This window comes from Triturus cristatus, chromosome 9, assembly GCF_964204655.1.
Source record: "Triturus cristatus chromosome 9, aTriCri1.1, whole genome shotgun sequence".
Classification (NCBI taxonomy): Eukaryota; Metazoa; Chordata; class Amphibia; order Caudata; family Salamandridae; genus Triturus; species Triturus cristatus.
The window spans coordinates 1,087,172,843-1,087,244,931 of record NC_140592.1 but is presented as its reverse complement, the minus strand read 5'-3'; positions in this window follow the sequence as shown (position 1 = coordinate 1,087,244,931).

The window sequence follows — 72,089 nt, the reverse complement described above, 5'->3', positions numbered from 1 at the left end:
CCTTTTTGCTGTCTGTGTGCCTGTTTTATGGTCTGTTTTGCCAGTTTTCCTGTTGGTTTCGATGATATTAAAACACACTTTGCCTGTAGCAAGATCAGTCATGCAAGCTCTCATGCCTTGCAGAACGCCCACGTTCAAAATTGCCCTAATTTGCAAACCTGTCACTTTTTAATCGAATTCACAAATAAGGGCAGTTTTACTTTTTTTCCTGGCCCTATTTTCTATCCCATTCAGAGCCTGGTCGTAAACAGACAGTCAATCATCTCATTGCTGGTCGGAAACAGTGACCGAGGACTGATCTTCACTCACTGTCCACTCCCGAAGTCAGTCCTGCTCCAGACTACTGTGTGCGTAGGTTTTCTAATCGTTCTTTCCTATGAACATCTGCCCTGTTACTCGCCCTCGGCTGGTATGGTACGCCAAATATAAAAGCCTCCCTTTGCTGCTTGCAGGACAAAAAAACAGCTAATTTGGACTAAAACTACCTCACTGGTCAACGCAAGCCGCTGGCAGGGCCATTTAATCATCACACCCCTGTAAATCCTTAAACAACATAAATAATATCATGGTAAGTGGATGGAAAGTTTTAAAGGGTAGATTTTTACTAGTGGTTTTTCTTTTGAGGTGGAAGGGGCATGCATGGGCAGGCACATGCTCTTGTGCTGCAGTACAGCAACATATACCCTACTTTATTTTGATACCAATCTCTTTTTTTATGCAATGGCATATATTTCAATGCTAATGTTTAAATGAAACTGTGTAGGAACATGTACTTAATATAAAATCCTTAAATCAGCATTGCTCTAATGGTACAGCTGTAAACAAACATTCCTATAATATTAATTTCCAAACATTTACCAGAATCTACATTACCTAATAAGTGAGCAAGGCTACGTTGCAGTAATGTGCGATAATGTGTTGCATGGCTAAATACATATAAGGTCCCTAAGGCGAGACCGATTGCATTGCAAATGCTTGTTCTATTTTATCCCTATGGGAAGATATGCTTGTAAAATGTTATAAAGCATTCCCCATGTTGTCCTATGGGCAAAATAGCCTTTCAATAGTGAAAAACGAAATAGCCAGTATTTCACAATCAGGACATGTTACACACACCAGTACATGTCCTACCTTTCACACACACTGCACCCTGTCCGGGGGGGGGGGGGTTACCTTGGGCCTACCATTGGGGTGCCCTATGTGTAAGAAAAGGGAAGGGTAAGGCTTGGCAAGTGGGTGCACTCGTCCGGTCGACATGGCAGTTAACAAACTGCGCTCAGGTACTGTGGTGGCAGGCCTGAGACATATTTCCAGGGCTACACATGTGGGTGGCACAATCAGTGCTGCAAGCCCACTAGTAGCATTTGATTTACCTGCACTGCCACAATTAGTGCACTTTACTAGGGACATACTGGTAAAACAAATATGCCAATCAGGGACAACCAATCACAATAACAATTTACACAGAGAGCATATGCACTTTAGCAGTGATCAGCAGTGGTAAAGTGCCCAGAGTCCTGTAGCCAACAACAGCAGCTCAGGAAAAAAAAGGAGGAAAAAAGCAAAAAGTTTGGGGATAACCCTGCAAAAAGGGCCATTTCCAACAACACCAAATACAAAAAGTACAATTTCTGCGTTAAGTTGTACATTCATGCCAACTCTGCTGTAAATCTTTCAGCAGTTTCTGTTCTGCGTCATGGTAAAATTATCAATGTTACCAAAAATTTCAAGTGATACACTTTTACATCCTCTGATCTTTTTTTCAGAAGGCAGGTGCTCCCAAAACTTGACATCCCAAAATTTGTCTGAAGGAGTAATCAGATTGCCAAATTACATCCCAATATATCCACGGTGACAAAAGCAGAACTCAATAAATGTTTTTCAATTGAAACCTCACCTTAATTGCTATTGCCATTAGGTAAGATATTATATGGGTAAGCTTTTTTATGAAATGCTTTCCAGATACGTTCATAATGAAAGTGCTGCCCTGAACCCATTAATCACAAAACTTAACTAGGTCACCCTCAATGACCAATCCTTGATGCATGCATCTACCAATGGCTCTCCCCAGTGCGTGAAAAGAAAATATTGTAAACACAGAACCCTTTCATCAAAAATGTTACACTGTCCCACATTACATTACACTTTAATTTCCTTCTTTGTATATGTATTGCTAAACGTACTCTAAAGTGACAATGTTCTGTAAAAGGAAAACACATTTTATAATGCATAGTCTTAGTTTCATTACAATGAGCTCTGCATTTAAAAGTTGGTTTATAATGAGCACAATATTGCATACAACACATTTTAAATATTGGCACATTATCCCCCCAAAAACAGCATTGAAAGCGTATCTGCCATCTCAGGCAAACATTGAATACTAAACAAAAAGAACTCAAATGCTTCAAATCTTTCTAAAGAGTGAAACAATTTAGTAAATTCAGAATAATATAATATAATATAATATAATATAATATAATATAATATAATATAATATAATATAATATAAGTAACATGTAATATGGACCTAGATTTCCTTCTCATGGTTCAGGTGACATTTTTAAAATCGTTTTCATCCTCTTGGTTAATAAATGTCATGAGCACCCCTTAAGGACATTATTGACACATCTTACACAGAGATCCATTATGTACATTGCCCCCTCTATTTGGGACCATTCAAAGAATCAGCATGCAACCTTCTGAATAAAAAATTACATCCACATTTTGTTCTTTATTGAGTCTGATCCACTAGGTGGGGGCCAAAAAAATGTGACCGGATCGAAAAAGTGCTATTTCCAACATTCATTCAAATAGGTTTCTTTGCTCTTCAAAATACAAAAAAGTGACTGAATAAAATTACACCAGATTTGGCATGAAGTTAGAATTTTACTTGGCAAAGTGTCTTCCTTGGTTTGCTGCAAATCTATTTATAATTTTCGAGAAGTTATTTAAAAATGTACTCAAGTTTGGTACAAAGAAATTGCATTTTAGAAATTTCTGGATCATTTATTCGAATGGGGAATTTATGGCACTGGGTCAGTGTCCCAACACATCTCAAATAATTTAAATAATTGACAGATCACATTGACTGAGATTACTTTTTCACCTGTTGGACATTTCAGGACCACAGATCCGTAACAATCTGATTGGCTGACTACAATATCTAATTTTTTTTAATGCTTTCATTGCAGGACTTGGTCTCTGAATCATGAAAGAAAAATTCAAAGGTGAGGATACTCTAAACTGCAGGCCCATTTGGGAAGCCCCCAAAGGTACTCCCTGTAAATAAGCTGGAAAACAAGTGACATTCAAGTGAGATCTGATCTTCCCAGTGAGGGCCCTAAAGCAGTGCATTCAGAACTAGCAAATGAGGATTGCATAGGATCACAACAACAGCCATGGAACAACTGTTCCAAATTTGGATCTGCAGATGCAAAACCAAATGTGAAAAAACTGAAAGACAGTTCTGGCTATAGATGAGGCCTGCAGCCAATTACTATACCCAGTGGGGATTGGCCACCAACAGAGAGCTGAGTGCAGGGCCTGGACCAAGGTTAGGTCATGTTGCGAACCCTTGCTGCCTCTGCTGCCCCGCTGTCCGCCTGCTGCATTTATCCATGTGTAGTGGAGGTAGGCTACCCACAACAGCATGGATACAGTGACTGGGGTGTGCAGACTGAATATCGAGTAAAAAATATTGAGTTGTCCAAATATTGAGTTATAAATATCGTGGGTCATAAATATGGACAGCAAGAAGATAGTGGTCAAGAATATCGACTCTTATTAAGTAATATCCATTTTAAAAATATCGAAGTGTTTAATATCGTTTAAAAATTTTTAGTTGTTAAAAATATCATTTTTTAAATTAATGTTATGTATTTTAGTATATATTGTATATGTATGTGGTGTATCTTTTTTGTATAAGAATTGTTTTTATTTTTAATGTATGTGTTACATTTTTAGTAGTTATTAATTTTTGTTTTATTTGAATTTAGCGATTTTAGTTCCATTGTGGGTTGTGGGTTTATAGGGGATTAGGGTGGAAAGGAATTTAATTATACTAAATTAATTGATTATTTTTCATTGATTAATATTTGCTTAATTGAGATTTTATAGTTTTAAATGTGTAAAGTAATTTATTATTAATTCATAATTAATTGGATGCTAATTTTAATGAATAATTGGTAATTAATTATCTTAATTGCGATCAATTTCAGATGTGTGTTGTGGTGTGTATAGGGGTAAAGTGTGTTAAGTAGTTTATTTATTTTTTATTATTATTTTTTTGTTAATTGATATTAATTCAATTAATTACAATTGTATGATGGTAATTGTGTAATTAATTTTAGTTGTGTGTTGTGGTGTTCATAGGAGTGAAGGGTGGGAAGTAATTTGTGTTTAATTAATGAATATATAAACCTCTGCTATTAAGCACTTTCCCTACTGTTGCACTCACTGGAGTGAGAGTAGTAGTTTTTACACCTCTGCTATCCAATACTTTCCCTACTGTTGCACTCACTGGAGTGGGATTTTTTTTTTACCCCTCTGCTATCCAACACTTATCCTACTGTTGCATTCAGTGCAGTGGGAATAGTAATTTTTTTCCCTCCGCTATCCAACACTTTCTCTATTGTTGCACTCTTTGGAGTGGGAATAGTACATTTTGCCAATCCGCTATCCAGCACTTTCTCTACTGTTCCACTCCGTGGAGTGGGAATAGTAAATTTTACCCCTCCGCTATCCAACATTTATCCTATTGTTGCATTCAGTAGAGTTGGAATAGCAATTTTTACCCCTCTGCTATCCAACACTTTCCCTACTGTTGCTCTCACTGATGTGGGAATAGCAATTTGTACCCCTCCACTATCAAACACTTTCCTTACAGTTGCACTCACTGGAGTTGGAATAATTTCTCCACTATGCAACACTTACCCTACTGTTGGACTCACTGGAGTGGGAATAGTTATTGTTACCCCTTTGGTATCCAACACTTTCCCCACTGGTGCACTGATTGTATAGTGACATTTAAAGGATAATTTTTTTAAAGTTTAATGTTTTAATTTATTATAGAAATTATCAATCCATATTTTACTTTTTATATTATTTTTAACTTTTAACATAAATTAACAATAATAATGTATTAATTGTTTTAAAGTAAATATATATGTATAAAATATTACATTTGTGTGTTTATTTTTATTATATTTATTTGTTACATTTTATTAAAATGCATATTAAATTTACCTTATTTTGTTAAAATTATATTTAATATTCATTATATTTAATATATATTAATATATTTTATATTTATATAAAAGTCGATCCGCACCCCCGGGGGGCCGATTCGTAAAATCATAGTAGAAGTGGCGTAACAGTGTAATTCAAGAACCTGTACTGAACCAGAGTACTATGAAATTCCCAAAATTATATGAATTATGCTGGCGAAATATAAATTTAATTTAGGCCTAATTTGCATAGACCTCACAAAAATGCATTGGGTATAACTTTCTACGTGTGTGCTACACTTCATTTAGAATCATCAAATGATGCTAAAGTTAAAAGCAATTGAATCTGATGGATTGGTACAAAACTTGACATATCAATCAAAACCAAACCTTTTAAGCTTCTGCCAAATGTTGTACTAATTTATCACATGTTGTGAAGATTCATCACCTTCATTATTGATGTGTACAAATTTGAAAATATCAATAGTAATCTGAACGTATCCAGCGAATTTCAGCCATGTTCATGAAAGTTAGAAGGAAATTAAAAAATTGCTTTTTAACTCACAAAATGTGCGAAAGGGTTAATGTTAGAGGCACATGAACAATTTTTCCCTCTCTTTTTAACTTTGCTTCCTTGGGCACAAACTTGAAAACAAATCCTTCCTTGCTACAGTCAAATTGTGCGACCCACTTTTTAACAACCTATTACAAATTAAAAATGCATATTGATAATTTGAATTTACAAAGGGGCTGATTTATAGCAAAGTCACTCAGTGCAGTTCAGCAAGTAACCTTGTTGCACTGTACTGCATGATAGGGAAAGGGTAAGAATGTACTGTATTTAATGCAATAAGGCACATTCATGCCCATGGTGCAAGGGTACCTGTGTTGCATGCAGGATTGGTTTTGCACAGCAAGGGACACATTCCTCCACATATACAATCCTAGGAGGCATATTCCTCTTTCTATGTGTGCCGCAAAATGCAGCACACATAGGAAGAGGAAGAAATAAGGAGAAATAGTGATATTTCTCTTCGTTTCCCCCCACTTGGGATGGTATGTGATTTTGATGCATTCCCAGGTTTACAAGTTCTTTTACAGTTAGGGATGTGTTGAATTAATGGAACACCCATGCAACACAGATGGAATGCCTTCACAGGGCAGAGGAACACAGCCCAGCAGTTTCTGCTGATTTTTGGAGCCACTCAACGCCATGCTTCAAAAATCTGTCCCAACGTTTATGTTGCTCTTGCGCTACATTGAGTGGTGCAAGAGCAAGGCAAATGGCCTCATAAAGAGTCTGTCTGCCAGATTTCAAGCACATTTGACAAAGGGTGCAAAAATTATAAGCAAATTAACAAATGGCTTTTCAACTAACAAGATGTACACAATTAGTAATGTGTTCAAGCCCACACAGCACCTTTTTCAAATTCGTATATCTAAAAACTACTAATCAAAATTACACCAAATAAAAAAAGTACAATTTCTGAGTTAAGTTGTACATTCATTTCAACTCTGCTGTAAATCATTCGGCAGTTTCGGGTCTATCTTTTGGTAAAATTATCATTGTTACCAAAAATGGGAAGCGATACACTTTTACATTCTCTTAGCTTTTTTTCAGAAGGCAGATGCTCTCGAAACTTGACATGCCAAAATTTGTCAGAAGGAGTAATCAGATTGCCAAATTACTAAGGGTGGGCATCAAATTCCGTTCTGCTCACGAATTTGCAGCGTTGCGAAGATTTTTTTAATGTTCGCGCTTTGAAAATGCATTCTTGCACGCGTGATCTCCTTACCGGGATCCCCGCATTCACCGATGAGTTTTCCAATCCGTTTGCGTGCTCCACGAGATGTTGATAGCCGGTCGTGCTATCCCGCAAGAGTTTTCGATCGCGATCACGTCATTCGTCTCGCCATCAGACACCGCGAGAGTCTGAGATCGTGAACTCATCATTTTCCACCATGAGAGAGAGCGTGAGGTCGCGAACACATCAATCTCCACCTCGTTAGAGAGCATGAGATCGCGAACACGTCATTTTGTACGCGCCATCGACATCCGGTGGAAGTAAGTAAGTTGGTGATGTGTTTGTTTGATTGGGGGCATTGCAGTTGCTGCAACTACAAGTTTGGTACTTATCATTCTTTTTTTAAATTGTTGGGGGTAGCCAGTAGGCCCAGAGCTAGTCATGGGTGGGTGCATGATGAAGCAACTGTTCCTTTGGTGTGTGTTGAATGTTTTTCAAACATCATTTGGGGCATGGATGGCATTGGATTGAGTTGGAAAATGTGTTTTTTGGGGGGTATTTCTGATTTTGGGTGTGTGTTAAAGAAATGCCTTTGTTGTGTGTGCCTGGTGTGTTGGTGTGCACCCTGCAGACCTTGTTTTGCCCTGTGGATTTTCGTTTTTGAATTTTATTGCAATAAAAAGGCAAAGCAGTGTGGTTTAGCATGCATCTTTTGCCTAGCTTCTTTTATAGGCCTTTTGTCAGTTCATTGTTTTCCAGGCCTCCTGCTTGTTGCTTGTGATTTGTGAGTGTCCATGTGGCTGGTGGCCTTTTTTGGTGGGAGTTATTAGTGTGCTGCTTTTGCTATATATGGTCCTGCATGGTATTCCTTTGTGGCCAAGGCTTCTTGTTGTGGGCCTGGCCATGATGCTGGCAGCCATTTTGAAAACAGGCAGTGTGTTTTTTGCAACAGGCCTGCATTGTCTGTCTTCTGTTTTTTGTAGTTGGGTGGGCCTGGCCATGTGGTTGGTGGCCATTTTGAAGCCTAGGCCTGCAAGCTTGTGTGGCCTTGTCTGCCCACAGGCCTATTTTCATCTAGTAGGCTCAGAGCAGGTGGCCACAGGTGCCTTAAACAAGTGTTTCTATGTGTTCTGTTGAATTTAAACATCATTTAGGGCATGGATGGCAATGGTTTGAGTTGGAAAATGTGTTTTTGGGGGTATTTCTATTTTTGGGTGTGTGTTAAAGAAATGCCTTTGTTGTGTGTGCCTGGTGTGTTGGTGTGTACCCTGCAGACCTTGTTTTGTCCTGTGGATTTTCGTTTTTGCATTTTATTGCATTAAAAAGGCAAAGCAGTGTGGTTTAGCATGCATATTTTGACTGGCTTCTTTTATAGTCCTTTTGTCAGTTCACTGTTTCCCAGGCCTGCTGCTTGTTGCTTGTGATTTATGAGTGTCCATGTGGCTGGTGGCCTTTTGTGGTGGGAATTATTATTAGTGTGCCGCTTTTGCCATATAGGCCTGCATGGTTTTCCAATTGGCTTACTGCTTCCATCCATCCCCTTTGCCAGCAGCAGCTCCCTTCCATTACATTTGTATTTTGGTTGTTGTTCTCATTCTTTCCTATCCTTCCTAAGAGTGTAGTGTGTACACTGTACACAGTAAGTAGTATACCATAGCCCTTGTTGCCAAAGTCTCACAAATGGCTACACTATATCTTTTAGTTTGTACTAGTAGTAATTAAACCACAACAACAAATGCAACATTTCACTGATATTCTTCTACTGGCTTATTTGCTTTTAGGTGCACAAAAAGACAGAGGAGGAGGTAACTATCAACATCATCCGTTGTACTGCCAGACAGAAGTCCTGCTGCACACCACATCACGTCCACGTGTGACCACAGACATCTCTGCAACTTGTGCACCTGCGTCCTGTCTGACATCTGAAGAAGATGGCCCCAAAGAAAGGTACCAGGTCCTCCAGTACCAAGAACATTGCCGGTGAGAAGAAGAAGGAGCAGAAAAAGGAAGAGGCACTAACCACGACTGGTGTGCCGGCAAATGTGTTTTTTGGGACCAAAAAAATTACGCCTGCGGCAGCGTTTTCCGGGCACCAAGCTGGGAACAGCACCTCTGCACCAGCGGGCCAACCCCACCAACCTAGGCCCAAGCCCATGAGTGTCGCAGAGGTAGCCAGTCTACTAACGAGCAGCGATGTTGAAATGCCATTATCGCAAAGTAGTACACAATCAACGCAGGCGGTAACTCAGCATTTAAGTGTGCAGCAGCAGGCGCAGCCGCAAGAACAGCAGCAGCCACAAGAACAGCAGCAGCTGCAAGAACAGCAGCAGCCGCAAGAACAGCTGCAAGAACAGCAGCAGTGGCAAGAACAGATTCAAAAACAGCAGCAGCCGCAAAAACAGCAGCCGCCAGAAGAACAGCAGCAGCCACAAGAACAGCCACAAAAACAGCCCACAATAGTAGTTGTTCCTCCTGACGTAGGGGCATTTCAGGAAATCGAGCTTCCTGCAGACAAAGTGGAGCAAGCCACTGTTTCAGAAGTTCCATTGTCTTCCAGACCCCCAGCAAGAAAAAGAAGGATTAGTCCATCATCTTCTTCTTCAAGCCCCGCTTCTGATGATCTTGATGCCACTTGGAAGCCACCAGCTCAGTCTGAGAGTGATGCACGCCACAAGACAAGGCTAGTGAAAAGGAAGGTTCTAGAAAGCCTTAGAGTTATGGAGGTAGATGTACAAGAGGGGGAGGATGATGATGACGAAGCAGTTATCACGGACATCACTCCTGGCCCAAAGGAGATGGAGACCAACATTATTACCCTATCCAAAATGTCTGCAAGGGATGTAGCATGGATACCACCAACACAGGTAACACCACCACGACCTCCAGCTTCCATATTTTCATTTGCAAAGGAAAGGCAGGGACCTACATCCAGCTCAACCACCACCTCAGTAGGTAGTGGTAGAAGTCACAGTGTAGCTGCACAGTCGCATTCCAAGCACACCCTCCAGTTCATCTGGTATAGAAAGTGGCACATCCAGCAGCACCTGAAAGTTCTCCTCCCCAGTTTGGGACTTCTTTTCGGTTAGCAGTAAGGAGGAGAACATTGCTATATGCTCAATTTGTCGACATGCTTATAGGCGGGGTAAGCTTGGTACAAACTATGGTACCGGAGGCCAAACAAGTCATCTCAAAATACGACACACTATCATGTGGGAGGCTCACCTACTTCACTTAGAATAAAGTAAAACTCAACCCATTGTTGTTGGGCATGAAGAATCAGGGGACAATATTATCGCTGTGGAAGGTGAACAAGAGGGAGACATTTCTAGCCCTGTCCCCAGTAGTGTAGTGGTACCGCCCACATCCTCAGCAACATCTCAGTGGCACCGCAGTAAGAGTCAGAGTCAGGCTGAGACACCAAGGCGACCGAGTAGTACTGCAATGAAATAAAGTGTGTCGTTGAGCTTAACTGGGTTAAAGAAAACAACTGCACCACAAAGGAAAATAATCCAGCGTACCATTGACAGCATGCTTAGGTTGGAGGGGCAGTACCAATGCAACCACCCAACAGAACGGTTGTACAATGTGAAGCTGGCTAAAATGTTAGCGCTGGACCTTCTCCCTTTTTCATTTGTGGAAGGGGTGGGTCCTTGAAATTGTGTCAACCATCTTCTCTAAATGGAAGGTTCCCAGACGGTCCTATTTCGGAAGAGTTGCTGTGGCAGCACTACATCTTGATGTGCTGGAATTGGTTGGAGAAGCTTTGCAGTAGAGTGCTGTTCACAATATCCACCTGACAACAGACATGAGGACCAGTTGCCAAGCCACTGATTACATGTGCATCACTGCACACTGGGTCTCTTTGTGGGGGTTAGAGATAAGCTATCTGAAGTAGGTGCTGTTGACACAGCTGAGAATTTTAAAGCTACTCGGAAACATGCAACTGTATCCATGTTCGCCATGGAGAAATCTCATACTGCTGTAAACATATTGGAAGAGTTTCACAGCAAGGTTTTTGAATGGCTGCACCCAAGAGGGCTTAAGATTGGTTTTGTTTCCACATATAATGGCAGTAATGTACTTAAGGCCATGGAGCTTGGCTCCTATTTCCGGGTTCCCTGTTTGGCGCACTGCATTAACATTATTGTTCAAGACTTTCTGAAAAAAGAGGCCATAGTCAGCAACTTACTGACCACCTGCCGAAGAATATGCACTAATTTCAGCCATTCTTTTAAAGCTCGGAAGCAGTTGAGGATCATTCAAAGTGACTATAGAATGCCAGTCAAAGCACTCATCCAGAAGGTGGCAACACGCTGGAACTTAACTTATTACATGCTTGACCGTCTGTTTGAGCAGTATAGACCAATCAATGAATATGTCATGCGAAGAGGGGATGCTGCTGTGAAAGGTATGACCCTTCAGGTGGACCAATGGTCCCTAGTTAAATGCCTGACTGAGATGCTTCTTCCTTTCGACGTCTTCACATGTGAAGTCAGCAAGGAGGACTGTACTATGGGCCAAGCTCTCCCATTGTTGCAAATGCTAGAGCATCAGCTGAAGGAGGTGTCTGAAGCATACAAAGGTGTAGAGGAAAAAAAAGAAGCATAGGAGTTGGTGGAGAGCTTAGCCTGTCACTTAGCTGACAATACAAGGGTGCAAAATAAGATTTTGTCACAAAAACATTAAATTTGTGCCACAATTCTGGATCCACTGACAAAATGGGCACTGAAGACATTAATTCCTTTTTCAGAAATGGATGTTGCCCGGTACAAAACTTGGATAGCTGAGTCAGCGAGAAAGTTGGAAAATGAACGGCTGCTAATTAAAAGCCCGGTAGATAAACCCACAACAAGTACTGCAGCAGGGCATCCGGCATCAAGTTCAACTTCGGAGCCTGAGGGCAGTGCGTTTGGCTCAGAACACTCACCAACACTATCGACAACAGCAAGAACTGGATCAATAGGACAAGTAAAATCGTTACACGATTGGTATTTACAGCAAGGCATTGGTAAGTCCAGTGCTGATGCAACGAGAAAAGAGCCCGAAAAAAGTTTAGCACCCCTGAAGATTGAGCGGATGGTCCAGGCCTCTCTGGATGACTAAACATAGGTATACATTGATCAAAACCCATTGCGGTATTGGTATGGGAAAAGGGGCCAATGGCCACTGCTCAGCAGGCTGGCGATAAACTATCTGGCTTTCCCTGCAGCAAGTGTCTCTTCTGAACGTGTTTTCAGTGCTGCTGGTTCCATTGTAACAGTGAGAAGGACCAGTCTCTCGCCCAAAAACGTGGAGAGGTTAACCATAATCAAAATGCATCAGCACTTTATACAACCGAATTACACAGTACATGAATCAAGAGAGGAAGATGAGGACAGCGGCTCAGGTGACGGAAGTGGTGTGTTAGATGATGATTACTTAATTCTGGTTGAACCCCCAGAGTTTGAGGATGAGCTATACTTCCCTGACAATTAAGCTTGCACTTCTTACTGCCTTCCTCCCTTATTTTCTTTTATTTGTGTGTCTTTCTTTCTGGTTAGAAACTTCGAATCACAACAAATCCATCACCACCGTCTTCTAATCGTTTTATTGCCATATCCAAGTTTCAGCCATCTGCATTTCACAGTATACTCCTCCGAATCCTGCTCCTCCATCCTCCTGAATCTCCCTAAATCCATTGCCCTCAAGAAGACAGATGATGATTGGATGATGCAAAATGGAAGAAAAAAGAAACTCTTTCCTAGTCCCTCCAAAAGAAGTGGAACATGATTGATGATGACTACTATAGCTATCCTACTTTCTGATCCGACAGAGAATGCCCATTAACTGAAGATGAGAAGGAACAGGTAATGAATGATGCCATGCATTGGACAATTGTGGTAAATATTTCATTACCGGTACTATTTTTTATGCGGTAAAGTCTAGTAAGAATAACTCAGTAAATATAAGAGGCAGAATCCGTGGTATTAGAGGTTTTAAAAGGCTTTATTCCTATACAAAGGAATACAATTCGAATTGTAGGCTTCTATTCCATCACCACGAAAGTTCAGGAAGGAAGGGCATACATTATTGACAGATAATCGGTTTTATAGGAAAATGCATTACAGTGAAACAGATGCAAGAGGCGTAACAGCTGATAATACAGATAAAATGTGCATACGTAACTAATAAAGGCGGTCATATGGGCGTAATTTAATAAACGTCATTATACATGATGTCACAAGTGGGTGGATCCATGAAAGAATCCTGCGATGTCAGCAGAAATATTTGGCAGAGATGCGCGCGCAGCCGCATGACGTGTGATTGACGTGCAACTAGAGGGTGAAAGGGACTTGACATTTAGCTCTACATGTGGAGACAGAAGTCTGGGGGTCATGTCAACCTAATCCCAAATCATATCTAATATCCTATGTTTAAAGAACTGTGTTATCCAAAAGGAAAGGTCTCTAGGATAGAATCTATTCTATACTGACTGTTAGTACGTGTACAAGCGTCTAAATGTCTACATGAAATACGAGGGGGTAGGAATATTCCATGGTAACGGGGCTATGAATTACTTGCATGTGGACAGCGAGGCCTGGCCCTTTGCACGGTAGCTGGAGGAATGTTTACCTAAACTACTAGACAGGAATGCATCGGATGAGGAGCGGAGTAGATAATCTTGAAGGTGAAATACAGTTTTTGGCAGGCAACAGGCTGGATCAGGCACCGTTAGCCGCGCAGAGAGTAGGACAAAGTTCATGGATGCAGATGCAGGCTCAGACTGGAGCTTTCAGAGGCAGAAGACAGGAAAAGGCTTGATGACAGAATTCAGGGCCTACTCGCCTGAATCTGTAAAATGTGGAAAGTGAACCACATAAAGTCGGTGGCCTTTCATACTTAGGAATGGAATATCTGACCCATTCATGGCGGATCTGAAAGAGGACATGTTGATGGTGGACGCACATGTATTTGCGTCTTCAAAACTGGAACTGGAGGGAACATACATGTACTCATAGCATGCACATGGAGCCGTTGGGGTCTACGATAGGGGACATAACTGATCACAAAATTCATATTTCCTCAGTTTGTTGTGCATGAAGTAACTTCATTGTGTACTTTATGTAATAATCTACACACTAAAAGTAACTCAAGTCACTTTTTCCCTTCTTGTATTTTTAATAATAAATTTGTGCTTCTACTGCAGGCCGATACATTGCATTTTGAATATAGGAAGGGGACTCAATCTGTACACTGCACACTGAGTAGGACAACATCATGATCATGATGACGAGAGAGATGGCCTCTTCACTTAAGATGAGAAGGAACAGGTAATGAATGGCATGCATTGGACACCGACTCTGAGTGATTGGTGTTTGTGTTTTTGTTGTGCATGATGTGAAGTCAAAGTGTACTAGTATTTACTCTACACACTAACAGTGACTCAAGTCAATATTTCCACTCTTGTTGTTTAATAACAAAATTGTACTTCTACTGCAGGCCAATCCATTGCATTTTTGAATATGGAGTCACTCAGTACACTGCAGACTGAGTTGAACAACACCATCATGATGACCACAGTGACATAGTATCTTCACAGTCACTCAGTACACAGATCGGAGATGATTGATGGAAGACGTCAGGGCGTTTCATGAGTGGCATAAAAGGTAAACAGGTCAACAACAACCACAGCAGACCTAAATGTCTGTGTAGCGGTGGAGTCAAGTGTAGTGGGGGTATGACTGCGGTGCATTGATTTAGTCACTTAAATTGTAAAATGCTATGTTGCTGGATATGTGCTTTGTCCAACTCTTTCAAAAAATGTACGCTAAATGGAGGATGTGCAAAGGGTGCTGTCACCGTGGGCCTGCTCTGTCCTGTTGGTGTTGTAGGTTAATGCTGGAAACAGACTAGAGTAGAGATGATGCATCCATGCCGCCTCGGAAAGTGTTCTTGTTGCACTACACCATAACTTGCGCATTCTTTTCAACTTGGTTTCTCAATATCCCTTTTATTTTTCCATCTACAATTACAGGCCGGGCCTTACCCTGAGTCATACTTGGGAAAACAATGCACACTTACCTTACCAATGAATCTACATGTGCCAGGCAGGCAGTGGTGTCACCCAAGATTGATGGACGGAGCATCCATGGAAGGGAGGGCCAAGAGGAATGCCGAGATTCAACTCCCCATTTGACCAGGATAACACAGTAACAGCTTTCATCATCTTTTAAATAATTCGATACATTTTTTTGTCTACAATCATTACAACAGTGTGTTCTTGTTGTTATTATTATCATTAGGTTTGCTCTATGTTTATAATTAATCCCTACAGATATTTTAAAATGTTCTTTGCTATCTGTAAAAGAAAGCATGGTAACACTGAACTCAAACTGTATGTAATCCGGGTCTCCTTATCATCATGCATGCATTTCCTTTTTCTCCCTTAACATATTGATATGGATATGGTAGTCTACAAAGATTCTGTCGTTTGTTGTTTGTTATTTGTCCATGCGTACTGTTTTTCTTTCTCAAACCTTTCCCCAAACCCCCCTTCCCAACCATTCAACAAACCCTAACCCTCTTCCCCCGGGCTGTGTGACTTATTGAGGTATGACTAAATTAAATGTACACCAATAATTTATCACACGCTTGCTGGGGTGGATGTGGCAAAAGCAACAGTACTTCAATTTCAAGGCAAGACGGGGATCTTCTTCTGCTTGCCCACCCATGAGCAGTATATTTGTGAGGTAATTTTTTTACCAAAAGAACCTAATACATCAGCATTAATTGCCGGCATTGATTGGATTAATGGATTTGTTGTCATCCTCCTACACAGCACTAACAGTTACGCTTGTGTCCAGTGTACTGTAGGCCTAGTCAAGTGACACGACACAACGAGAGTTTATAACTCTGTGTACTACTAGGCTATCCCCACTACCATTATATTTTGTTGTATTTTTGCATATTATTGTTTGGCAGTAAGTTCTGTACTGTACTTCTTTCTACTACTCCTCGAAGAGTCTCTCTCAGGCTCCTGACTGTCTCATTTTCTTTTTTTGCAAATGCTGCTGCCAGTGTCTACTACTACTACTACCACCACAATCATGGCATGTTAGGAAAGAAAACCATCATCACCATGCAGCTATCACTGTGCCTAAGTTAAACATCAAGCAAAGGTAATAGAAGTTTGGGGGAGGCATAATTAATAATGGCCATGTTTTCATTAATTTAATGTCACACACCCCTTTGAGTCCTGTTGCAGAATGCCTAGAGTAGAAGAGACTTACAGTACTAGTAGGACAAGTCACTCAGTGAGGGGTGCCGCATCTATCTGTTTGTGTCTTACAAAGTCAGCCAATTATTAAAATCAAACACTGGCTGTGGGTGGCCCTGCACCAGCAAGGAAACAGTGTGATGTAAAACAGTAACCCCACCCAGAAAACATTAACAACGGCGTATGCAAAGTAGAAATATATTATTTAATAACCTAACATAAATAAACTATGTAAAAAAATCCCACAACACCTGACCCACCCCTCTCCCTAACCCCAACAAATGTCAGTAAACAAAAAGTCCAACATAATGTCCAATTGTCCAATGAAAAGAGAAAACCCAACGCCAAATTCCCACACACCAAAAGAATAAATAAAAAAGGGGCAATGAACAGGGTCTCATGTTCGGCGGGCTTGACTCTGGAGGACACATACTTTCTCCTCTAGGCGGGCAACACAGCGCTTCAATGCGCGGCAGTTGCATCCACAGGGGGGGGCAGCACTGATGGAGGGGCAGCGGCAGGAGGCTGCCAGACGGTGGCACTGTACCACTGGAGGGCGGTGGCTGGGGCCAGGGACATTGGAGGAGGCTGTAGCTGCTGCCGCCTCCTCCTCCTCCTCTTCCAGAACCACCAGCCGACGGTATTCACTCTGTATGGCCTCCAGCTTCCAGCGCCGGGCCTTGGCTGCCAACTCCTTCCTGTCAGGTTTCCCCTTTGAAGGAGTAGCTCTATATCAAGAAGAAAAAACAAGACTATTGAAAAAAATACTATTAGAAAAGCAGTAAGACAAATTAATTCTACACATAGTAGTACTAGCAAGCACAGGGCATAACATTTGTGGTATGTATCTATCCTCCCACTTTCTTGGACTTTAACATTTGTGGGAGTTTCAGGCATTCAACCAACCATGCATATGATTCCTATCAGCCACCTATGCATGCATGCATCCCACGTATCCTTCTCTGCCAGTAATAAATATTAAATCTCGCCCGTCCTTCTTACTTCCACTCTTCTTTCCCTTTTTGTTCAACCCATCCATCAAGGTCATCTGATCTGACTTTTAGTCTTCTCCATAAAACTTTCACAGCTGAGTTGAAATCAGATAGAAGAGGCCATTGGTTACTCAACATTCCTGCCGCTAATGCTTTTACTAATGCTAAGTAAAGGGTGTCTTCAACCGTTCACAACAACTTCTTACTTAGTAAGTCTCAACTGTACAGTTTACAGTACACCCTTGCAGTGAGTGTAATGTCAATAAGTAAGGATTAGGAATCTAACTTACCACCGCCCGCCATTGCTTTTGGCTCACCCCCTGCAGCTCCTCCTGCAACTGCCACATCCTCTCCTCCGTCAGCAGCTGCGTCGCCTTCGCCGCTGGCCCTGCCACTGGTGGTTGGTAGTGCGCCTTGAAAAAACATTACATATTTTGTAGGTGTCATATACACCTCCCCCTATTTTTCACTAGCAAGATTGAAAAATTAGTTAATAGTAATACATACATATACAACATACATAACTAGTACAAATCAGGTAGTAGTAGAGTAGACACTAGTAGTTATATGGTCACTAGGGTCATTCTAGTCTTTGCTTAGTTAGCCCAAACCATGCAACCATTTTACCTTTGTGTCTTTTATATTTGCACATGCGTCATTACCTCGCAACTTGTTGTATAAAGAGTGACGCCTTTGAGCCCACATGAGCTCATACTGCTACTGTCTAAGCGCTGCGTACAAGGTCAAACAAAACAAGCCACTTTGTTATGGAGTTCTAGTGTTAGTCCATATTGCTTATCCAAAATGCTACACTTTTTGGCACGACTGAGAAATGCTTGCAATATACTAATGCCCACCATTTTTCTCATAACAGAAGGAAGATTCCCTTCTATGAACCAGAGCTTTGCAGAGCTTATGATGTAACCAGTGCTAGGTTCTTCTAAGGTGAGGGGTCCACAGAATTCACTCAGAGATCTTCATTTATAATTTTATATAAACTATATTCCTACAAAGGGGATGGTGGTGCTTCCACCACTGTTCAGTTATCATGATTTCACATTTTCTTCGTTCTATGGACTTGTAGTTGTTGCAAGTGTAACACTAAGTGTAACAATGTTTATAGTTTTAATCCTATGCATTTTGCTGCTGGTGCTACATTATAGAACAACGTACTGAGCTTGTCAGTTGCAAATAAAACTTTTGAACTTACATAGACTCAGTGGTATTTGGTGTGGATGGACTTACTCGAGTGAGCGAGCGAAAGTAGGGGTGTGTATGTGCATTGCTTCCACGACTGAGAGGTCAGGAGTGTTATGTTCTGGGTTGTCTACTCATTGGGTATCTTGGGGAGGTTCGGAGAGCTAATAGTAATGAAACACTACTTTAACTAGACGGACAGGGGATTGTGGTGGGTGCTGTTCTGATTGAGGTGTGAGGAAGGTCCAACCTCCCATCACCAACATCCTATTTTCTTGTGCAAAGTTCTGTATGTGCAAAATCCCTACAACAGTAGTTGTATGTCCTATCCTATCAAAATAGTAAAATCTGGTTGGGCATTTTGTTGGTGGGAATTGTCGAAAAACATCAAGATTAATAAAGCCTCAGGATTAAGATGACTAGAAGGAGTACAAGAAGACAACCCAAAGGACTGGAATCAATGGCTAGAGCTACTGGTGAATCTGAGTTTTATTTAAAACCTTTTAAATAAACAGTGGCCAACTGGGCAAGCTTAGCTACAGACAGACTAATAGTAGTAGTACAGAGAGTCATAGCAGAGGCAGTTAGACGCAGGGATAACAAGAATTTAGAAACACATAATCTAGATCGAAGGATAATTGTTGGTAAAAAATAGCATTAGGAAACGGAAACAATAGTTCGGAACAAATACGGTGCAGTAAAAGTTAGTGAATAAGATTTATTAATATTAAAAACAGGAAGATTTACTGGGGCCAGCAGAAGAGCCCTCGTTCTGGTCCTCCTGTCGTTGGTGTTGTTGAACTGCTCCCGACGACTTTGACCCTGTCTCCTTGCCCCTGGGTGCTGATCATGAAAGATATAAGAAAGAAAGAGACAAAAATTGATGATTGATGTGAAACAAATAAAATATTTTTAAAAGACTGTCAAAAAGAGGGGGCGTCACGCAGACCACTAAAAAATTACAATAATAATAATAAGTAACTAAACCTAAGTATCAATCAACCCATATCTCTTAGTGACACGACAAAGGAAGGATTAGAGTCACTCTAGCATTACCTAACTTAAGTTTTCTAAAATAAACTCTTACATAATCACGCAAAATGAGCGCAAACACAAAGTTGCAAATAACAAGATTAGTAGCGCTTAGCACCTGTGTCATAACAATCACAGAAGACTTTTAAATGTAATTTACCTGTAATGTAAGCAGCAGTATTCTAACTGGTCGGAAAAAAAATATATTCGCAATATATAACACAGACCAGAAGAACAGACACAAAGTAGTAATAATTAAATAGCTACTCACCAAGACCAGGGACCTCCACTCCTAGCAGGTCCAGCAGGTCCTGCTTCTGGGCCAGGATATCGGACCACTGGTGGTCAACTGGTTCTGGCCGCGCCGGACACCAGAGTAGCGAAACACTGCCCGGCTCTCCTTTCCCCACCGCTGCCGACGCACCCGGAGCCCATACCCGGACCCAGGCCTGCTTCCAGGGTTAAGGGAAGGTGGAGCTTCCCATAAAAAAAACAGTGCGGCCAACTTCATCTCCCCAAATAAGGCCGTGCCTCCACCCATTGTGGGCGCCACCTTCCACAAGGAAGGCTGTCGAGGCTCTGGCTGCGATGATGAGCCCAAGCAGGGATCCACCCACTAGCCACCAGGGTGGGGGGAGTGGCCCCTTGGGCAAGGGCTTTTGCTCCCCCCATTTTATCTTGGCATAACCAGTCTATACGCACCCCTTGGGGCATATTGGGGCAGTAGCCCCCAATCTGCCCTGGGGGGGCAGAAAGCACCCTAGATGCCAGGGATCATTTTTTATAGACCCAAGTAAAAAAATATAGATCCTCTTTGGGGGATTCAATCACTTCGCTCTCACACATATATCAAGAAAACAATATCACCAAAATATAAATGGGATTAAAAATTGAGCATGACTTTACTCAAAATGGGCAATATTTCAATTACAATTTATTATAAATTCATTAAAAACAGTACCAGTGATATCAAATTTTAAAACAACGTGTTGCATACAATTAAAATAAGCATAAAAAGCATTTCATAAAACAATCCACACATAGATACCCCCAATCAGAAAGACCTATTCTTAAGACACACAAAGTGGGAGAACAAATTAGGCAGTTGTCTCATGTCATTAAACAATCTCCAGTCTGTAACAAATCATTTGTTAAAAAAGTAAGAGTATCTCTTCTGTTCAATTGTCTTCAATTAACAAATTTCCCAAAGATCTAGTGTAAACATAATAATCTTTCTAATGCATCGACGGGTTTCGGTAGGGACTAGTATTTGACAGCCACCTTCTTCAGGAAACACGATATCTCCCAGCCACAATTTGTTATCTATACAGATCATAAAAAAAAGAGAGAGAAAAAACATTTACATTACACATTATTTTCAAACCCCCCTCAGGGTTTATTTATATCATGGTGATATTGTACATAATAACACACACCCTATCATTCATACGTACCAAACCTAATTAAAATACACCAAAACACCTTGGGTAACATTGTGTAAAATACCTTATTTTTCTTCAGCAGAACACTCCTGGTAATCTCAAAGGAGTTCGCAAGTCCAAAAGGAAGGGTATCCATAAACATCCCTTCTCACCACTCCATGGGGCTCTGCAAATAAGGATGCTGTATACCCATTCGCACAGCTTCGGAAAATTGCGTCACACACTTTTAAACTTGTTCACAAATTTTATTCAGAAATGTTCAAATGTAATCCAGCTTGACTTGATTAATACACGAAAAAGCTGTTCCAAATATCCCAATGCTTCACGTAAAATAGTTGTGTCCATCCAGGCCTCTTACTACTTCATGTCAGGACATTTGTTTCATAAAATACAGCAACATCTTACTCCCAATGCATTTCGGGCATCCTTTCTTGCCCTTCGTCAGGGGTAGTTGTTTAAAAACAATAAAACCTGTGTTACTTCTCCACATCTCTACTCCATGATCTCATAACAAACTTCCTCACTATAATCCCAAATGCAACATAAAATTCCCTTTCAAACTACTCACGTAATCACCCACCCTCGGAACCATGCTAGCTGTGTGCAGTGTTTATTACAACGCAGTTACCTCCCCTACTCCATCCTCGCTGTTAAACCTGCCAGTGTTATACCACGTTGTAAACTAAACACTCGAACCAACCCTGTGTGTTAAATAAAAACCTCTAGATTCACTAAACCCTATTCCCAACTCCAAAACGAAAATTCAATATCTAATGTCTGTTCCTGTGCCCTTACATACAAAGGCATCACGAATTCCTGCATTCCAATTTACCTGTAGATGATGTTAGCTCGCATCTGCTATATGTTCTTTCTTTAGCCAAATGCTCAACCAACCCTGCGGTTGCTCTGTGCACTATTTAAGCTCTTTCTTTCGCGCCATTTCAACCCGTGACCGGCATAGCCTCGCCCTCATATTTCTTAATTGGAAGCCATGAACCCGTTAACCCTTGTTCACCCTGCCTGTTCCTCCTTCCCACTCTCTGCTCCTACAACTCCCATAATCCTTCACCTTGAACAAAACATTTTTTTGCTAAAAAAATGCATCCCAACAAAAACCGTTTAGTTTGTGGCATGTCAATCCCCTCCCTTTAAACTTGAAAACAGCATCGAAATCTGGCACATCACAACTTACATTAAACAATGTGGCTTTAGGGGGAACAACCTTTACAACGCAACTTTTACAACGCACTACCATTACAACGCATTTTTTACAACGCATAATCCATTACAATGCATGACATTACAACGCATGACACTACAACGCATTTTTAAAAACTACCTTTACAACGCATTCCATTACAACGCATACTACCATTACAACGCATACCATTACAACGCATAATATTACACTATACTATCCAACACTTACCCTACTGATGCACCCCCTGGAGTTAGAATAGTAATTTTTACCCCTCTACTATCCAACACTTACCCTACTGATGCACCCCCTGGAGTTAGAATAGTAATTTTTACCCCTATACTATCCAACACTTACCCTACTGATGCACCCCCTGGAGTTAGAATAGTAATTTTTACCCCTATACTATCCAACACTTACCCTACTGATGCAACCCCTGGAGTTAGAATAGTAATTTTTACCCCTATACTATCCAACACTTACCCTACTGATGCACCCCCTGGAGTTAGAATAGTAATTTTTACCCCTATACTATCCAACACTTACCCTACTGATGCACCCCCTGGAGTTAGAATAGTAATTTTTACCCCTATACTATCCAACACTTACCCTACTGTTGCACCCCCTGGAGTTAGAATAGTAATTTTTACCCCTATACTATCCAACACTTACCCTACTGTTGCACCCCCTGGAGTTAGAATAGTAATTTTTACCCCTATACTATCCAACACTTACCCTACTGTTGCACCCCCTGGAGTTAGAATAGTAATTTTTACCCCTATACTATCCAACACTTACCCTACTGTTGCACCCCCTGGAGTTAGAATAGTAATTTTTACCCCTACACTATCCAACACTTACCCTACTGTTGCACCCCCTGGAGTTAGAATAGTAATTTTTACCCCTACACTATCCAACACTTACCCTACTGTTGCACCCCCTGGAGTTAGAATAGTAATTTTTACCCCTATACTATCTAATACTTACCTTAAATGTAATTTAATATTATGCGTTGTAATGGTATGAGTTGTAAAGGTAGTATGCGTTGTAATGGTAATGCGTTGTAAAGGTATTTTTTAAAAATGCGTTGTAGTGTCATGCGTTGTAATGTCATGCGTTGTAATGGATTATGCGTTGTAAAAAATGCGTTGTAAGTGCATGCGTTGTAAAAGTGTGCGTTGTAACGTCATACATCCGGCTTTAGACCCGATTTGTAAGTGTCCAAATGAAATGCCCTGAAGTTTTGCCGAAATGAAAACACTTTCATAAAGAGAAAGATTTCACAAGTCCTTGTTATTTTTTCATGAAAAAGTCAGCTTTAGTCGTGAAGATGTTGAATTATTAATCTGTTTCATCTTTGATTTGCAGTTCGTTGTCGGGTGCAACACAGCTAGGGAGGCAAGAATTTCATTTCTGACATTGTTTGAAGAAAGCCGTTGCACACCTGTTTTTTCTCGATGTACTCCTTTTGTTTGACTATTATTTTGCATAAATATTCCTTGATATGCGTGCGTCTGGGATCGTGCCTTGCCTTGTATCACGTACAATAATCAACAACATGCAGCATAACGATGCTGTATACCCATTCGCACAGCTTCGGAAAATTGTGTCACACACTTTTAAACTTGTTCACAAATTTTATTCAGAAATGTTCAAATGTAATCCAGCTTGACTTGATTAATACACGAAAAAGCTGTTCCAAATATCCCAATGCTTCACGTAAAATAGTTGTGCCCATCCAGGCCTCTTAATACTTCATGTCAGGACATTTGTTTCATAAAATACAGCAACATCTTACTCCCAATGCATTTCGGGCATCCTTTCTTGCCCTTCGTCAGGGGTAGTTGTTTAAAAACAATAAAACCTGTGTTACTTCTCCACATCTCTACTCCATGATCTCATAACAAACTTCCTCACTATAATCCCGAAATGCAACATAAAATTCCCTTTCAAACTACTCACGTAATCACCCACCCTCGGAACCATGCTAGCTGTGTGCAGTGTTTATTACAACGCAGTTACCTCCCCTACTCCATCCTCGCTGTTAAACCTGCCAGTGTTATACCACGTTGTAAACTAAACACTCGAACCAACCCTGTGTGTTAAATAAAAACCTCTAGATTCACTAAACCCTATTCCCAACTCCAAAACGAAAATTCAATATCTAATGTCTGTTCCTGTGCCCTTACATACAAAGACATCACGAATTCCTGCATTCCAATTTACCTGTAGATGATGTTAGCTCGCATCTGCTATATGTTCTTTCTTTAGCCAAATGCTCAACCAACCCTGCGGTTGCTCTGTGCACTATTTAAGCTCTTTCTTTCGCGCCATTTCAACCCGTGACCGGCATAGCCTCGCCCTCATATTTCTTAATTGGAAGCCATGAACCCGTTAACCCTTGTTCACCCTGCCTGTTCCTCCTTCCCACTCTCTGCTCCTACAACTCCCATAATCCTTCACCTTGAACAAAACATTTTTTTGCTAAAAAATGCATCCCAACAAAAACCGTTTAGTTTGTGGCATGTCAATCCCCTCCCTTTAAACTTGAAAACAGCATCGAAATCTGGCACATCACAACTTAAATTAAACAATGTGGCTTTAGACCCGATTTGTAAGTGTCCAAATGAAATGCCCTGAAGTTTTGCCGAAATGAAAACACTTTCATAAAGAGAAAGATTTCACAAGTCCTTGTTATTTTTTCATGAAAAAGTCAGCTTTAGTCGTGAAGATGTTGAATTATTAATCTGTTTCATCTTTGATTTGCAGTTCGTTGTCGGGTGCAACACAGCTAGGGAGGCAAGAATTTCATTTCTGACATTGTTTGAAGAAAGCCGTTGCACACCTGTTTTTTCTTGATGTACTCCTTTTGTTTGACTATTATTTTGCATAAATATTCCTTGATATGCGTGCGTCTGGGATCGTGCCTTGCCTTGTATCACGTACAATAATCAACAACATGCTGCATAACGATGCTGTATACCCATTCGCACAGCTTCGGAAAATTGCGTCACACACTTTTAAACTTGTTCACAAATTTTATTCAGAAATGTTCAAATGTAATCCAGCTTGACTTGATTAATACACGAAAAAGCTGTACCAAATATCCCAATGCTTCACGTAAAATAGTTGTGCCCATCCAGGCCTCTTACTACTTCATGTCAGGACATTTGTTTCATAAAATACAGCAACATCTTACTCCCAATGCATTTCGGGCATCCTTTCTTGCCCTTCGTCAGGGGTAGTTGTTTAAAAACAATAAAACCTGTGTTACTTCTCCACATCTCTACTCCATGATCTCATAACAAACTTCCTCACTATAATCCCAAATGCAACATAAAATTCCCTTTCAAACTACTCACGTAATCACCCACCCTCGGAACCATGCTAGCTGTGTGCAGTGTTTATTACAACGCAGTTACCTCCCCTACTCCATCCTCGCTGTTAAACCTGCCAGTGTTATACCACGTTGTAAACTAAACACTCGAACCAACCCTGTGTGTTAAATAAAAACCTCTAGATTCACTAAACCCTATTCCCAACTCCAAAACGAAAATTCAATATCTAATGTCTGTTCCTGTGCCCTTACATACAAAGACATCACGAATTCCTGCATTCCAATTTACCTGTAGATGATGTTAGCTCGCATCTGCTATATGCCCGAAATGCATTGGGAGTAAGATGTTGCTGTATTTTATGAAACAAATGTCCTGACATGAAGTAGTAAGAGGCCTGGATGGGCACAACTATTTTACGTGAAGCATTGGGATATTTGGAACAGCTTTTTCGTGTATTAATCAAGTCAAGCTGGATTACATTTGAACATTTCTGAATAAAATTTGTGAACAAGTTTAAAAGTGTGTGACACAATTTTCCGAAGCTGTGCGAATGGGTATACAGCATCGTTATGCTGCATGTTGTTGATTATTGTACGTGATACAAGGCAAGGCACGATCCCAGACGCACGCATATCAAGGAATATTTATGCAAAATAATAGTCAAACAAAAGGAGTACATCGAGAAAAAACAGGTGTGCAACGGCTTTCTTCAAACAATGTCAGAAATGAAATTCTTGCCTCCCTAGCTGTGTTGCACCCGACAACGAACTGCAAATCAAAGATGAAACAGATTAATAATTCAACATCTTCACGACTAAAGCTGACTTTTTCATGAAAAAATAACAAGGACTTGTGAAATCTTTCTCTTTATGAAAGTGTTTTCATTTCGGCAAAACTTCAGGGCATTTCATTTGGACACTTAAAAATCGGGTCTAAAGCCACATTGTTTAATTTAAGTTGTGATATGCCAGATTTCGATGCTGTTTTCAAGTTTAAAGGGAGGGGATTGACATGCCACAAACTAAACGGTTTTTGTTGGGATGCATTTTTTTAGCAAAAAAATGTTTTGTTCAAGGTGAAGGATTATGGGAGTTGTAGGAGCAGAGAGTGGGAAGGAGGAACAGGCAGGGTGAACAAGGGTTAACGGGTTCATGGCTTCCAATTAAGAAATATGAGGGCGAGGCTATGCCGGTTACGGGTTGAAATGGCGCGAAAGAAAGAGCTTAAATAGTGCACAGAGCAACCGCAGGGTTGGTTGAGCATTTGGCTAAAGAAAGAACATATAGCAGATGCGAGCTAACATCATCTACAGGTAAATTGGAATGCAGGAATTCGTGATGTCTTTGTATGTAAGGGCACAGGAACAGACATTAGATATTGAATTTTCGTTTTGGAGTTGGGAATAGGGTTTAGTGAATCTAGAGGTTTTTATTTAACACACAGGGTTGGTTCGAGTGTTTAGTTTACAACGTGGTATAACACTGGCAGGTTTAACAGCGAGGATGGAGTAGGGGAGGTAACTGCGTTGTAATAAACACTGCACACAGCTAGCATGGTTCCGAGGGTGGGTGATTACGTGAGTAGTTTGAAAGGGAATTTTATGTTGCATTTGGGATTATAGTGAGGAAGTTTGTTATGAGATCATGGAGTAGAGATGTGGAGAAGTAACACAGGTTTTATTGTTTTTAAACAACTACCCCTGACGAAGGGCAAGAAAGGATGCCCGAAATGCATTGGGAGTAAGATGTTGCTGTATTTTATGAAACAAATGTCCTGACATGAAGTAGTAAGAGGCCTGGATGGGCACAACTATTTTACGTGAAGCATTGGGATATTTGGAACAGCTTTTTCGTGTATTAATCAAGTCAAGCTGGATTACATTTGAACATTTCTGAATAAAATTTGTGAACAAGTTTAAAAGTGTGTGACACAATTTTCCGAAGCTGTGCGAATGGGTATACAGCATCGTTATGCTGCATGTTGTTGATTATTGTACGTGATACAAGGCAAGGCACGATCCCAGACGCACGCATATCAAGGAATATTTATGCAAAATAATAGTCAAACAAAAGGAGTACATCGAGAAAAAACAGGTGTGCAACGGCTTTCTTCAAACAATGTCAGAAATGAAATTCTTGCCTCCCTAGCTGTTTTGCACCCGACAACGAACTGCAAATCAAAGATGAAACAGATTAATAATTCAACATCTTCACGACTAAAGCTGACTTTTTCATGAAAAAATAACAAGGACTTGTGAAATCTTTCTCTTTATGAAAGTGTTTTCATTTCGGCAAAACTTCAGGGCATTTCATTTGGACACTTAAAAATCGGGTCTAAAGCCACATTGTTTAATTTAAGTTGTGATGTGCCAGATTTCGATGCTGTTTTCAAGTTTAAAGGGAGGGGATTGACATGCCACAAACTAAACGGTTTTTGTTGGGATGCATTTTTTTAGCAAAAAAATGTTTTGTTCAAGGTGAAGGATTATGGGAGTTGTAGGAGCAGAGAGTGGGAAGGAGGAACAGGCAGGGTGAACAAGGGTTAACGGGTTCATGGCTTCCAATTAAGAAATATGAGGGCGAGGCTATGCCGGTCACGGGTTGAAATGGCGCGAAAGAAAGAGCTTAAATAGTGCACAGAGCAACCGCAGGGTTGGTTGAGCATTTGGCTAAAGAAAGAACATATAGCAGATGCGAGCTAACATCATCTACAGGTAAATTGGAATGCAGGAATTCGTGATGTCTTTGTATGTAAGGGCACAGGAACAGACATTAGATATTGAATTTTCGTTTTGGAGTTGGGAATAGGGTTTAGTGAATCTAGAGGTTTTTATTTAACACACAGGGTTGGTTCGAGTGTTTAGTTTACAACGTGGTATAACACTGGCAGGTTTAACAGCGAGGATGGAGTAGGGGAGGTAACTGCGTTGTAATAAACACTGCACACAGCTAGCATGGTTCCGAGGGTGGGTGATTACGTGAGTAGTTTGAAAGGGAATTTTATGTTGCATTTGGGATTATAGTGAGGAAGTTTGTTATGAGATCATGGAGTAGAGATGTGGAGAAGTAACACAGGTTTTATTGTTTTTAAACAACTTGCCCTGACGAAGGGCAAGAAAGGATGCCCGAAATGCATTGGGAGTAAGATGTTGCTGTATTTTATGAAACAAATGTCCTGACATGAAGTAGTAAGAGGCCTGGATGGGCACAACTATTTTACGTGAAGCATAACAGCTTTTTCGTGTATTAATCAAGTCAAGCTGGATTACATTTGAACATTTCTGAATAAAATTTGTGAACAAGTTTATCGAGAAAAAACAGGTGTGCAACGGCTTTCTTCAAACAAGCTCTGCCAATAAGGTCACAATCTTCGTTATGGGGGCATGTGTCTTCCCAATATACTCCCATGTTCATTAACCAAATATACATTGCAGGGGTTACCTTTTTTCTGCTATACAGCCAACCCCTTACAAAAAAGAACACGACAAATGGGTCCAGCACCTAAAAAACAAGATACGAAGGTGCAGAAAATGCTAATCTTAACATGAGAAAGAAATCTCCATTCAATATATCAATAGCTAGCGAGCAACCCGTTAATCATTTACCTTCACAGAAATTAAACAATTTCTTGTGTATGGTACCACACCAAGTGAGAATTACCGATGGAGACTGCTATTGTTGCCAGTAATTCAACTGCTTCAGTTAAGGGATCCAATTTATCTGCTAGCCACTTTTGCCTATAAGAAATGGTATACAAGAAATATTATGTAGCTTCCTTCTTTACAAATCCTCACATCTAGTAAGGTATAATGGAGTTAGCTAGTTTTGGAATAGCCCACCAGGCTGACTACCTGAGGGCCCGAAAATATCATTAATCAAACCTACGCACAACTTTTGCTAACTTGCTAGCATGTATTCATTTACATGCTTGCAATAGTTGAGAAGAGCCCAATTATATAGTCCTCTTTGTGTTCTTTAAAGCCAGGACAAACCCCTGTGTTGAGCCCGGACACAGCACCCCTTCTCCCAAGTTTGGTTTAAATCACAAACAATCATTCCTTAAAAAAAGAGTTAACTCGGCACTCGTGGTTATGATCATTCAAGATCGGTACACTTTTGGATCACCGGGGAGCTAAAATGAATATCCCACACTAACTATTTTTTCAGTGCACATCTAATTTGGCTCACTCTCCTCAAATATAAACACAGCCTCTAACAAATATTGCCCCAGATAGGCTCCCTGAGCTAAAGGCTAAAGGCCATAGAAGACGCAATAGCCATTACTCCCCGCATTGACCAGGGCTCTCAAAGAAGTGTCCCCCCATATTAGTCAGGCTCCGTAACTTTCAACTGCAGTGATGCGACATGGTATCAGCCTCAATGTAGTTCCAAACCCTGTGTTGGAGTGACTGCGAGGTTAAGAACGCCGTGGCGGCTTACCACGTGATATCAAAGATGACATGTTAGGTCATACAACCATGGGCGCCATCTTGGAGAATACAACTAACTACTTCTTTCTTACAATAACTATCTCTGTTCCAAACTTCCTGGTGATAGCCCCAATTCTTCATATATCGGGGCGTGGCCAAGCACCGAACGAAGATGGCCGCATAAAGTAAGGCTCCTAGATCCGTCCCTTCCCCGCGACTATCCTGAGGAATGATCCGCCCTGTCTGACAGCAGCCCCGTGTGTCGGAAGGACAGCGGCGTTCAACCCGCCCATCCCGGCCCACCTCGTAGGTTGGACCTGAAAGTTATTATCCCCGAAAGGTTGAGGCCTGCTGCATGATCGAGAGCCACAGTGACTGGGGATGCCAGAACAGGAACTCGACCAGGCTGATGTCATCGCGTGGCGGCGCCACTGAAAGTGCCACCGTGATCTGCTTGGTGCTGCACTGCGGGGTTGCGACAGAGGCCCCAATATTGCGGCGGTTCCCGGAGGCCCCAGAGTTAGCTCCGGTGCGGAGGCAGTCATCAATGCGGACATCAACCGCGACCGCAGGGAGTCTGTAAATGGCGGCGGCGCGCTCCTAACATTGACGGGACCCGCTCTGCCTTTCCCATCAGTGACTGTTCTTTTCATGTACGTCGGACAGCACGGGCCTTGCTGAGTCCCCTTGTTGCTGGTGAGAGGCTCGGAGTGCTCCCCCAGAGGATCAGGAGGGGCTCTGTGTGTATTGGTGGCAGTCCGTTTGTCATCCTGGGACCACACCAGCTCAAGGCCAGTAAAGTGGAAGTCGAGCTCCCCGAAGGCCGGTGGAGGGTACTCCGCTGGGCATGATAGCGATTAATGCCCCTTAGATTTGTGTATACCCAGACGAATGGCCCCTGGCATTATCACAGCCATATAGGTCTGATTTGACGTGTGCATCCCCTGGTGGGTGACGGAGTGAGTGCTGGACCCCCAATGCCCGGGCCTTGATACTGGTGCCCGTGCCGGCTGGCACCACTGCTGCAAGCAAAAAGAGGCCGGGGGCTGAGGGAGGCTAACGGCTGAGAAAGGCGGCGCTCTGGTTTGCCCCAGCTGGGAGCATACTCTGGGCTCTACAATGGACCGCGCCAAAGGATCCGGGGCCCATGGGACGAAACAAATGCAGATCAACAAACTGGACCGATACACGGTGTCTAAGGACGCACAGCAGAACCGGCTGTCTAGAGATGCCACCCAAGGGAGCCCAGGGGATGAGGAACAGGAACTCTCGCTCAAGGACGTTATGGAGTCTATTACTGGAGTCAAGACCTCATTGGAGCACAAAATGGACACCATGGCTATTGACATTAACCTTATTAGGGCCGATTTGGAGAAGCTCAATGAAAAGGTCAAACAGGTTGAAATAACGACCTCCAGTCTCGTTGGCGATGTCACTTAACTGCAAAGGGAAGTCCACGAGCTCCAAGACTCTCACAATCTCACGGACCTCTAGTTGGATGACTACGAAGGCCGTCTTCGGCGCAACAACCTCCGCATCCCGGGCGTTCCGGAGAAATCGGACGAGCAATCCCCTGATCTTTTTGTCGAAGACCACATCCTCAAGCATTTGAAACCCAAAGGTCTCAGCAAATTCTTTGTTATCGAACGGGCCCACAGGGTCCCGGGTGGCCGTCCCAAACCGGGCGCTCCACCGTGGCCCATGCTGGCTCGGGTATTGAACTTTCGCGACAGAGATGTTATTCTTCAGAACTCCAGAGCAGGCGCCCCCCTTCGGTTCGAGAACGCCAATATATCGTTCTTCCCAGACCTCACACAGAGAGTGCAGAGAGAGAGCAGGTAATTACTTTCCGTGAAACGCAACCTCAGAGAGAGGGGTCTCAAATACTCGATGCTGTTCCCGACGCGCCTTCGGGTCGAGGCGGATGGCAGAATGTAGTTCTTTGACCAACCTGAAGCTGTGGCAGACTGGATTGAACATCGCGGAATGAGGAGTCCGGCCGATCGCAGCAACGGGGAGAATGCGGACACCCGATCTGCTTGAATTTGAGACTTGGTGGATGGCTGCTTTTGAACTTAGTAACATGGATTTGTAGTGGGGTGGGTATGGGAGGGTGTGGGGGTTTTCGTCTCTGATGTTGGGGCCGGTAGATCCATACGGTTTTGGGTTATTTGCCTTCAGAGGGCCTTACATGTGACATGATTAGGGGTAGGGACATGAAGCGCTTTACTTTCCCCCTTTTTCCTCCTCTTTGAACTCTTTTCAAGGGTGACAGGCACTCTGTAAGTTTTGGATGGGCAGTTCTAGGCCCAGAGTGCAGGGCAGCAGGGTGGGGGGTTGTTGGGAGGGGGTGTTTTGTTATGTTTTTATTGTGTTCGTTATCTCAGAAACGTCTATTGTGATCTTAGTAGGGGAAGCAGGCACGCATATTGCATTCTCCGCAAAGGAGATGGTGGAAAACTTTAACTGGTCATGGCTGCATGTGCAGGCAGTGGGATTAAATTGTTTGGCTGGAATGTCAATGGGTTGGGGGATAAGATAAAGCGTAGTGTGATCCTCCAGTACCTCAAGCGCCATGCCCCGGATGTTATCATGCTTCAAGAAACACACCTCATTGGAAACACGTGCAAGGCCCTGCATCGGGGGGGAAGACACACTGTTGGCACATGGAGGTTTTACCTCTAGTTCGCGAGGAGTGGGTATCATGGTGAAGAAATCCTTTCTGTTTGTGGTTAAAACGACCTGGACAGACGATCGAGGGCGATACATTGGGGTTTCGGTTGTGTGGGAGGGTCAGTCCATCACTCTAATATTGGTCTATGTGCCCCCTGGCATGCAGGCTACAACCTTCAGGGATCTGGGGGCGCTGTCCCAGAGGGTTTGTTAATATTGGGAGGAGATTTGAACTCTGTGGCTTCGGGTGCGCTGGACCGCCAACCTCCCCGGGCAGTTGGTCCCGCCTCTTGTTGGCTCCCCGACGTCCTTGATACTATGGGTTTGGTGGACGGTTGGTGATCATATCATCCGAACACTGTGCAATACACCTTTCATTCCGGGGCCCATGGGAGCCTATAACGCAATGATTATTTCCTCATCCCCGCGTCCCACCTTGCTTACATTCAGGAGGTAAACACCTTGCTAGGAGCATCTCTGACCACTCGCCGGTCTGGCTACATATGATCCCTGGTGGTGGTCAGGTGGGGCGGGTGGCCCCCATCAATCCGTGGTATTTTGGCGCTCCTAATATCCGCAAGGCACTCCTTGCAGCCATAGATAATTATTTCATAGACAATGAGGGTTCTGTGGAATCCCCGCAGACACTGTGGGAGGCCTTCAAAACAGTGATCCGGGGTCAGTCCCTCTCTTTAATCTCGGGAAATAAGAAAGAACGCCGTAGAGAAATGGAAGCCATCGAGGCAGAGATTTGTCAGTTGGAGAGAGACCTGACTTTAGACACCACACCTGAGAAACTCCACCAACTCGCTCTCAAACAGCAGGAATTTAGAGCGCTAGCTATGGAACAGGCTAAAGCCCTGGGAGGGCAACGCAGGGGCGGTTGTATGAGGTGGGAGACAAAGCCGGGAAACTGCTTGCATGGTTGGATAAGAAGGAGTGGGCCAGCCGGCTGGTACCCGAGCTCCATGGGCAGGGAGGTGTGACCCTTACAGATCCCCAGAGTATCGTTGACAGGTTTGCAGACCATTTCGGTGCTGTCTACGCCTCGGTGACCTCTTACTCTGTGGAGGATTACCGCCAGATATTAACTGATGTAAAATTGCCCAAGGTGTCAGTTACTGACAGTGACTTCCTGGATAGTGGCATCTCCGTTGAGGAAGTGGCAACAGCAATTAGATCCCTCAGACCGGGTAAAGCCGCCGGTCCTAATGGGTTGCCGATTGAGCTATACAAACTCAAACCAGACAGACTGGCAACTTACCTCAAGAGTATGTACATGGATGCCAGGGCAAAGGGGTGCCTACCCATAGACCAGAGGACAGCAACCATAATTACCATTCACAAGGAGGGAAAACCCAAAGAGGAGTGTGGGTCATATCGGCTGATATCCCTTTTGAACGCGAAACCTAAGATCCTGGCTAAACTGTTGTAATATATAAGGTTGGCTGTATAGTGGAGTCCAAAGGAAACCTTTGTGATTATATCTAAACTGTCGACTAACTGGCTGATCACTGTGCTAGGGGAGCTGGTCCACCCAGATCAATCAGGTTTTATTCCGCATCGGAATACGGCACCTAATCTTCGTAGAGTACACAGCATTCTGGGAAGGGCGGCCTCTATCCTAGAGCCTGCTGTTATAGTCTCCCTCGACGCAACTATGGCATTCGACACCATTGAGTGGCCCTATCTTTGGGCAGTGCTAGAGAAGATGGGGTTTGGCCCGGAATATATTCAATGGGTACAACTATTATACGCTTGGCTTCTTGCTCAAGTGGTTGTCAATAATAAGAAGTTTGCAACCTAAGTTTGCAACCTTTGAGTTGAGTAGAGGGACCCAGCAGGGATCCCCATTATCGCCCCTCCTGTTTGCTCTGATCCTGGGTATGTGTTGGTCACCAGAATGGGAGAACCGCATTTTCCTCTATGCAGACGATATTTTCCTTTATTTGACATATCCGAAGAGGTCACTGATTGTGGTGTTGGATATCCTTGGGACTTTTGGTACATTTTCCTAGTACTCCATTAACTGGAGTAAGTGTCTGCTTTTTGTGATGGCCGGGGATCCGCCTGACCCGTCGCAGGGGTGTTAAATACATATATGCACGGACGGATTCAAGTACCTGGGGATCCTTCTCTCCCTGGATCCCTCACTTCGGTATACCCAGAACTTGTTTCCCCCTTTGATTAGGCAGCGGAAAGACTTACTTCGCTGGAAGTCACACCCCCTTTCTCTTTTGGGAAAGGCAGCCCTCTTTAAAATGATGTCTTTGCTGCTTTATACGTCCTACAAAACTCCTTAGACCCGGTCCCGGCCTCCTATTTCAGGGAGGTAGAGGGCCTCCAGCGGGATCTATTGTGGGAGGGTAAGCCATGCATCGCTCTTGGTAAACTCTCCCTGAATTGGTACGATGGGGGTATTAGCCTCCCTGACATTAAAAAGTATTATTGGGCGGCTCACCTAGCCTCCATCAACCACTCACGGGCCCCACCAAGCACTCAGTACACATTTGGCATGCAGCCTCTAAGGGCCTGGGTTGGGGTTGCAGACTCACGCTTGCGACACCGCTATGGGACTCGGAACAGCTGGGTAGTCTGCGGAAAAGTAAGGGGTTTCACAAGTGGGACCTAATAGGTCTCTCACAAATTGGTGACCTATGGGACAAGACAGACGTTAAACCATTCTCTGCACTACTAAAGCAATTTGACTTGGCTGACTCAGAATTCTTCCGTTACACACAGATTAGGCACGCCCTGTGCTCCCGCATGCGACATGGAACTGCCCCTCCCGAATCCTACCCACTGGAAGATAGTGTTAGACGGCCACATCCCAGAAAGGACTATCTCGTTGATATACAAAAAACTTATCAATAACATGCCCGACCCTCTGTACACTCTTCGTGAGAAATGGTCCAACGGTGGTATTGAGATGGACGACGAGGAATGGCAAGACGACGTGTCCTCGCCCAGAGTCGTCACAATACCAGCTCACCTTCGACTGGTTCAGCTTAAAATCCTCCATAGGGTGTATGTGACTGGGCCTCAGCTGGTACGGATGGGGAGATTGGACGGGGGTGAGTGCAGATGGGGGTGTGGTCAGGAGGGCACCTTCATGCATATAATTTGGGAATGCAAATTTATACAATCTTACTGGCGCCTCATACGCGACACCATTAAATACAGTCTTGTCCACACACCTTCAACTAGAAGCCCGTAGATGCTTATTAAATATATGGGAGCCATTTGACCTTAATACTTACACAACACAGTGGGCTACTTTGGGGCTTATGATTGCCAAGAGAAATATTGCTCAGCGGTGGGGGCACTGCTCCTACCTACAGTGCGAGACTGGGAGACATACTTGGATTGGTCAATGTTCCGGGAGAAAACAGTATATGTGTCTCGAGGGTGTCCTAAGAAGTGGACTTATATATGGGGTTTGTGGAATGCCTATCGGTGGGATATATGTCAACCTCCCCTTGTTACACGCAACGAAGATCCCCCCTCACCCTAGACTTTCCATGCTATATCCTGTAATGGTTCATATTGCCTAATAAAAAGAAATAAAACAAATACAAAAATTCTTCATATATCGGCATATCTCTCTGTCCCCGTTGTCCTTCTTATTGCAATCTACTGCTATCGATTAAGCCGATGGCGTACACGATCTCTCAAAAAAATGCTACCAGATAGCGGTATTTATTAGCACACAAGAGACATAACCCTCATGTTCTACTTGTGATTCTCTGGTTGGGCACATGGTAAAAGTTCAGCCCCGCCTCTATAAATGTTTGCCTATGCTTACCTATTAAAACAAACTGCACCTAAATTCAAAGATTATTGAGTTCTACAACTTGAAACTTAAAACCTAAACTAAAATGTAGTACTATTTTCAAGAATACACAAAAGCACCGCCTTAAATAGTAAGGCCATTATGGATAGTTTTTTCTAGTTATGGAACCCAGACCACTCTCCAGCAGACCTCATTCTTTATACCCAGGATATTGTGTATTAGATCCGGGTAAGGGTTTATAAATCGATAAAAAAATCAATCATTTATCAGTTGTCTTAGCTAGGACATACCAACCGATCCCATTCCTCCCTTGAGTTAAGGCCATTGCGGGCTTTATTCAGTCTTGAATATACCATTGTTCTCTTGCCTTGGGTTTGCGGTTGGCATCCCCAACGCATCTGCCAATAGCAACTTTTTTTAAAAATGAACCATTGTATCTCTTGTTCACTGTGTCCATGTTCTCCAAAGTGTGCCACCAGAGGGGCATTAAGCTTTTTAGTCCTGATTGCAGACTTGTGTTCCTGTATTCTGGTGCTTAGCTCTCTACTAGTCTCTCCTACATATCCTAAACCACAGGGGCGTTGTAACAGGTACACCACATTCTTGCTGCGGCAATTGTTTAGAGTTCAGGAAGACAAAGGATCCTGTTATGGCTGATTTCTATCGCTTGTATTCACTGCACACAAGCATTACAAGTACCACATCTAATGTTACCACTAACTAAGGTACTGTTCGGAGTTCTTTGTGTGTTGTGTGGCTCTTCCCTGTATGTGTGTACCAACTCATTTCTGAGATTTCTATTCCTCTTGAAAGCGAAGAGGGGTTTGTCTAGTTTAGTCTCTTCCTCATCGCTCTGGATTTGTCAGCTCCTATTAATCACATTTTTTATCCTGTTGCTAATGTTAGAGAGTTGGCTACCAAAAAACACTCTGTTCATTTCCTTTTTCTTTCTTCCAGTTTTGTTAATCATAGAATCCCTATCATAAAATCTGGCCCGTTTAAACGAATGAGAGATCAATTTCTTTGGGTAGCCACTATCTTTCAATTTACCTTTTACCTTTTAAAATGTCAGCATGCTTATAGAAGTCTTCAAGTTTAGAGCAGTTCCTCCGAAGACAGAGAAACTGACTAAAGGGAATATTAGCCCATTGGTACTTCAGATGAAAACTTGAATAATGGAGACGAGTATTTTTATCCGTTGGCTTAGTGTACAGTTCCTCTTCTAAGGAACCATCTCTGTGATGCCTAGAAAATCAACTCTTGTCCTACTACAGTGTGAGGTGAATCTAAGGTTGGGGTCTCCTAGATTCAACCAGATTAAAAAATCACCCACCTGTTGGAATGCCCCTTCCCAGAGAAAAAATATATTGTCAATATAGTGGTAACAGCTCGCTACATTTTCGAAAAATGGCGCCATTTTGTTATGGATATCCTTTTTTTCAAATGCTCCGTCGTATAGACACGCCAGACTTGTGGCATATGTAGGTCCCATGCTGGCCCCTTTCTTCGGTCTGAACAGTTGATTCTTGAATAGGAAAACATAATGTTTAAGGATCATAGAAGTACATTTAACTATGAAATCCTTATTCACACCTTCCAAATCCAAATCACTCAGAGCACCTAATACCACCTCTATCGTGTCTGCTTGGGGAATGTTTGTGTAAAGAGACTCAATGTCTACAGTAACCAGACATTGAGTCTCTTTATTGAAGGATTTCCCTTCCAAGAGTAAAATAATGTGAGAAGAATCTCTCACATATGATGTCAAGCCACCAACTATAGGACGCAAAAAGCAATCAATGTATTTGCTGAAAGGTTCCAGTAGAGAATCTATACTGCTGACAATTGGCCTCATAGGTGGATCAGTACTACTCTTGTGTATTTTGGGTAGGCCATATAGGGCCGGTATACTAGGTGCAGTGTTGTTAAGAAACCTAAATTCAGCATCACAAATACAGTCATTGTCTATGGCTTCTGTGAGGAGTCTCAAGCAGTCCTTAGATAGGATAGTTAAACAGCTTCTTTGTGCGGGTTCATAATGTTCTACTTTCAACATATTAGAAATCCTCCTCTCATATTCCGAAGTGTCAAATGTGACCACCGCCCCGCCTTTATCTGCGGGCTTAATAGTGAGGTTATGATCATTCTTCAAGGATTGAATCGCATCCCTTTCGGCCTTACTGATATTGCAAGAATGTGAATGGGATGCTTCGGAGAGAAATTTCTGAACCTCAATTTCTACTACCCTTTCAAACACTATATTTTTTCTTACTTGGGCTAGAGAGGGAGTGAAAGAGGATTTGGGTTTCTAATACAGAAACATTAGCCGAATCATGGGGGGAGCCCTTCAAAAAATCTCTTTAATCAAACATTTCTGAAAAAGGATCAAAGATCCTTCTCCAGTTGAAACCTATTCACCTGAGCAGGAGGAGCAAAACTAAACCCCTTGACTAGAATATTGATCTCAAGAGGATTCGATGTTTTACCGGATAGGTTAATTACTGGTGCTCGGTTTGAAACCAGTATCTCTGATTTCTTGTTTGCATATATTTCTAGGGTGGGGGGGCTGTATTTGTTGACGCCTCCCCGAGTTTCCATTGTACCTCTGATCCCTTCTCGGCTTCTGATCTAAAAAAAACTCTTAGTCCTTGGTATTCCCCTACCATTGTTCTCCCCTCTGGGGGCAAGTTCTTCTTCACTACTAGAGCCTGAGGTATCTGAGAATGTGACCTGTTTTCTTCCTACCCTGTTGTATATAGGTCTATTGGCTGGCCTTTCCCAGTTTGAATCGTTTCTCTGTTGGTAGTAATTATTCTTTCAAAAATGGGTATGTCGTTTTATAATTAAATCTCCCCATATCCTTCTTCAGTTTGTTAGATTTTTATTTATGAGATAATCTCTATAGCCATCCACATCTCTATTGATTTCCTCAAGTTTCTCTTTGGCCTCCTCTAATGCTGTGTTGTCTCTCAATTCAGCCTCAAGAATCTCAATTGCTTCTTTTTCTATAATGATCAGTTCCTGGGCCGTTCCTATAATGAGGAACATCCAGTCTTGGCTGCATCTGTTCGAGATCTGGGTCCATGTCTCTAAAAATGTCCTGTTCTCCACAAAGAGACCTGGTTCATTATGAACCTGTAACTCGATGGGTATTGTACCTGACTTCACATACTCAATTAGGAAGTCAGCATGGGCTTCTGTGAGAATACATTTTTTCTTTCGATTCACCAATTACCCCAATTTTCACCTGTCCCTTGACAACCATAATTTTATTACCATTTTTAGTATTTATAATTCTATTAAACTGGTCTTCAGTAAAACCAAACACTATTTCAGAATATCCTAAGAAGGAAACTCTCTAACCTAAAAGGCTGTACCAATATATCTCAGTAAAAGAAAAGGGCCCTGAAACCAAAGAGGTAGGGCACCGAATAGACCACAAGACTTTCCTGAGGGTTCTTGGACGTACATCGTGACATCGTCCGTGTACATGGATGTGACAAGAGCATGAACCGATAAGACAATGCCCCGGTGGGTGTGATATTAGTGCAGTCACACTGCCAGGGGGTTCCATAGCAATGGGGAAAAGCATAGGGGAGAGGGGACACCCTTGCCTGGTGCCTCTCGAGATAGCGATGTGGTCAGTGACCTGCCCATTTATCCTGATGCCAGCCATGGGAAGCGTGTATAGTAACTGTATCTTGCATACAAAATTTAGGCTCAATCCCAGGTGAGGGAGAAGGTAGAAATGGAAGGGCCACTCCAGAGTGTTGAAGGCTTTAGTAGCATCCAAAAGGGCAGCCACAGCCAGTAGTGAGGGATTGATCTGGTGGAGGACTGAGAAGATGGTTTGTAGGTTGTGAGAGGTGGCGCGCCCCAGAATAAAACCGGATTGATCAGGGCGAGCGATTAATGATATAAGGGGGAGGGGGTGATTGTCCAGCAATTTGGCGTAAAAGTTATTGTCAGTGTTTAAGAGGGACAGTGGGCGATACAAATTGCAGCATTCGGGAGGTTTATCCGGTTTCAAGGGAAGGGTGAGCAGAGCCTCGTGAAGAGATGGAGGGAAACTACCGTGTTCGAGAGAATCGTTGTACATTGCAGCACAGAAGAGGTGCATATTTTTTATAGAATGTAGGGGTGAGACCATCTGACCCAGGAGCCTTGTCACCCAGGAGTCCTGCAATGACAGTGGAAAACTCCTCCTGAGTAACTGGTTCATCAAGGTAGAGTCGGTGTTTGTTACTAAGCCATAGAAGCTTGGTGGTATCAAAATATTGATCCATAACCTCACGAGGAGCCGCCTCTCTAGCAGTGTACGATATAGACAACAGTGGTCCTAGACTTAAACTTCACTTATATTATAATAGGTCTCCAGCAGTGTACAGCTGGGAGTAGAAGGCAGAGTTTCTGGTGATGATTTCCGTAGGGGAGGTTCTTCTGCCAGAGGACTAATCCTGCTGTGCTGTTATATAGGAGGAGTACCAAAAACAACAACGTATCAACCGGTAATCATTTAAGAAAGACTGTTATAAAAAGTGCATTAATCACTTGGTGGGGGGGAGAGAATAGGGAGACCAAGGGGTTGAGGATCAGGGTTGTTATTTGCAGGTAGTTATAACAGCACTACATTACAATCAGATTGAGGTAACCATAACAACCAATTGTGCACTGAACGTGCTTGTGTAAGTGACAAGTGCAGTGACACAAGTGATAAGGGCAGCATGATACCGCGAAAAACAGTAAAAACAAACAATAATTTGGGAATCAAAATTATAACTTAGGTAAACACAGAAAAAACGTTTCAATTAATTTGAATTGATCCCATGATAGCCGTGGATGATGCTACAAAGTCCACGGCGTTTCGACCTATTCAATTTAAGGTCATCATGAGGACGATGGTTACAAATTCTTAGGTAGTGCTAGTCGCACAGGGAGTATCAATCGTAAGGGAAATCTGGCGGAAAGAATCTATCAAGGAAGTAATGGGTAGCAAAGGCCAGGTAAGTCGCTGTGTATGCAGAATGTCGATTCTGCAACGGAATGGTGGAGGATTAAGAATTTCGGCGTTTGAGGAATACAGACAGGAAACGAAACTGATCGGTTCGGCAGGACGGGGTGCCCAGAAGTGGCGTCCCATAGTCAAAGGAAACAATCCAGCTCATAGTGGGGGGCGGGTTGTTGCTCATGCATCCATGAGTACTTGGAGGCAGCGTGGGTACTGAAGTGAATTGCGCTCTTCAGAGGAATAAATTCAGCGGGACTAGTAAAGCGTCCTCCATTGTTATATAGGAGTAGGCATGCGGTTGCCTGAGAAGATTCGCAAGAATTTTGCCGAGGCGATCTCCCTCACCATAATGGCGGGCGTGCGGCTCTCTACCCAGAAATGCGATCTACCTCTCTGCCTCCTCGTGGAATTTGGTTAATTTGGCTCTGATCAACGCAAGTGTGGCAGGGCAGGGATCTCGAGATTGTTGGAGGTCCAAAGTTTTTAACATCTTTTTCCAGATGCTCAAGAGTGCCTGCATGGACCTCAGCACCCTGGACTACTTGGCAATACACTCCCCCCTAATTACAACCTTAAAGCCCTACCAGAGGGTTGAAGGCGACTCCATTGAGCCGACACTGTGTTCAAACTAGGCAGTTTTAGCGCCGCAGATTTATTCGCGGAAAGCAGCATCACAGAGAGCATTGGGGAGCAACCGACAAGCAAACATAAGGTGCAGTGTGAGCAGGAACCGCAAGCGCAGGCGTAGAGGGGCACGATCGGAGGCGGTGCGGGCCATATGTTCCACTGAAGTGGTCCAGGAGGAGACATCGTGAATAGTGGTCCAAAGATCAAGGCGAGACCATGAGCCCTTCGAGCCTGTGATGCAGGGTCCCTCACGCTTGTCAGGGTACGCATGTCAGCATGCATCCAACAAGGAGTTGTCCAACATAATGGAGTGGAGGATGGAGGTGGCCTGAGGGTGTTGGGTGCGATCGCCAGAGCGGACCAGTGCCTGGGTGGGAGCTATGTTCAAGTTGCCTCCCCAGATCAGAGAGTGGGGTTCCAGGGAAGAAATGAGCTGCCAGACGTGTGCAAGAAAGTAAGAGCCGTCTGAATTGGGTCTGTACAGTGGCTGATTGTAAAGGGTGCCAGCGAGGATCACATACCTGCCCTCTGAGTCAATGAAAGAGTGGTATTGGGCAAAGAGAGTCCTTTTTGGAAGAGAATGGAGACACTGTGGGAGTAGTTAGAATAGAAGGAGGTGTGAGATTCACCCCAATGTCAAAATAGTAGCCTAGCGGTAGTGGCAGGAATGAGGTACGTCTCCTGGAGGAAACATACATCCACCTGGTGTTGAATAAGCTGCGCGTGCATGAGGCATGCCTTGCGGTGGTCGTTTAGGCCTCTGATGTTCCAGATCCAGAATGTAGTGTCTGTCATGTGATAGCGTGGAGTGATTTACTAGCAGAGTGCCCATGATTTGGAGTAAAAGTGACCGCGGTAAGTGCCATGGAGAACATCGCATTACAGAGTACATACCAGAATGACATGCCAAAAACAAAACAGTACAATAAAAAGAACAAACCTCTTGTGTGAGGTGCCACCACCCACTACAACCCCCCAATTAGGTTTAGTGTCCATACGCCCCCGGCCCGGGAACCCAAACTTGGAAAACAACAACGGGAGCTCAAGTAACTGGTGGGAGTCATCCCAAGTGGGGACCCGAACTCAGCCGGACAATTCCACCGTCCAAGACGGGATGACCGGACGAAGAGAAACAGTTTAAACAGCGAGCATTTATAACATAAAACAGTGCCCTATGAGGCAAGCTGCAGTGCATGCAAAGGGGCCACAGCAGTAATATCGCATTAGGGCCTGCATGAATAAATGACAACTGAGTACATGGTGCGGACAAGAAGCAATATGGATTCAGTCACTATCACTTAGCCTATCAGTGTCTTCGTCGCATCGCTGGGTTCACAGTTGCCTTTGGGTCCGTGAAGTAGCAGGCCTTGCCATCAATGTCCACTTTCAATTTGGGTATAGGAGGGCGTAGATGATATTAAGTTGTTGTAACAGCCTTTTGGCTGGTAAAATGTCTCTTCTGGCATTTTGAACATTTAGGGTTAAGTCTGGAAAGAACAATAGTGAATTTCCTTGGTGGCGTACCTCCTTCATTTCTCTGGCCTTCCTGAGGATCGTGTCCCGGTCGCGGTAGTTTTGGATGCGGGAAAATATTTGACGCGGTGCGGCCCCGGGAGGGTGGAGGGGGCCCAAAACGCGATGGACTCACTTGACAATGAAGCATTCAGACACCACAGGGCCAAAGAGTTCTCGCAAAAGTGATTCTAGGTTGTCCACAACTCGCGCCATTGCTGTGATCTCCGGAATACCAGTGATGCGGAGGTTGTTCCTCCGAGAGCGCACTTCGAGGTCTTCATTTTTGGCATGTATACGGTCAAGGGTCTTGTCCATTTGGAGTAGCTTCTGTTGCGCTTCGGAGATCGAGACGCCAGGTGATCAGGTGATCGATTTTGGCATCAATGGTTTGGAGTCTGTTTTTAACATCGAGGAGTATGGACTTGATGTCATCATCTTGAGCTTCTGGGGCGTCCGTTTGTCTGGTCTGCTCACCCGAGTCTAATGGCAAGTCTGTGCCGCGGCCAGCGTGCCTGTCCTCAAAGTTTAGCTTGGGCTGCTTTTGGTCAGTTTTCCCCATGGCGAGTGGAGGGAAGGGCAGGTTGGTGTACAAATGCTATGGAGAGCGCACACTACCAGGGGAGTTAAACCAGAGGAGTCGGGAGGGCCCCACCATGGAGAAGTTAGTCCAGCGCACGGGCCCGGGCCGTCAGGCAGCAGCGCGTTGCGGTACAGTTCCACCCCTGCTGCAGTCGGTTCACGGGCCTCCCCCACGGCGTGTTAGCCGAGAACCCTGAGGCCGCTTAGGGGTGGCAGTACCAGGACATCCTAGAGGACCGGGGTCTCTGGTTTGTGCTCCTACAATGCCAGCCACAGGCAAGTCACATCATTGCAGGGTATTAATTATATTTAACTTTTACAACTTTAATATAAAGAGCACATTAATGATAGCTACTAGCAACATAAAAGACACATTGAAACAAGGATTCCCTCACATGTTACAAACCTATTACAGCAAAGGGAGAAGGAGTCAACAGTCAGCATCTCAACACAATAAAAACATTTTTTTTAACATGTCGGTGTCATTCTCTTGCACATCTAATGTGCCTTGCCAATGCAGAGAATACCATAATGAAATTCAGGGTTTTAAAATTCACACAACATTTTTCCTAAAAGCCTAAAGACTTGCAAGAGAGTCTTACTGTAAAAGATGTTCAATCAATCAGGGTTCCTATAATGCGTGACTACTCACTCGTAAGGGTCTCAAGGTGCTGGGGGCTGGAGATTGGTAGTTCACTGGAAGAGCCAAGGGGCATATTATCAAGCCAGGCGATAAAATTATCGCTGCTTTAGCGGCAGAAAACTGCCGCTAAAACGGCAATAATGGGCTTGATAATATGCTCTATGGAATTCCAATTGAAGCCCATGTTAGATGTGAAGGACATCTAACATGGACTTCAATTGGAATTCCATATATGATATTTTTGACCCGGCCGAGGATGACGAAAGATGGGACATCCCGTCTTTGGCCATCCCCCCGGTTAAAAAATGGTCTACAACTGCGATCCAGTTGAATGCTTTAACGCTGGAGTTCGGCTTGAGAGCTGCCAATGGCCGCACACGCTCAGATCCTATGGGCGCGGACACATTTAATAGAACTAACTATACCTCAAGGATCGACTATATCATGTTAGATCTCTTTCTCTGGGGTTTTGTCCAGGATATGGTTGTTTTGTCCACCGTTGAAAGCGACCATAATTCGCTTTCCTTGTCCCTTAGGAATCCCTGGCCCAACGAAAGGATTAAAACATCTCCTAAGGTAGCTAACAAAATCTTTGTCTCCTCTTGTGGGAGACGTTTGAAGTGGAGTTTGGTCTCCAAGGATGAAACCAAACTCAACACTATAAACACACTGCTCATTGCCTCACAAATGGAGTTGGACAACAGTGACCCGGCTTTTTCGACCCCTGGCTGGGTCACTTCCATCTTTGAGGAAACCCTTAGGTCTATTGGGAATGTGTTTTCTAAAGAGGAGCATCTGGTCAAGAATAAGGTAACTAGGAACCCTAGGGGGAAACATGACTGGTATACATCTGCCTGTAGACATGCAAAATCACTCTTGATTAAGGCCATCAAAGCAAAAATCAAGGAGTGATTCAGGGAGCTAGGACATTATACAAGAAAACCCTCGCAAGCGCTAGAAAGGAGTGGGAGCTTGAATATTGGTGTTCCTTAAAAGAGGCCAGCTTGGGGAAAGATTCAAGTCGTTTTTGGGATACAATTAGAGCTAAAACTAGACCCGACAGCGATCTCATCACATGTAATATCACAAGTCAAGTATGGGTCGATCATTTTACTAAATTGTATGCTAGTCAAACTGGGGATATTCTTAAAACTTCCCCCATAGCCACTTCTAATGATGATCTGGTGCGGGAGGTGGCGTTAGTAACTCCCGACCTCCCACTAAGAAGTGCAGACCACGAAATCGACACGTTAGGCACAATCACGACACTCAATGACTGGGAGGTAGATTTGGCAGATTCTGCTTTTTCGATCAACGAAGTCGAGTATGCAATTAGTAACATTAGGCCCCAAAAAGCAGCCGGCTTAGATGGCATCCCCGGGGACCTGCTACGTTCGGATATTCCGAATTGGGGAAATTCATTTGTTGTTTGATCAATGCCATTAGTAGGGGAGCTCCTATTCCGGCATCGTGGAAAGGGGCGGAGGTCGTCCCTATTTTTAAAAAGGGGGCCAGGGACGACCCGTCTAACTACAGACCTATAAGCCTGCTGGATATAACCCAAAAGGTAGTCGGGAAGGTGCTGCTGGTCAGATTATCACAATGGATCGACGAAAACAACATCCTTTCCGACTACCAGGCAGGCTTTAGAACAGGCACTGGTACCATTGAACAGACATTTAGATTGTTACTAGTGCATTGGAAGGTGGTGGTCCTAGGCAAGGGCAGTCTTTATCTCGCATTTATCGATTTAAAGACTGCCTTTGATTTGGTACCCAGGGAGACCCTCTGGAGAGTCCTTGTTGACATGGGGGTACCCCACTACTTACTCTTGTTAATTGCAAGGTTGCATGAAAACAACTTTGCCCAGATTAGATGGGGCAGGGATGGAGAGAGAACTAGTAGAATCCCGGTAGAGAGAGGGGTCCGCCAGGGATGTGTTCTAGCCCCCACCCTTTTTTCCTTATATGTGAACGGTGTGGTTGAGCATCTGCTGAAAGATCCTTCAGATGAACCATCCCTGGCAGGGGAACGTATCCCTACCCTCCTCTTCGCGGACAACACCCTTTTACTCTCCAAATCCCCTATGGGCCTCCAAAAATTATTAAATAACTTCCAACTCTTTTGCGCTAAACGGGGCCTGGTAATCAACACTGACAAAACAAAATATCTTGTGATGAACCCCCCCAAAAAACTTGTGCGCCCTTTGAAATTAAATGCCGTACCTTTGGGGAGGGTGGATGTGTTTGATTACCTAGGGATCCGCTTATCTCATAATATGCAATGGGCCCCCCACTTATGCAAGATGTTGCTAGCCCATAAGAGGGTAACAGGGGCCCTACTGAAGGAACAGCGCTCCTGTGCTATTAGACCTCTAGCCCCTGTTGTGGAAATCTATGCAGCAGGGGGAGTCAGCTCTGCTCTCTACGGGGCTGAGCTGTGGGGTTCATGCAATACTAGCGAGTTGTCAAGAGCTGAGAGAAAGTTTTGTAGGGCCATCATGTCACTCCCTCAAGGTACTCCCACGACCCCACTGATGCTTGATCTAGGATGTCGTCCTATTGGTGACCTGGCGAAACTTCGCCCTCTACTGCTATGGGCCCGACTATGGCGAGTCCCGGAACTAGCTAAATATGCCAAAGGCCTCTCCGAAGTTATGTCACTCCCCGGATGGCACAAGATAAAGTGGCTGAGTGACATGAAAATACTCTTGTGCAATCTGGGGCTAAGCGCAGCATGGGAAAATAGGTCTTCCCCCCCGAAAGCTACGCTTAAGTCTCTATATTGGAATTGGATTGCGACCCAACGAAACACGAACTGTACATTGGGTAGACTCACGGAAGACTTTCTGGAATTCAAGGATCAGCCGATCCGGGAACTGTATCTTGACATTATTGAGAGACCTTTTGATAGATCTCTTTACTTTAAATTTAGGACCGGGACTCTCCCACTTTATGTTTTTACTTCCCGGTGGAAACCCCCTCCCCAGACCACTGAATTTTGTCCTTTTTGTATATCTAGACAAGAGTCTGTGGCCCATTTTCTATTTGAATGCCCGCAGTATGTATACCCAAGAAGAAGATGGCTTAAGCAATTGTGCCGTTCCTTAGGTACTAGGCACTACATTGAGGCGTTACGTATTTTAATGTCTGACTCCCGCCCTCTGTATGCTTGCGCCCTATCAAAATTTCTATCTTGGGCATGGCGCATCAGAAGCAAAAGGCTTAAAGAAATTGTTTAATCCATTCTTAACATCTATTTATGATATGTCTTTCTTTTATTGAAAAACTTGGATTTTAACCTAAATGAATTTAAACTCTTTTTTTTAATTGTAAAGCTTTTATGATATGTTTTTATCGAAATAAAGCCTTTGACTTGACTTGGAATTCCATAGAGCATATTATCAAGCCCATTATCGCCATTTTAGTGGCAGTTTTTTGCCGCTAAAGTGGCGATAATTTTATCGCCTGGCTTGATAATATGCCCCCAAGTCTTTTTCTTCTTCCTGAATTGAGGCAGTGATGGTGATTGGTTGAGGTGCGGGGGTAGGGAGCTCCAGGTCTTCCCAGCGAGGTAGGAGTAGGATCATCCTCCAACCAATTTTTTCTGATCTGTGGTATAGTGGCCAAGGCCAGATGGGTGGAGCTTAGGTGTCTGGTCGGTCAGTAGAAGTAAAGGCGGTGGTTGAGGTATTCAAATCCAGAGGTGTGCAGGGCTTTGTAGGTGTGTGTAAGGAGCTAGAAGCTGATTCTTTTGTTGACTATAAGCCAGTGGGGGTCTCTTAGGTGACCAAAGATGTAGGTTTGGTTTCCAGGATCAGTCTGGCGGCGGTGTTATGGATGCGCTGCAATTTCTTTTGGAGTTTTTGGGACGTGCCGGTGTACAGCGCATTGCTGTAGTCGAGCTTACTGTTGACGAGTACCTTGGTGACCATTCTCCTGGACTTGGTGGGGATCCATTTGGGGATCTTTCGGAGCAGGCAGAGCATGTGGAAACAGGAGGACAATGCAGTGCTGATTTGGTGGTACATAGAAAGCGAGGAGTCGCGGATGATGCTGAGGTTGCGTGGCCACGAGGAGTCATCCCATGGCTACTGTTTTCATCCCGTCATGGAAGCTGCTCGTAGCAGCTGTTGGTTCATCTGAGAGAGATAGGATCAGGTGTGTGTTATCGGCATAGGCGGCAATGTTGAGTCCGTGATTTCTGATGATGGCTGAGATCGGGACATGTAGATGTTAAAGAGGGTGGGGCTAAAGAAGGTGGGGCTCAAGAAGGAGCCCTGGGGGACTCTGCAGGTAATCTCTTGTTGGATTTAAGGAGAACAGTGGGAGCCTGACTCTCTGGATTCAGCCGGTGAGGAAAGAGGGAAGGAGAGGATCCACTCTAGTGCTTTGCCATGGATGCTGGCATCGTGGAGTCTTGTGCGGAGGGTGTGGTGGGAGACAGTGTCGAAGGCAGGCCAGGGGGATGAGGGCTGCGGTTTCACCATGGCTGAGGAGAGTACAGCTGTCATCTGTGGCAGCAAGGAGTAAAGTCTCACTGCTGTGGTTGCTTCTGAAGCTTGATTGGGAGGGGTCCAGGGTGTGGTTTGTCTCAATTAATTCTGTAACTTGAGCGGTGAAGGTCTTCTCGATGACTTTGGCTAGGAAGGAGAAAAGAGAGATGGGTCTGTAGTTCTTGAGGTCCATCAGGACAGCAGAGGGATTCTTCAGCAGTGGGTTGATCTCTGCCTGTTTCCAGTCTTCAGGTAAGGGGGTTGAGGTGATGGAGCAGTTAATGGTGCGGCAGAGTTTAGGGCAAAGGCAGCGGTGGGTCATTTGAAAATGCGCTGAGTGCAGGGGTCTGACGGGGCCCCAGAGTGATCGGTTTTTATGATCCTTAAAATGTCATCAGCAGTGAGGGTGGGCCAGTTGAGCAGTGTTGGCTGGGGTCCGGAGCATTTGGGTGCGGTGGTTGCAGTTTGAGTGGGTGGGTCCTGACATTTGAAGCTGTTGTAGATGTCTAAAGTTTTGTGGTAGCAGAAGATGGTGAGGTTGTCGCAGAGATCTTGGAAGGGGGGGATGTCTGTGGTATCCATGCAGGGTTTGGTGAATACTTTGATAATGGTAAAGAGTTCTTTGCTGTTGTGTGCGTTGGCATTGATGTGTTTCTGAATGGCAGTTTTCCCTGGTGGTTCTGATGAGGTGTTGATGTGCTGTGATGGCAGTCTTGAGAGTTACGTGGCCGGCTAGGTCTTGCTGCTCCTCCATCTTTTTTCAAGCAATCTGCAGGTGTGCCTGGACTCTTGGAGGGTGGGGGAGAACCAACTGGCTTTCCCAGAGGGCTGCTTGCATGTCGGTTTCCTGACAGGGCCAGTGTGCCAATGGAGTTGAAGATCAATTGGTGGAGGTTGCATGCTGAGGTGCTGGCATCCATGGTGGTCGCAGTGGAGCTTTGCTGAGAGAGGTAACAAGTTGGTCTTTGGAGATCTTGTTCCAGCTTCTGTGAGGGTAGCGGTGGGCGCAGTTGTGTTTGGTGGGTTTGGTGAAGGAGAAGTGGATGCAGTGGTAGGGTAAAATAAACAAATATAAGGACAGAACAGACAATGAAGACAACTGGACAGGAAAAAACATAAAAGTCTATTAGAGAAAGCCACAGCAGAACAGAACAAGAGACAGGCTCACCACTGGGCCACCAGCGATGAGGCCCAGGTGGGAGCATGTGGGAAGAGGAAGGCCTTGAACTCAGAGCCGAGGGCTCAGAGGGAAGGCCGCTACCATGTGGAGCTGCACGGTGGGTGGAGCAACGCACACTGAAAAGGTCAGTGAGGTTACTCCTTCATCTCACAGCGGCCACCATTAAGTAGAGTTGACGGCGCAGGAGGACTGGTCAGCTGGGAGGCAGAAATGCCGCTGGCAGGGCCACAGGGAGCAAGCAGCTGCAAGGGCAGAAAGTGGGTACACGGTGGAGGGGAAAGGGAAAGAAAAAAGTGACCTCAAGTAAAATAAGCACAAATAAGACAGAACAGGCAATGAAGACAGAAAACTGGAAAGGAAAAAATTGAAAAGTGTAAGACAGAAAAAGACAGAAAAAGAACAGAAAAAGTCAATAAGAGAAAGCAACAGCAGAACAGAACAAGAGAGAGGCTCACTACTGGGCCACCAGAGATGGGGCGCAGGCGGGAGCCTACGGTTGGACGAGGGCCTCAAATTCAGAACCTAGGGCTCGGAAAGCAGACCACCATCAGGTGGAGCTGCGTGGTGGGGAACAACGCATGCTGAGAAGGTCAGTGAGGTGTTTGAGAACACTTATTGATTTGAGGAAGCGATTTTCTTATACTCTGAAAACCTTCACGTTTACTAATCATAACTGAACTATAATATAATTTAGAATCCATGATAATGGGGCAGTGGGATCCTAAGGCTGCATTTCAGTCCAAGGTGGTCCCCATACATTCTCTGATGTCACTTCCTGCTTTATGTAATATTTGATGCCATACAGTTCTCCCGAAAGAGACAGATCTGGACTATTTGATCAGAGGACCTCTATGGCTACATCCCAAGCCAGGATGGCTTCTGTGATGTCACTTTCTGTTTCTTTAGTATAAAAGCCCACAAAATACACAGGAAGGTTCAATGTATTGCAGCCAATACTATATTTTGTCTCATGTTCACCCCTTGCTCTACATCTTTATCAAATAGCTTTTTACTCTGAATTTCCTTTGGATTTAGGGCTGTTTTGTTTCTAGGTCTCTACTGAAAGACTCCAGATTCTTCTTCACTCAGTCCGGGGTAGGTTAGCATCATGATTCTCATCTTAGCATCCACTCCTGATCTGTTTCCCCAAACATCTTCTATCTGCCTTTGGACATTTTTCCCTTTCAAGTTTTTTCTTCCCTGGAAACATTTCTAGATGGCACTGAATAGGTTGCATTGTGAATGAAGGAAGAGCTCCTGTTTATACCAGGCTTCACCAAAGTCAAGTTATAGGACTACAATAGGTTGTGATGGGAGGAAATATATTATTTCAGCACTTATTATTTTTGTCCTATGCATTTGTTCCCCAGTTTTTGTAGACCTTGTTATATGAATAGGAATTTACTGAGCAAAAAAATACACACCCTTGTGTGATTTGCAATCATTTATTGATGTATCCAAGGTATATGACAAATAAAATAAGTTTTATAATAATGTTTTTCCTCCCAACAGAACCCATTGCACTTCTATAACTTCATATACCAAGGTTCTGAGGGATACAGGGATGCCCCATTGTAATGAAGGGTTCTCCAAAGTCAAGGCAGACGCCTTTATCTAGAAGTTGGCAAATTCTGGCACTAGCAGATTTAAATTTATGTTCTGTAACAGAATGAGATCCTCATCTTATGGCAAACATTATCACTAGGGCAGGGGATATTCCTGTAGCCACAAAATGTGCCATTCACTAATCAGGTGTCCTTTTAAAGGTACAGCAATTTTTAAATCGCGTAACAGAGTTTTTGCCTTATGTCCAGCTTAATTTACATTTACAGAGAGCCACTGAAAAATTGGGTTACATAATAAATTCCTTATCTGGAGTTGTGTTTGACCGGGCTACTCCTCTTGTTAGATTTGAAATTCCCCTCTCCCATAATGCACTCGTTATGTTATATTAGGTTAGCATTGTGTGCCTAAAATACATGCATTTGTACTTGCGCTATGTAACCCACTGAGTTATTCCTGCAGCATGTAGGCCTTCGATTAGCCAGTGTGACTCCATTTTGTATTTCGTAATCCCTATTAGACTGCCTGGGCTGTACTCATATTAGGCCCCATGTATTCAGAATCACTTGCCTCAGCAGAAGACTGTACTTCATTATTATTTTCTTTCCTGTTCAAGGCTGCAACTTGACTTACTAACAGACAATTATTCTGCTTTTGCATTCCATTGTATACATGTAGCTCTGCTCCCACTTTAGGAGACGCTGATACTCAGCACAGTGGCCTTGAGATACTGATAGTGCACCCTTCTGGCAGGTGCTAGCTCATCTCTGTGTACCTCCTTTGTTCATGCCCGGCTCAAGCCGGTAGTTTTCCTCCAGAGGCGTGGCCAAAGTCTCCAGAGAGGTTCATTATGTATTAGAATACCATGGGGAGTCAGTCCCCTCGACAGACATCTTAGGGTGAAGGTCTGTTTAATAAATGCAAGTTTTCATTCTTTACTGTTTGACCGACTCTTCATTTGGGAAGGCATAGCAGATGATCGTAAGAAACTATATGGCCCCGTCCTTCAGTTGGTGCCCGAACAGGGACCCCACAAATTGTGGCCCCCTCACCCGTAATCGGGTTGCAGGGGCCGGGGTGGTGTCTGGTTGGTCGGGCGGATCGGGGCCCCACATCCATAAGACTGAGCTTGGTTCTCGCAGCTGCTCCGCCCTTCCGATCGGGCCGATCCTCGGCAAGTGGTCCCCGGATGGGGTCCTGAAAAGGCGAAACCTTGGAGCTGTCATTGGGTATGGGATGAGTTAGGATGTTCGTTGCAGTGACAAGGATAATTAAGATCTGGGAAAAGTGAGTGCACGCAGGAGTCACAGTGACATGGGAGAAATGAGTGGAAAGGGTAACGGTCAGAGTGGAAGGAAAACGAAGGGTTTATAATGTTTTGTGATGTTGTATAAAAAAACAAATGGTGACCTTAATGTGTTAGAAGGAACGAGAGGGGGTGTAGAGAGGAAAGTATAAATAAAGAGAAGGGGTAACGAGGGGGTATTGGGAACGAAGTGATATTTGAATACGAAAGGAGGTTGATTAGTTGAGAGCTTGTGACATGGTTGGGTGGAGGGATTGACGCATTATGCAAACAGCTTGACATGGATACTATTGCTGAGAAAAGGTTGCACTGTGGGGGAAAGAATGAGTTGTAATGTAAATTCGACATTATCTTTGATTTATAAAATGTTATACTTGTGTTGTTAGATGATGTATAATGTACATTTGTGTTAAGAATATGAAGTGGTAATTACTTTCATTATCATTTTATAGTGACCCCTGACGAAGGGTGCTTCGGGGCCCGAAATGCATTGGGATTTTCATTGAATAAAATACTGCTTGTGATGAACTTCGTACTATTCGTATTCTTCCAAGAGGTCCGGATGGGCATGGTTTGAATATTAGAAACTTGAAAAAAGGCAATACTCCTGAGCGTGGATTTGAATTAAAGAAGAGAAATGGAGGTTTAAAGAACATTAAAATGGGTGTAAATGGATTACATGGTTGAAAATATGGCATACATGATCGCCAAAGAGGGCGGCGTTTAGCTGTGCGTCTGGTTTGGGGCAAGAGGTTGCCCCACTCCGAATAGTTGTTGCTTCCGATCCCACCAGTTTCTATACAGAAAAAGGAAAATGCCAGGCTGCCCCGAATTCCCCAGTACAAGATATCCCAGGCAGGAGAGAAGATCTTGTTGCAAAAAATACAGGAATTGATTAAATCTGGTGTGATTGAAGAGACAGCAGTGGGCGTTTGCAGTAGCCCTACTCTCCCTATCCTTAAAAAGGCCCCCTTGGACTGTTCTGACACTCACCTTGATGTTTACCGTTTTGTTATTGTTCTCAGAGAGGTCAATAAAATTATGGTTCCGCAATTTCCTGTGGTTCCTGACATTACTACGATCCTGACAATGATTCCCCCGACAGCTAAATTATTCTCAGTAATTGATTTGAAAAACGCTTTCTTTAGCATACCAATACACCCCGGCCGCCATCATCTGTTTGGATTTGCAATAGCCAGTCGGAGCTTTAGATTCTGTTGTGCTCCACAAGGCTATACGGAAAGCCCCAGTATTTATAGTCAGGCTTTGAAAGTGCAATTATATGCTTTGGAACTCCCCTCTGGTAATGTGTTGCTGCAATATGTTGACAATATCTTGGTGGCCTCAGACACTGAAGAAGGCTGTAAAGAGGCCATGGTTAAATACTTGTTACATTTGGCACATCATGGACACAAGTTGTCACTTTCAAAATTTCAATATTGTCGACAGTAGGTCACCTACTTAGGTCACCTACTGTCGAAGGAGGGTTGCAAGCTAATACCTGAACGCATAGCTGCTATTACCAACATGACTGTTCCTAAAACCCTGAAGACGGCTGAAATGCCAGAAACTGGTCCTAGGAAGCTTGTTTCCGGTCCAGGGAAGACATGGCTTGGCAGTTCGGGCTGGACTGTTCCCATGAGGCACAGGGTCAGACTGATTTGCATATGGCCATGTCTGAACTGGGGTGGCAGAGTGGGCTAAAGAACGGTGATGGATTAAACCCAGATCAGTTGACTGGGGGTGAGTGCCTGCAATGTTCAACACTCCATCCATCATTTCCTTTGGTTTTTGCTTTGTTCGCCATAAGCTGGCAGGGTATGCTCAGACGTGAGTCCCTTGCTCACTTTTCCACTGGATTCAAGCAAGCCTGGCTGAAGACGGCTGAAATGCCAGAAACCGGTCCTAGGAAGCTTTTTTCCGGTCCAGGGAAGACATGGCTTGGCAGTTCGGGCTGGACTGTTCCCATGAGGCACAGGGTCAGACTGATTTGCATATGGCCATGTCTGAACTGGGGTGGCAGGGTGGGCTAAAGAACAGTGATGGATTAAACCCAGATCAGTTGACTGGGGGTGAGTGCCTGCAATGTTCAACACTCCGTCCATCATTTCCTTTGGTGTTTGCTTTGTTCGCCATAAGTTGGCAGGGTATGCTCAGACGTGAGTCCCTTGCTCACTTTGCCACTGGATTCAAGCAAGCCTGGCTGAAGACGGCTGAAATGCCAGAAACCGGTCCTAGGAAGCTTGTTTCCGGTCCAGGGAAGACACGGCTTGGCAGTTCGGGCTGGACTGTTCCCATGAGGCACAGGGTCAGACTGATTTGCATATGGCCATGTCTGAACTGGGGTGGTAGAGTGGGCTAAAGAACGGTGATGGATTAAACCCAGATCAGTTGACTGGGGGTGAGTGCTTGCAATGTTCAACACTCCGTCCATCATTTCCTTTGGTTTTTGCTTTCTTCCTAAAACCCAACACAAGGTACTCGGGTAAAACTTCGGGTTGTCTGCACTGGATCCCACATTTTTCCTTACTAACAAAACCCCTTCTTTACCTTACCACCAAAGATGTGCATGAGGCTTTGCCTTAGACGCCTGCAAGCCAGCAAGCTTTTGAACAATTAAAGATGGAGCTTTGCTCTGCTCCTGTGCTTTGCACACCTGACTACCAGAAGCCTTTTGTGCTCTATGTACATGAGGCGAAAGGTTGCGCGCTCTCTGTACTAACACAGGGTTTTCGTGGTAAGCAGAGACCCTGCGCTTACTTCTCTGCCATTTTGGATAATGTCGCCAGAGCCCGCCCGAGCTACAAGAGATGCCACGGCAGTGGCAGTATCTATCAGGCAATTGTCGCGGCTCGTTCTTGATACTGACCTCACAGTTATGGTACCTCATGCTGGGGACACGCTATTGAAAAAGACAAAAACGCAGCACCTCACCAGTGCGCATCTCACTGGATATGAGCTAACATTATTTGCTCTGCACATTACCATCACCTTGTACCCAGCCACGCTACTAACCCTCTCTTCAGAAGAAAAGAACAATGATGTCCATGATAGATTATTCCGGACCAAAGAGGAAATGAAGGGATGGGTAGAACTGACTGATGTTCCCTTATCTGACTCCCAAGGGGAAGTATATGTCGATGGCTCTTGTTTAAAATTGCCGAATGGTATCTGCATGTTTCACAGGGACTGTTTGCTTTTATGGAAATGGTTATAGATGTGCATATTTTCCGACTACTTCAAAGAGCTAATACAAGATCACTGCTTGTTGTTTTGCAAAATGACCAAATAAAATTTGTTGTTTAAAAAAAAAAAAATTTGCCGAATGACACTCCCACTGCAGCCTATGCGATCACCATGCTATGCACTGTAGTTGAGACATCTCGCATTCCATACCAGTCGGCTCAAGCTGCAGAGTTAGTAACCCTTCTGAGAGCTTGTGAGTTGAGTGAGGGACTAGCTGTTAATGTTTACAATGACAGTCAGTATGCCTTCGGGATGGCCCATAATTTTGGGCACCTTTGGGTAGAGAAGAGGGTTCCTGACATTCCATGGGCAAAGGATACAGCACGGTCCCCTGATTCTTAGGTTGTTGTCAGCATTGACGCTTCCGGGCAGATTGGCTATAATCAAGTGCAGCGCACACAAGGCTGTTGCAGACGATGTTGGAAGGGGTAATGCCTTTGCTGACCAAACAGCTAAGGAGACAGCTAGATCAAAAATGAATAAAATGTTTGTGGCAGGTCCTGCTAGATGGGTTTCAGACAATGGGATGTTTGAGGATACAGTGGAAAGTGGAAAGGAAATAAAAAGAGAGGCGACTGTAGACGAACTGGAAATGTGGGAGGACAGGACAGGCGTTTGGATTAGGATGGGTGCTGGACTGATTTGTCAGGGAAGCAGAGATGGTTGTTGCGATATGCATTTGTCCTTCCCGTAGTCACCATAGCCCATGGCCCGGTGCACATCAGTGCCAAAGGGATATGTAAAATGTTAGACCCAGTATGGCAGAACGAGAATATCCCTAAGGTTGCCTCACATTTGGTAAAGCACTGTATTGTTTGCCTAAAGCACAATCCTGGGAGGGGTACACCTGCTGGTAACTTTGCACTGCCTTCCTTCCCTTTTTGAGGTTCTACAAATGGATTTCATCAAGATGGAACAAGTGAATAACCTGAAATGTGTACTAGTGGTAGTTCAGTAAGTGGATTGAGGCCTACCCAACCAAAGAGAATACGGCCATGGCAACAGCAAAGACACTTTTAAAAGAGTACTTCCCATGCTTCAGATTGCCACGCGTGATCTGGAGTGACAATGGGAGCCACTTCAATGCAAAAGTCATTGATGTGGTGAGTAAGGGATTACAGATTACACAGAAATTTCATGCAGCAAATCAGCAGGTCTTGTTGAGAAGTACAATGGTACTCTCAAAGTGAAGCTAGAGAAAATACATGAAAGCAGAAGATTGCAATGGCCAGATGCGTTGCCCCTAGCGTTATTGTACATAAAGGAGATAGCACACTCCAGAACAGGGCTGTAACCCTATGGGTCATGATTCTGCCACATCAGATTCCTGGTGTATCTGTTTACTGTTTTCTATTGTCTTTGCCAATTTTTGTTGTGACTTTGCCACTTGTCTGTGCCACTGCTTGTTGCAGACTATGATTTTTTCTGTTAACTGTTTTCTATTGTTTTTGCCAATGCTTGTTGTGACTTTTTGCCACTTGTCTGTGCCAATGCTTGTTGCAGACTATGTTCTCAAGCCTTTTGTCCCTTCTCAGCTCCAGTAGTTTACCTGTGAGCTGGAATCAGGAAGCTAATAGGGGCGACACCCTGTTCCAGAAGCTTATTCCAGAGCACTTTAAATAGGGCCTACACCCTGTTCTTATTGCTGGTTATTGAGAACCCTGAGCTTGAGCAGCAGCTGTTCCTGTTCACCGGTTGCTGAAAGAACATTCCGGTTGCAGCAAGAAGACTTCTGTTTTCTTTTCCCAGGTTGTAGATCCTCTCTCAGCTACAATCAGGTAGGATTGTTCCTTTCTTAACCAACAGCATCGTGAAAGGAACTTCGTGCTGTTTTTGTTATTTTGCATTTTGAAAAAAGTTGCATATTGCACTGGAGTGCTTTTGAGCATGTACATGTTTGGTAATTTTGGCACTGTTGTACAATGCGCTGAAGCGCTTTTTAGTCATTTACGTGTTTGGTAATTTTAGCACTGTTGTGCATTACGCTGAAGCGCTCTTTAGTCATTTACATGTTTGGTGATTTTTGCACTGTTTTACATGTCTGGTGATTTTGGCATTTTTGTACATCGCGCTGAAGCGCTCTTTGGTCATTTACATGTTTGGTGATTTTGGCAACTTGGCACATCACGCTGAAGCGCTCTTTGGACATTTATATATTGATGACACTGGCATTTTGGGCACATCCCGCTGAAGCGCTCTTGAGGGCATTTGCATACTTGATGACTTTGGCATTGTGTCATATCGCGTTGAAGCGCTTCCTGGACATTTGCATATTTTGAACTTCGATACACAGCGCTGAAGTGCTCCCTTGGGCGTTTGCATATTAATCTTCCTCATTAGCATATGTAACGTGTTGTGTGTTGCAAAAAGGTTGTTGGATATACCACTGTCATATTTAACAGTGGTTAAAGTACATCATTGCAGAAACGTGTCTAGAAGCCAAGTGGCTCCTTATATGAATGTGTGCTTCATTTTGAAACATGGTTGTTTAACCATAACATTGTATCCTTGAGAATTATATGAACAGAAATTGTCAGTGAAGCCTGCGAAGACATACACAACGACTATTCTATGCATAATCTGCTTTTCTTTAACAGGTATGTTGTCACTGATTAACCCATGTTAAATATAGTCAAAGAGTTTACAAAGCACAAAAGGAAAGCTAATCAAGGACAACATCTCGTTCCAGGTCTCCCTTCCCGCAGTACCCACCCTAATTCACTTCCACCGTTTAGCCACTTTGATACTCAGTGCAGTTAAGCTTGCGTCAAGGCTGCTGGAAGGTGGGCTTCTTGAGGGTACTTCTCCTAAAGAACCCAACGGACTTTTACCAGTTCTGACAGTATAACCAGTCCACGAAATTGGTTCCTCCTGAGCAGTATCTTCAGGATGGCCAGCTGCTAGGCAGGAAACTGTGCAAGTAGCTAATAGGGTCACCTATTTACAGATACAACTAGTGCCATCTCGTCCTCCTGAGGTAGTTGCTGCCAGTAGCTCAAATCCATCTACAGTATCGATAATGGTTCCAATGACTGGTACTTTGGCACCTCCGGAAAGGTTTGCAGGTGAACCCACAAATTTCAAACCTTTTTAATGCAAGTGCAGTTACACTTTATGGTTAAACTCACATCCTTCCCCGATGCTCAATCGCAAATCGCCTTCTTGATCTCTTATTTGAGTGGAGACGCTGTCATGTGGTCAGTCCCTCTTGTGCAATCGGATGACCCATTGCTTTATAGTTGGTCTCGCTTCAAAACGGAATTTGAAAAGAGAACAATAACAGGGTCAGCTGATCAAGAGTTATTAGAACTCAAACAGGGAAATAAAGACCTGGTCAATTATCTAAACCAATTCAATCGCTCAATAGCAGAAACAAATTGGCTAGAGGACAAAAGGGCGGCCATATATTATCAAAGCCTAAGAGACTAATTAAAAGATTTGATAGCGCCAATAGACCCTCAACCTAGAACATGTGAAGACCTAATAGCCTTAAGTCTTCGGTTAGACCACAGATTTTCGGATCATAAAGGAGACAAAAAATGAATGGAGTTCAGACATTCCATTCGACCTAAAGAAAAAACACACTTTGTATCACAGGATAATAGTGGACCAATGGAGATTGGAGGTATACAAAAACCCTAAACCTCGGAAGAAAAAGAGTCTCGTCTGAAAAAATGTCTATGTCTATATTGCGGCAAAAAGGACATTTTGTCAAAGATTGCTTAGGAAAGACATATACAACTGCGACCAAGATTGGAAACTAGAATACTCTGGGAACAGCCAGGAGACTTTCTCGAGTACTAAATCTTTGCCTCCTGATCAATCTGTTGCCAACACATTGCAAATCGCCGTTCCCCATCTAGTATTAAACGTACAATTCACAATTTCCCAGCAAGAGCCTAAATCTGCGGTGGTCATGGTGGATTCTGGAGCCAACGGCAACTTTATCAATGCGGCTTTCGACAACAAAATTAGAAATACCTACCTTAGTCAAATTAAAACCAGAAATGGTTCATGCGGTAGATGGCAAACAATTAACATCTGGACTGAATACTCATTCTACTATTGAAGTAACTATGACATGTTTTACTCAGAATCAAACACACGTGGAGGAAATATCCTTTGATATCATTGATGCTCCCCAATTTGGTGTCATCCTCGGGATGCCTTGGTTGGCCAGCCATAATCCCACAATAGACTGGTCCAAGAGAAGTGTTACTTTTCAGTCAGAATGGTGTCAATAGGAATGGTTACACCCACAAGAAAATACGTCCAAACACTTAGTTCAAGATCATACCAAGTCTACTGCTCATTATATTGCTACAGCTGTGGAGCAGGACATAGAATTACCTGCAGTGTATGAAGAGTTCCGAGATGTATTCTGTGAGAAAAGTGCTTAGATCCTTCCCCCTCACAGAACATACAACTGTAAAATAGACCTTGTACCTGGTGCCTAGATTCCCTGTAGCAGGATCTATGCACTTACTGAACAAGAGAACCAACATCTTAGAGACTACCTAGACAAATGTTTGAAGAATGGTTTCATTCGCCCTTCCAAGTCTCCGGATGCATCCCCTCTGCTTTTTGTGCCCAAAAGTAATGGGGAATTACGTCCGTGCATAGACTATCACGCTTTAAATAACATCATGATTAAAAAACGATATCCTTTGCCACTTATCCCCGTTCTCTTGGACCAGGTAAGATCAGCAGCTATTTACACTAAGTTGGATCTGAGAGGGGCAGACCATCTTGTACGTGTCCAAGACGGAGACGAGTAGAAGACCGCTTTTCAAACTTGTTTTGGCTTGTTCGAATACTGCGTAATGCCCTTTGGCTTTTGCAACTCCCCTGCGGTGTTTACATTTTTTTTATAAATGATGTCTTATGAAATTTGCTTGACAAGTTTGTCATCGCTTGCATTGATGATTTGTTGATCTATTCACAGTTTGTCTCGGAACATGAGAAACAAGTAAAACTGATATTAAACACCCTGTGCCAACATGGCCTGTTCTGTAAACTAACTAATTTCGAATTCCACACCTACAAAGTGGAATTCTTAGGTTTCATATTGTCACCTCAAGGAATCACAATGGCACCCAGAAAAGTTCAGGCAATATTAGACTGGCCAGAACCAACCTCAGTGAAAGATATCCAGTGATTTCTAGGATTCGCAAATTTTTATTGTCGCTTTATTGTTCTGTTCCAATGTATGCCAGAAACCAAATCTGCCTTTCAAACCCTTAAAACTGCATTTACAACAACCAATGTTTTAAATCAACCAGACATCGATCAGCCTTTCATAATTGAAGCGGATGCTTCAGGCACTGCAATTGGGGAAATTCTATCTCAAAATGATGAACAAACTAACCAATTACATCCCATAGCATTCCTATCCAAAAACTTTTTACCTGCTGAGATGAACTATACAGTGGCAGAAAAAGAGCTGTTGGCTATTCGTCTCGCCCTTAAAGAATGGCGCCATTATCTTCTAGGTGCAAAACATACAGTGACTGTCTATATGGACCATGGTAATCTCCAATTTTTACGATGTGCTCGAGCTTTGACACCTCAACAGTTACGTTGGACCTTATTCTTTGCAGAATTTAATTTTGTTATTACGTTCAGACCTGGAAAAATAAATAACAAAGCAGATGCTTTATCTTGATGTGGAACAGCAGAAGAAAGAACAAAAAAGGCAATTACACCTCCATCCATAATTCCAAAAGAACAAGTTACCATGTCTGAACAATTTTTTCTAGACATAAGAAAAAGTATGTTGTTAAAACAGATCTTAATTTGGAAACAAAAAGACAAAGAGAGAACTATTATTCAAGGATTACTGTTTAAAAAAAAAAAAACTCCTATACATTCCATCAAAATCATTACAAAAACAAGTCTTACAATGGTGTCACACAAAACCATTAGCTGGACATCCAGGAATAGCAAAAACCCAAGAGCTTGTCCAAAGACATTTCTGGTGGCCTACCTGGAGACAAGATGTTATCCAATATGTAACTCAATGTGACATTTGTGCTCAAGCTAAAGGAGATCTTAGCGCAAGAAAAGGATTATTGCAGCCCCTTCCTACTCCAACGCGACTCTGGGAAGATATATCCATGGACTTTATAACGGACTTACACAAGGATCAAGGGAATACCACCATTTTAGTGGTGGTCGACAGACTGTCAAAGATGGCTCACTTTATTACTTGTGAGAAAATGCCAACAGGAACTCAGTAATTAACTTTACTGGTTCAAAACATAGGCAGATTACATGGTTTGCCTCGCACTATTACTTCAGATCGAGAAACGCAATTTACGTCAAAATTATGGAAAGCTTGGTGTGACACTTTATAGATAAAAAGAAACTTGTCCACAAGTTTCAATCCGGAATCGGATGGCAAAACAGAGCGAGTGAACCAGGTACTGAAACAAAATCTATGATGCTATTCATTTAATCAACAAGGCTCATGAGTCAATCTCCTGTGGGAAGCTGAATTCACCTACAATAATTTAAAGTACACTTACACGAACATGTCACCATTTTTCGTGAATCATGGCTGTCATCCCCATTACGCTCCATTGCTGTGAGGACAACCTCACACTAATATACCATCTTTGGACTCTAGATTACAAGGAATGACTGATATTATAAAAAGTTTACGAAGAAATGTGCTGAAAGCAAAACAAACTATAAAAGATTTGCTGATAGAAAAAGAAAAATGGGACCAAAGTACAAGACTGGTGAATTAGTCTGGCTCTCTACAAGAAATTGTCACTTCAAAAAGAAATATTAATTCCATCCATGGTTTATTGGACCGTTTGATATCAAGAAATGTGTAAATCCAGTAGCATTTAAATTACAAATTACCAAGTTCCATGAAAATCTATCCTGTGTTTCACACTTCATTGTTAAAACCATCAAAGAACAAAAGTACACAGTATAAACTGTAGTAAATGCAAAAAAAGATAATTGTGGTATTTGGTTCCATGGAAAGGGTATGGTTCAGACGAAGATTCATGGGAACCAAATGATGCTATTCATGCACCACATTTGATACGTATATTTCACAGACAGCATCCAGAGGCTCCCATGTGAGTGGCAGTGTGAGCACTTTTGATGGGGTGGACTGTCATGATTCTGCCATATCAGATTCCTGGTGCACCTTGTCTGGCACCTGTTTACTGTTTTATATTGTCTTTGCCAATGCTTGTTGTGACTTTGCCACTTGTCTGTGCCAATGCCTGTTGCAGACTATAATGCTATCTGTTTTCTATTGTTTTTGCTAATGCTTGGTGTGACTTTTTGCCACTTGTCTGTGCCAAAGCTTGTTGCAGACTATGATGTTATCAAGGTCTTTTTTCCCTTCTCAGCTCCAGTAGTATACCTGTGAGCTGGAATCAGGAAGCTAATAGGGGCCACACCCTGTTCTAGAAGCTTCTTCCTGAGCACTTAACATAGGGCCTACACCCTGTTCTTATTGCTGGTTATTGAGAATCTTGAGCTTGAGCAGCAGCTGTTCCTGTTCTCCGGTTGCTGAAATAACATTCCGGTTGAAGCAAGAAGACTTCGGTTTTCTTTTCCCAGGTTGTAGATCCTCTCTCAGTGACAATCAGGTAGGATTGTTCCTTTCTTAACCAACAGCATTGTGAACAGAACTTCAAGCTGTTTTTGTTATTTTGCATTTTGAAAAAAGTTGCATATTGCGCTGGAGTGCTTTTGAGCATTTACATGTTTGGTCATGTTGGCACTGTTGTACAATGCGCTGAAGCGCTCTTTAGTCATTTACATGTTTGGTCATTTTGGCACTGTTGTACATTACGCTGAAGCGCTATTTAGTCATTTACATGTTTGGTCATTTTGGCACTGTTTTACATTTGTGGTGATTTTGACATTTTTGTACATCGTGCTGAAGCCCTCTTTGCTCATTTACATGTTTGGTGATTTTAGCAACTTGGCACATCGCACTGAAGCGCTCTTTAGACATTTACATATTGATAACTCTGGCATTTTGGGCACATCACGCTGAAGCCCTCTGGGGGCATTTGCATTAGGGGTGGGCGGAATTTGCGAAATCCACTTTCGCAAATTATCGCGAAAACGTTAAAAATTATCGCAAACACGCGGAAATATCGCGAAGATGCAGAAGTTTTTTTCCCGCATGTTCGCGAGATTTTCTGCATGGTTGCGGCTCGCCAACTTACCCATGTGGTTGCTCGCAGGCGTGGCCATCTTGTTTTCAGTTGTCTCGCGGTGCATGATCGCGAGAAGAAAGACGTGATCGCGCGACGCATGACGTCACTGCGGGCGCGAACTGTCGCGAGACAGCGCAAATGGCTAAAAACAATACAACATCTCATGGAGAACGCGACCGGATCAAGAAAACTTGTCGGCGAACGCAGGGATTCAGGTAAGGCGCGCGCGCGCGAGAATGTATTATTTTACAGCGCGAGCAAGAAACAAATTATCACCAAGCTGCGGAATGCGGAATTTTTGACATTTTCGCGCTTTCCGCGGAACGCGAAAATGTCAAATTATCGCAATTTCCGCGAACGGAACGAAATTTTAGCCCAGGTCTAATTTGCATACCTGATGACTTTGGCATTGTGCCACATCGCGCTAAAGTGCTTCCTGGACATTCGCATATTCTGAACTCTGATACATAGCGCTGAAGTGCTCCCTTGGGTGTTTGAATATTAATCTTCCTCATTAGCATATGTGACCTGTTGTGTATTGCAAAAAGGTTGTTGGAAGTACCACTATCATATTTAACAGTGGTTAAAGCTCATCATTATGGAAACATTGTGTCTAAAAGCCAGGTAGCTCTTTATATGAATGTGTGCTTTGTTTTGAAACATGGTTGTTTAACCATAACATTGTATCCTTGAGTAGTAGAGGAACATACATTGTGAGTGAAGCCTGAAAAGACATACACAATCACTGTTCTATGCATAAACTGCATTTCTTTTACAGGTGTGTTGTCCTTACTTAACCCATGTTAAATATAGTCAAAGAGTTTACGAAGCACAAAAGGATAGTCAATCAAGGACAACATCTTGTTCCAGGTCACCCTCCCCACAGTACCCATCCTAATTCCCTTCCCCCATCTAGCCACTTTGATACTCAGTGCACTTAAGCGTGAGTCAAGGTTGCTGGAAGGTGGACTTCTTGAGGATTCTGCTCCTGAGAAAACCAACAGAATGTCACCAGTTCTGACACTATGAGGTTGGCTTCTGAGATAGAGAACCCTCTTTGATTGACTATTTGTATGCCCTGTCTAAAGATCTCCGTTCTCTTCATCAACAGATACACGCCGCTCTACAACCAGTGCCAGAGGGCCCCGGGTATCAGATCCAGTGATGGTTCGGCAGTTTCAGTGCAAAAATAGTTTGGAGCTAAGGTGGAAGGGACCTGCCTAGGTGCTTTTGGCCACCCACACTGCAGTGAAGATCAACGTCCGAAAGCACTGCGTCCACACCTCCCACGTGAAAAAGGTACCCTTCCGCGTCTATTTGATGCCTGGGTGAGGGACGGGATCGCCGACCAGGAAGGAGATGGTTTCCGGTTTCATCCCTTTCTCCAACACCTGGCTGAGAGGGGGGCGAACAGACAAGGAGAGAGACGAGGCCTTATTTGAGGCGATACCCCCTGAGATAAGGCCCGCCCTGGATATTCTAGCTCCCAAACTGAATCCCAGTTTTTGCCCTTATTTGTCAACGAGGAAGAGCCTGGACACACCAGGTACAATCTGCAGCCCCAACGGAAGGACAGTGCACCGGCAGGGCCATCTAGGAGTTAGGGAAGGACTTGAGCTTAGGTTGCAGGTGCTGCGCCTCTGGTGCCTGTTTTAGATTAGAGTGAAGAACAGCGGTGCACTGCCTCTGGACACTGGACAGGATCGCTGAGGGTATTTGCCCTGGAGGGAGGTTGCCCTATCCTGAAAGAAGAAGGATTAGTTTCTTATTAAGGGCCATGATTGTTTTCAAGCAAGGGCTGCAATTGCGCAGCTCCACCGTGGGAGTGTTTGATAAATGATAGGAGCCTGCCTGTGAGGCTCACAACGGACACAGGAAAGACGAATACCCCTCTGGCTGGTTGTATTGGGCTCCAATTCCCATAAGTGTTTTAAAAAATGTATCCCTTTGGTCGTCCCATTCCTGATAAGGAGCAGCCCTTTGCGGCTCCACGCTCCGCATGGTCCCGTTTGGTCCTCCTGGTCCCCCAAGACTAAAGTGGCATTTCTGATAATAAATTTGCTTTCTCTGATGTTTGTAGTTGGGATACTGTATTTCCTAGAAGAGAAATATCCTGTGCATGCTTGGATAAGTACCACACTGACACCTTCTGAACATATTATTGGCACATTAGCACCTCACAAAGAAGAGCACCAAAAGTCCTATACAGATAATGTTTTTTTCAGATCTTGCATCAAACACATGCTCTTTATCACACAACAAAATGTTGGGTGTGTGGATTGTTACCTTCGGTTACACATCAAAGTGATAATTTGCTACCTATGCCTCTGTCCTATATTAATAGGTGTGAGGGTTGGTTCACCTTGCTACGTTAGATCTGCTCATTCTCCCAGCCTGACTCTTTGGAACACAGGAGCACCAGTTCCCGTTCTCTGACAATGAATGTGTATCCTCAGCATAGATCCCCACATGGTGTTTCTCCTGGAGATAGACGATTTGATCGAGTCTTCTTGAGTTCTTGCCTATGGAGGTATGACGGTAACAGGGGTGGATAAAGATAGATTCCCACTGTTCAATATATCTGAATATTACCAATCTTTCTAAGCCGCAATGTCACTGAGGATAAGCCCATACCTCTGGCCGTGATGGATGTACCGGTGCCCTTTTGTGTTCAGGGGACAGGAGACATAGGAGCAGGGAACAGTAGATGCAACGCCACTTCTATACTGCGTATGCCCAAGAGCCCACCATTGATCCTACCACCCAATGTTTATTTCATTTGTGGTGCTCGTGGTTATGTGTGGCTGCCTGAGGGATCATCTGGGCGATGTTACCTCTCTTACCTCCTTCCCCCAGTTTATATAGCTCCTTCTAACTACCACAGAACACACTGCCTGCAGAGAAGGGATGTCCCAGTTTTTCGTGCTAAATGGGTTATAGATCCAGATGATATTGACCAAACAGATACTTCCTTGCAGCAGTTTACTGACATAATGAAGGGTCTCATACCATTCTGGGGTCCCATGTTCAATGCCCGCAATATTCGACGTCTGGCCAGAGTAGTTGAGGGAGTCATTAACACCACTGCAGGTATACTGACCAACATTACAGTCAAACTCCAGGCTACGAGACTTGTCTCGCTTCAAAATCAGATGGTTTTAGATGTTATCTTATCTGACGGGGGTGGAGCCTGCCGCATCATCGGCAGCAGCTGCTGCTTGTACATACCGGACAGTGCCCCAACTGTATACTCTGCAATACAGAAGTTGCAAAGACTAGCTTCTGAAGTTCACGAAGACAATGGCACATGGTCCCTCTCAGGATGGATCTGGGATTTATTAACGTCAAGAGGTTGGAAAATACTCCTTGTCCTGATAGCCATTGCAGGGGTCATTTTCACATGTTGTCTATGCATAAATTGTCTCCCAGCCTGCTGCACATATTGCAAAAGCAAACTCACTCCCACTGTTCCGTTGCCCAAACTTGACAATAAGTGCTCCCCCATGATGATGCAAGAAATTCAGTCAATAATGTTAATAGACAAAGGATTCTTCGTATATTAAGTACAATTTTTTTGATGTTTGCATTTGCTTTGTTTTCACCTTGACTAATGGATGGATAGACAAATATCCCTCTCCTCCCCTAGAATTGTAAAGTCCCTGCCGGATAGTAATAAAGCTTATAGCCACTCATGCTAAAAGAGGGTCTGTTAGATTTGAAACTCCCCTCTTCAATAATGCACTTGTTATGTTATATTAGGTTAGCATCATGTTGCTAAAATAAATGCGCTATGTAACCCACTGAGTTATCCCTACAGCATGTAAGCCTTCGATTAGCCAGTGTGACTCCATTTTGTATTTCGTAATCCCTATTAGACTGCCTGGGCTGTACTCATATTAGGCTCCATGTATTCAGAATCGCTTGCCTCAGCATAACACTACTTCGTTATTTTCTTTCCTGTTCAAGGCTGCAACTCGACTTACTAGCAGACAATTATTCTGCTTTTGCATTCTATTATATACATGTAGCTCTGCTCCCACGTTAGGAGACGCTGAGACTCAGCACAGTGGCCTTGAGCTACTGATAGTTCACCCCTCTGGCAGGTGCTAGCTCAACTCTGTGTACCTCCTTTGTTCATGCCCGGCTCAAGCTGGTAGTTTTCCACTAGAGGCGTGGCCGAAGTCTCCAGAAAGGTTCATTATGTATTAGCATACCCTGTGGAGTCAGTCTCTTCGATAGACATCTTAGGGTGAAGGTCTGACTGGGCTCATCTGCATAGGACATACCTGAATGAATGTAAGCTTTCATTCTCTACTGTTTGACCGCCTCTTTATTTGGGAAGGCATAATAGGTGGTCGTAAGAACGTGCGTGGCCCTAGAGGGCCCCATCCTTCACTATTGTCGCTATGTCTGGCCCTTGTCTATCAGACTGCTCCACCTTTATAAAGGAATTAAAAAAGATGTTTCAAAGATCTGCCTCAGGGGGATCTGTTCTGTCGAAGAAGATGTGTGATATCCAATATGGTAATTTTGAAGCCCTGTCCTATGGTACTTATTTTTGTCAAGTGGATGAAAAAACCATGTGTTCAGCAAGGATTCCAATATCATTTTATGGGGGCTTTGAAGGAAAAATCTAGTACAAACTGATGTAATCTCCCAGTCTTAATCAATGTGGTACTCCTAATGATGTATCGATTGAATAAAATGAGAGATGAGTAAAGAAGGACCCAAGCTTATGTGCGAAGAATTGTTTTAAGGCAAACTTGCTATTCTGAAACTATTCATGCTGAAGTTCCAATTTCTCAAGAAGTCCCAGTCAAAGAGCTAGCACTGCCATAAATGTGGTCTCTGTATATATTGTGAGGAGGCGTGGCATCGTGCTGAAGGTTGTCCTCTATAGCATTAAGAGCTTTTGGAAGGCACACGACCCACCTTTGTAGTGTCTTCCTCTAAATCCTCTCAATTCAGTCTTTTTCTATTGTGAGCAATTGTCCATATTGGTGACGGGGATGTTTTGCATGTTCCGGCTCTATAGATTTAGGAGTGGTAAAATGTTTGTGAATTTTTAGACTTGGTTGAGAAGAACCACATTCCATTAATACCCAAGAAGGACCTGTGTACATCCTGATGGTTGGTGGTACACCACTGTTTGATAGACTAGCCAATGAGATGACAACTCCCCTCTCTATGATGGTTATTGACAAGAAAACGTTATCCTTTTATATTATTTCCACACCTAACTATGCTGTCTTGGTCAATAAAGCATATTACTTTCATCAAGAGAAAACTCAAATATTATCATGTTCCTCTCATTTCTGTTATAATGACTGTTTTTCATCTGGTGGTTATTGCTCTCCAAAGGATGAAATCAAGAGTATTTGCAAGTCTTATATATCATGCCTTCACTGACTTTAGGAAGCCTAAAGCTTTCACCCTGCCACCTCATTTAATAAATGATCACACATTTCAAATTTAACCTCATTCCATCGTACCTTTAGGCGGCATCTATTCCCTTTCAGAGTCCTTGAATAATATTTTGTAAGAGAACCTAGAGAATGGATTGATAATGAAGAATCCATCTCCTACTGGCACATATTAATTATTTGTTTCTAAGAAATTATAGAAACTAAGACTATGTGTGGATTTTTGAGGTATCAATAATGTTGACCACTCATTAAGGATATCCTTGTGGTGAGTGGCTATCGAGGAACAGTAAATCAATTCCAAGTGCATATTGGTGCATACGAATAAGTAAGACTACTTAAAAAGTCTAAAGTCCACAACATAGACACTAGTGCTCCAAAGCACATGGATCTGTAAACGCATGAAAGAATGACTAGCCAAAAAAAGAACTATTTCCCCAAAGAGGTCAAGCTAATAGTCTTAAGCCAACATCTGAACAAAGCTTTGGGCCCTGTCAATCCCAGTTATTGTTTTAAATTGATCTTATGGTTGTGCATCCTCCCAGAATCCTTTCTGGTTCACACTCTGACTTCAGGAATGGTATTTGCATCCTCTATGTGACCTGTAAAAAGTTTAGCCAATTGTAGAATGCTTGTAATACCAACATCCTGAGGATTCTGAAGGTACCCAGGGTTTGTGGATTCCCCAGAGGGTACCCGGAAATTAGCCAAAAAACAGCTAAATTAAAATAAATATTGAGGGGATGGGAAAAAAGTGCTGCAGAAGAAAGCATCTGTTTTTTTCCTGCAAATGGTAAACAAAGGGTTTGTGATGCTGAAATCACCATCTTCTCAGCTTCCAGGGACAGTCCAACCTTTGTCAGAAAACCAAAACGTTCTACACAGTTTTAGCATTTTACAGGGACATAGCCTATTCTTTTCTATTTTTTGTGCTTTCAACCTCCATACAGTTAGTGGTAGGAATGGGTGTGAAAGCAGTAATGATTCCCAGGAAGCTATACATTTCTGAAAACTAGATAAGATTCTAGATTCGGCAAGGGGTCATTTGTGTAGATCCTTCAAGATGTTCTTATAGAAACTAGCAGTTGAAATAAAAAAATATTGAAATTTAGTTGGAAAAAATCAGTCATTTGTGCCAACGTTTTCACTTGTAACTTCTTTTAAGTATGACAGAATTTTGAATGCAATAAACTGTTACGTCTGCTGGACCCTTCTAGTTGTGGTGATATATAGGACTTGTAGGTTCACAAAGAACCCGAGGTACCCGGAGCCAATAACTGAGCTGCACCTTGCAATGGGTTTTCATTGTGTACAGGGTATATGGCAATTCAATTGCTAAAATATAAAGAGTGTAAAATAGGTATCAAGGACACCTATGTGTTTCCAAAATGGGAACAAAATATAGGGTTTTGAAGCAGTAGTTATTTGCACATCTCCGAAATTGTGGATACCCATACAAGCATGTGAATTAGAGGATATTTTTCAAATCAATCAATCAGAAAATTTGTAAAGCACACTACATACCCGCAAGGGTTTCAAGGCGCTGAAGGGAGGGTAGAAGGGGGGTGCTGGTGCTACTGGTCGAACAGCCAGGTCTTGAGTTGTCTCCTGAAGGTTAGAAGGTCATTCTCTGGTGGAAGTTGGATTTGGCGGTGAGGGGGTCCTTGGTGAGGGAGAGGATCAGTTGCGTGTCGTCGGCGTAGGAGATTATGTTGAGGTCATGATGTCGGGTGATGCGCGCGAGGGGCGCCATGCAGACATTGAACAGCGTCGGGCTGAGGGAGGATCCCTGCGGGACGCCGCAGATGATCTTGGAGGCTTCGGATCGGAATGGGGGAGGCAGACTCTCTGGGTTCTGAAGGAGAGGAAGGAGGAGGTCCAGTTCAGGGCCTTGTCTCGGATCCCTGCGTCATGGAGTCGTGTGCGTAGTGTGCGGTGGCAGACGGTGTTGAAGGCGGCAGAGAGGTCCAGGAGGATGAGGGCCGCCGT